Raw genomic sequence first — 66,628 nt, 5'->3', positions numbered from 1 at the left:
TAAGAAGGTTTGCCCTCTTTATAGGCTACCCCAAGGAAAATTAGAGGAGGATACTTCTATGATCTGAGTGAGAAAAAATATTTATTTCCATAATGCTATCTTCTTGGAAGAAGATCACATGAGGGATCAGAAGCCACAAAGTAAGCTCGTTTTAAGTGATATCTCAAGTGAGACTAAGACTACTGAGGGTTTCAACAAGAGTTGTTGAACAGACCGAACGGATCAACAAGAGTTTGTTGAGGTCGGGACGTCTAGTCAACCAGCTCAAAGAGTTGAGGCTCCTCAATGTAGTGGGAGGGTTTATGAACCCACCGGATCGCTACAATGAGTTTGATTGAAGCCCATAACGTCATTACGAAATAATGGCGTCGAGGATCCGTTGCTTTTAAGATAGCAATGAAGGATGTTGACAAACATTATTGGTTAAGGCATGAACCAGGAAATGGAGTCTATGTACTTCAAACAATGTCTGGAAAGTTTGTTGATCCACCTGATGGGGTAAAGACCTATTGGGTGCAAGTGGATCTATAAAGTGTAAGATGGAAAGGTGCAACCTTTAAGCTAGACTCGTGGCAAAAGGTTTTATACCCAGGTTGAGGGAGTTGATTATGAGGAAAAACTTTCTCAACCTGTTGCCATGCTAAAGTCTATAGGATTCTCTTGTCCATAGCCATATTTTATGATTATGAATATGGCAAATGGACGTCAACACTGCCTTTCGAATGGTAATCTTGAGAAGACCATCTATATGACCAACACAGAGGGGGTCGTAGTTCAGATCAAGAGCAAAGAGTTTGCAAGCTTAATAGGTTCATTTATGGGCTGAAACAAGCATCTCGATCTTTGGAACATCGGATTTGACACTGCTATCAAGTCGTTTGGCTTTTGACCATTTGCTATACAGTAGGGATTGTTAGTCAGTATCAGTCCAATCTAGGATTTGATCACTGGATGGCGGTCAAGACGATCCTCAAGTATCTTCGGAGAACGAGGGACTACATGCTTGTGTATGGAGATAAGATCCTTACAGGATATACGGACTCTGACTTTCAGACCAATCGAGATTCTCGTAAATCGACATCGGGGTCAATGTTTACTCTGAATGGAGGGGCTGTAATTTGGCGAAGCATCAAGCAAGGATGAATCATGGACTCCACTATGGAAGCTGAATACGTAGTAGCTTGTGAAGCAGCTAAAGAGGCTGTTTGGCTGAGGAAGTTCCTTACAGATTTGGAAGTTGTTCCAAATGTGGATTTATCGATCACACTATATTGTAATAACAGCGGGGCTGTGGCAAATTCGAAGGAGCCTCAGAGTCATCGTTAGGATAAGCACATAGAATGGAAATATCACTTGATCAGGGAGATTGTGCGTCGTGATGATATGATAGTCCAGCAGATCGCATCGGAGTACAACATTGCTGATCTCTTTACAAAGGTCCTCACGGTTAAAGTGTTTGAGGGTCATCTGGAGAGTCTAGGTCTGTGGGACATGCGACATCTTGTCTAGGGCAAGTGAGAGATGATACTGGGGTATGCCCTAGTTTATTGTATATTGTACATTTTTATATTGTATTGTACATTAGTCTCCCGAGTCATTAGAACAAGTGGGAGATTGTTGGGATTGGTGTCCTAATTCTCCCGAAGTCTCGTTGTTTTGTAAAGATACACATTGTTCAATGAATAAAATAAGTGTTATTTAATTCTGATATTTACTCATATCCAATAAACAAAACTCCTTGGTTATCTTATGTGAACTTAAGCATGTATATATGATATACAAGTAGATTATGCCTTAAGTGATAACCCAAATCGGTCTGTAGCATAAGGATTAAGGTGGAATACCTGATCCTGGTGACACTACGGATACGACCCGCTTTGTAGGGGTTTGCAATTGTTGTAAACTACTACAGATGGTAGATCCTGACCATTCATGTAGAGACATGGAGCGGGGGTGTCCTATACAAAGAGTTTGTATAAGACCTAGACCACGAGATGACTAGACTCTGTATATAACGCTGTTGATACTAGAGACTTGCATCTCACCTAAACAACCATAGGTGACACGACCTCAATCCTAAGTGTTTTGGAAAATCCTGCATTTGAGGGTGGTTCTTTGATTAGTATAGGTGAGAGTGGCCAGATCGTCAACTCAACATGCCTACCTTTTTGGGGACTTGTCTGATCTGGGAGCTGGAAACTCAATCCACAAGATGGAATTCACTCCTTCCTGAAGTAGGGATAAGTAGAGAGATTGCTCCCTTAAAGGCTGGTTCCGGGGCTTGAACATAGTGGCCACAGCTTCTCTTTGGAAAAGAAGACTCAGTCATATTAGGACTATGTGATAACTTGTAGAAATATAAGTTGTTGTGGCTCAAAAGTTGGAACAATTAGGGTCTTTAATGATAAAATCTCATCATTTTTAGAGAAAACGCATGGAGTTACTTGAACACTATCAAACTCATGCAAAAGAATGTTTATTGCTAAAATACTACGGCACTAACGCATGATATTGCAGGATCTTAACAAAAGGCTAACGCATGATTAAGAAAAGTGTCACAGGCAAAGTCTAACACATGGGGCATGCATCGAAGGGGTTCAACGCAAGGAAGATTCATTGATTCAAGTTGTTTGTGTCAAATCACCACTTGCAAGCATGGGCACCTACAGTGGGCGGCATCTGAAAAGCATCTGAGTGTCAGGCGGCTGACCAGGGTATGGAATTTAATGCTGCCCATCATTAAGTTGGAGAAGACCGACGTCTATAAATAGAAGAAATCTCACTAGATGAAAAAGCTTAGTTTTGAAAGATTTAGAATCTTAGATCGTTAGCTCATTGCATAATTTTGAGACCGTAGAGCTGTGCTGTGGTGCCGAGAAGAACAAGAGGGAAGAGAACCACCACCATCGTCGATCAAGGAGCGGAGGAAACTGAGCTCGAGAGAGAAATTTCTTCCAATTCTTCCACAAGCGGTTGTACACGAACCATAATTGAACCAAAGAGGAAAAGAGATTGTACTCTGCGGCTTGACTCATTTCATTTCATCTTCTCATTTGATTAAGTATTGGTTTTGTAAAGACAATCAGTTTCTTTATAAATTCACATATTTTATCTATCATACTTTGCCACTCTTTATTTCTTGTTTATGTTCGATGCATTTATAATTTCATGCAAAATTCCATTTTGAACGCTTAAAACAACTAAATCAATTGGTAAAAGCAGCTTTAGCTTAAATTATTCGAGAGAATAAGTAAGCCAGCATCAAGTTAGAAACACTTAGTACATCTAGAGATAACTGGTGTTTTATTGCATCCTGTGTTTGATGCATACATCCTAGAGATAAGTATTCTATGATATTCGCATTGAGAAGTGTCGAATAGAGTCTAATGCATAAACGGAGATAAGCAAGTCATCTCATTCGCATCATATTCTTGTTTGTGTACCTCTAACTTAGATCGATGCATATCACTTGCATTAAACTCCATTCTCCACACGACCTCTTATCCTCTACTTGACCCTTTTTATCTTCTTGTACACACACACAGCAGCTTAGTGTAAATAACTCATTTCTACATACACTTAGGATATTTCTACAATAGTTACAATGCAAGGCCTGCGTTAGCTTTAATTTGAATCCCTGAGTTTGACCCTGGACTTACCAGGAACCTGAGTTGGATTTATACTTGGATCTGAGTCAGGAAAACTTGAACGTCTATAGAGGAGTATCATGCGTCCTGTTGCACATCACTAACGCATCATAAACGCATCAACGCATCATTTACATTTATACTTATTTTTCCAATTACTTTATACAATACACTCCTAAGCTCGAATCACGAAATCAACGAATAAGTTTTTGGCACCGTTGCCGGGGATTCAGCAACAAAACTAACCAGAAATTTTGCTTGTATCTTTTGTAGGAAAACTTTAGCTGAGGGAGTATTACGAGCTAAGTCGAAGCTTGTAAATGTTTATGAGTAGGGAAAGCACCCCTGAACTTGTATACGACCACGAAGTTAAAAGGACCTTCCGACGAAGAAATCGATCTAATCGTCGCTGTAGGTTAAGGCAACAACTGCTTAGACAACAAACCAGGCAACAACAAATGGCGGACGAACAAGCGAATCAAAACTTAGCTCAATAGCTAGCCCACGCAGCGCAAAATCCTATCATAATGGTAAACAGTAGTACGCGTCCCATGTGGGAGTATGCGTCTCCTGGGTTGTATGATTTCTCACCAGGGATTATATATCCAATGCCAGATGGGACAAGATTTGAGATGAAATCTGTGATGTTACAAATGCTCTAAACAGCTGGACAATTTGGGGGTGCTCGGGGAGAAAACCCTCACGCCCACATGAAACGTTTCTTGGAGACGTGCAACTCGTTTGTGATTCCTAGAATCATCCCAGAAGCTATCAGGCTATCTTTATTCCCATATTCTCTGCGTGACGACGCAAAGTAATGGGTAAGTTCTTTGGAGCCTGGAGAGATCACGACCTGTCTCTTATACACATCTAGATGTGTATAAGAGACAGTTCCCATATTTTCTGCTTAACGACGCAAAGTAATGGGTAAGTTCTCTGAAGCCTGGAGAGATCACGACCTGGGAAAAGTTAGTGGAGAAATTCATGCATAAATACTTCCCACCCACCACAAACGCAAGGAGCGGAGAGAGATCATGAACTTCGAGCAGGAAGAAACTGAAACCTTGACTGCCGCATAGGAGCGCTTCAAAGGATTAGTCAAGAATTACCCCAATCATGGATTACCATTAACCATCCAGATGAAGACCTTCTATGGCGGATTAAACAGAGTGTCTCAAATGGCAGCCGACGCAGCTGCAGCTGGCGGTATCATGGACAAATCTTATACTGAAGCTAAGGAAATCTTGGACCGCATAGCCAAGCATAATATGGAATGGGTGGATGAAACTTACTATGCAAGAGCAGAAAGGAAGAGGCGATCTCAGAATGTGAATTCTATTGACTCTAACGCAATAGCCACACTTTCTGCACAAGTGGCTACTATGACAAACCTTTTGCAGAATATGTCACTAGGGAACACATCAAACTCGCAAAAGGTAAACCAGGTAGAAACATCCGTACAACTCATGGTTAGCTGTGTAGGATGTGGAGATCCCCATTCCTACTCTGATTGCCCACAAAATCCGAAATCGGTATGCTTTATTAAAAATAACCCATTCTCAAACATATATAATCCCGGATGAAGGAACCATCCAAATTTCTCTTGGGTAGGTAATCAACATGAGCCACACCACTCAAGGGTAAACCAGCAGCAGAGGCAAGGACCGCCGCCTGGATTCCAGCCAACGCAGTAGCCGCACCAACAACCCTTTAATAGATGAGGTCATACGTCGAGTTCAACATCTCCACTTGAAAACTCTTAAAAGAGTATATCGCCTAGAACGACGCATTGCTAAAAAGGCAGGTGTCTTCCATCAGAACTCTAGAGATACAGGTGGGGCAGATTGCGAGTGAGTTGAAGAATCGGCAGCCTGGAGTCTTACCTAGCAACACGGAAACCCCAGGGAATACCAACGGAGCAGTAGAGTCGACGCGGGAGGATGGCACAAATACGTTCAAAGTAAATGGGCAAGGAGTGAAGCCTTACTTTGAAAATGGTGTAGAACGACAGAAGTCATCCCTTGTACTACGCGAAGCCAACTGAGGCTTGCGTTGAAGCATCCCTGCGTTCACATCGACACATATTCCAGGGACGCTTCTTCTATCTTCATTTCTTTTGCATTATGTATTTTATCAATGGTTTGTGTTTAATCATTGTTTGCTTGTCTTTGTGTTACGTTTTAAGTTGATTGATGAATGTTATTACTTTCTTATTTAAGAGTTTTATTTAATTTTGAGTTAAATAAAATTGTGTACAACCGAAAAATGCTTAGGATGGGAATAAAACTGACGCGTTGGACTTAAACCAATGCATGGCCCAAAACCGAAAGGACGCATCTCGAAAACACAAAACACTCGATTGCCTAAAAACCCTAGGCACATCATTTCGTCTTCTTAATAAATGAGGATGTCAGGGGCCCCTGACGTCACCGTTCTCTCTCTCCAGACCTATAAAGTGCACACCTTTAGACAGTCTCTTCTTCTTTCATCTTCTTCAACCCGACTTTGAAAAAAAAAAACCCTAGCTCCGAAAGTAGGACTATGACTCATTGGAAGAGAAGACTCAGTCATAGGGATCAGTGGTACATAAGGAGATAGATGTAACTACAGGGGCATAACGGTTATTGGCCCAACTGTACTTACGAGCGATCCGTGAAGGATTGTCCCACTGCTGATTGGTTAAGATGGACACATAATATATCTGTAGTAAGGAGAGTTCAGCTGTCGGTCTTTAGTGGAGTGCCTGGTAGTTAACGGATGGTGGATCCCGTGAGTAAAAAGTTTAGTCAGTTATTCACGTACCATTGGAGCTTCGGAGCTACAGGTCCATGAGGTCCCCTTGGTAGCTTGGATTCTGTTGAGGATCAGTTCTTGATGTTGATTTGAAATGTTCAAATTGACAAGAGGTATTTTGATTATATATGATATAATCGGTATGATATATAAGATACATCTAGTGGAGGATTGATGTAAATGAGATTTACATTAAGTACCATGGAATAGAAAAAAAACTATAGTTTATATATTTCATGAGATGAAATATTAAAACTATAGGTTATAAATATAGTATGATAAGTTGGTTATCATTTATATTTATAATAATATTAATTATTGGATAATTAATTCTTTTTCTTTTAAATAACCAAAGTAGTGGGTGGTTATTGGATCTTGGTAACCGTGAGTTTAAAAAGAAACTGGTTTCCTATTTTGAAAAGAGGTTTTTACAAACATTTGAAAAGGTTTTTTGAGTTTTCTCTCGCGAAAAAGAAACTCACGAATTGTCAAGTAAATACAGATTTACTAAACGACGATTGGGCGAGCTAAACGATCGTGCAGTGTTTATTAAACGATTGCATAGCTTTGCTACACGATCGCTGGCCCAAGGTAAACATTCATGTAGAGTCTGTAGGCGACATACCGAGCTAAACGATAGAGCTAAACGATCGCGTAGCTGTTGCTAGAAAATCACATAGCCTTATCTAAACGATTGGGCATCGACCTATACGATAGGTCTCAACCATCTTCTACTTGCCCAATCGTGTACGCGATCGTTCTTTCCTCCATTCGTCTGCCTTATACCAAGTCCGAACAGAGCCCACCCTCTGGATTCTCACACCGAGAATACCAAGGTCGCCTTGTTGGTGGTGTCAGACTCAACTCGACACCGTCGAGGTTTTCTGGAGGCCGTTTGTGGTGCTGTGGAGGCCGTTCACTGTTGCGGAGGAGTTCGTGACCGAGGAGATCGTTGAGGACGAGCGTGAAGTGTTCGTACGGCGTTCGTGCTGTGTTGCGTTCGTGTAGATCGAGCGCTCGTGGTTGCTGTTGTTCGATCAAAGTGTGCAACGGAGCGTGGAGACGTTACTGCCTATGTGCGTAGAGTTTATCTCTTTATGCAGTTGTTGTTCATGTTGTAATTTCTGGAATTATATGCATAACTGTTTGTTTGAAGTCGACTGTAAATGATTTGTTGATTCATGATTATAATTTGGAATAGTCTTGTTTTGCTGCTCATGGAAATCTCGCTTCTGATTTCTTTCAAGACCAATAATTGCACTCTTCGCACTATAGATATATTTATGTGTTCATTGGATATAACCATTCAACAGTGCGATGACCCTTCACAAATTGCTCGTAAGTACAACTGGGCCAAATTACTGTTTTGCCCTTGTAGTTACATCTAACTCTTTAAGTACCACTAATCCCTCTTATGAACAATAAGTCATAGTCCAACTACACCAAGTCCCTCTCGGACTATGAGAGGGTGTGACCACATTGTTCAAGCCTCAGAATCAACCCTTAAGGGAGCAATTTATCTACTTACCCAACATCAGGGAATGAGTGAATTCCATCTTGTGTAGTTGTATTCCCAGCTCCCCAATTAGACGAATCCTCAAAATGGTAGGCATATTGATTCGGCGATCTGGCCACTGTTACCCATACAAATCAAAGGATCGCCTTCATAGGCAGGAGTTTACAATGGTAGGCATATTGTATGCGTACGTGCATGCGTGCGTACGTGTGTGCATGTGCGTGCGTGTGTGTGCGTGTGTAAGTGTGTGTGAAATTATTATTTAAATTGTTTAAAGGGAGGGAAATAACTTCCTTCCCCTAGATAGTTTTTGACAAATCATTCGCCTTCTTCTTTTCCCAAGTGAGAAAAATAATTTCTCTAAGTTTTACAGAATTTTATCCTTGAGATTTCTCCTATCTCAATTTTCACTCTCCCTTTCCTAGAACTTAGAGCTCACACACTCTTGAGAATTCTCTACTGAAAAGAGAATACATAAGGCTCCGATTGGTGATGTTTTGTACGAATTGTTCACTCTCCCTCTCCCAAAACTTAGAGCTCACACACTCCTGAGAATTCTCTACCGAGAAAAGAATATAGAAGGCTTCAATTGGTGATGTCTTGTACAAATTGTTCATGACCGGTTCAAGGGATTACTTGAAGTTTTTTTGGTTTTTCAAGGATAAGTTTGTTTCTAACTCTAATTCTTTTCTATGATTAATTTCTAAAGTATGCTGTAATTTTTGTTGAATTGCATAATTGTTCTCTATAATTTTATGTTTATGTGAAAGTTGTGAATTAGGACCGATCCTTGCTTTCGCAATGGACCTCACAGTTCCTTCATATATATCATAGAAATTCTTATAAAATATTTCTAATGAATGGATATAATCATCTTATTCAATATTTGTTAGTATGAGAGTACAAAAATAACCCTATTGTCCATATCCTTTTATAAAGAAATCACAACTTGAGATTTACTATATGTTGATGATTTGAGTAGAAATTCCTGAAGAGATTTCAAAGACAATAGAATTTCTGAAGAAAGAAATTGAGATGATAAATTTTGTCTTAGCTTGCAAATAAAGCACCGAACAGATGGAATTGCATCAATTTATATATTATAGATAATTTGTGGATTATTACATCATTGAATACTCCTACGGTGGTTCATTCACTCAATGTGAAAAAGATATATCATTTGATCTCATAAAGATGAAGAATGTTAGGTTCTGAAGAACCATAAATTTTGAGAAATAAGTGCACTTATATAGATTGACTAGTTTATACACTGCACTGTGTGGTATTTTTCAGTAATTTTGTTATATATATATATATGATATTCCTCCAAAAGGAGGATATTGGAATAGAGTTAAACATATGGTATGTTTTATTTGAGAATTAGTTTACATTAATTTATTTTATTCTAATAAATCTATTTATAATCTAGTTGGTTATGAAGATGCAGGTTAGTTATCTAACTCATACAAGCTAGATCTTAAATAGGTTACTTAGTACATGGAGAATAATTTTTATATCATGACGATCATAACGGCTACTTCTTCAAATCATACTGAAATTCTTATAATTCACGAGGTTAGTCAAGAATGTGTATGGCTAAGATCAATGACTCAGCACATTTGTGGAACATGTGGTTTGTCTTCTAGTAAAAATCTTCAATCGATATTATACTAAAACAACACAACATGCATATCTCAAATCAAGTGAGGATATATTAAAGGAAATAGAACAAAGAATATTTTACGAAAGCTTTTCTACACTTATGATCTTGAAGAAAACGGTGACATCACTATACAACAAATTTGTTCGATGGATAACATAGTATACTTATTTACAAAATCATTACCAACCGCAACTTTTGAGAAATTAGTGTACAATATTAGAATGCGGCGACTCAGAGATCTCAAGTGAATATTAAATTATATGAAATATGTACTTTTTTCTTCACGATTTTTTCCCCAATGAATTTTTTCCTAATAAGGTTTTAACGAGACATCTTTCATATATATATAGACATTTAAAGGGGAGTATTATAAATATTATGATAATAGATGCTCATTAGATGCTCATGCTTAGTGTCCATTGACTATGTGTTGTGCTCTCATTTCTCAAACTATTGTCCATGTGTTTCAACGTTACACATTATTAATGTCCATGAATCAATCTCCTACTTGCCAAATTGTCTATAAATAGTGGCATTTTGTGTGTCTTGGAAGATTGAAAATACACACATTGGACAAAATCCAAAAAGATTGGAGAAAGTGGAGAAATCCATCATTTTTATTTTATTTACTTTTGTTATTTATTTATTTCATATATTTATATTTTATATTTTATATTTATTTATTTAATTATTATATTATATTATATTTTATTGATCCTTGTTCTCATTGTGCTTTTCAAGTTCACAACAAATTAGTAAATATATATTTATTAATATAATGTGTTGCGGTTTGGTTCAATTTTCTACGATTTTTAGGGTTGTGAATCGAGGACCGAACTGAACCACTTGGTTATGTTCTTCAGTGAACCATCGATTTCATATTCTTAAAAAAGATCCGGACCAGTCTAGTTGGTTCGGTCCGGTTCGACCGATTCATTGGTTTTTTTGGTTTTTGCACACCCCTATTTACAAGTATACTTATTACTGAAAAGAAAATACATGTAGAATATATATTAGAAAAAAAAAAAAAACAGAAAAGAAAAGAAAAGAAAATACATGTAAAATGGTCCGAGAAATGGAACCCCATATTTGAGAGCCTCAATTTTATAATCCTCTTATCCAGTTTCCGTTCGTCTGAATTCCGATGGCAGTGAAAATTTTTGGATATTTCTATAATAACCTTTCAACTCATCGTCTTTCCCTCCAGCAACTCTTCAACTCAAGCCAAAGCAGGTAAAATTCATTCGCCATTTTCTTCTACTTGTTGCAGTTTTCTTGCAGTTCTTGAATTTGCTTGTCTGAAATTTGGTTTGGCTAAACTGCGATGTATATGTATATGATCGTTATTTACTTATTTGAGCGCGCGTATGTGTGATGCGAGCTGCGATGCAAGCAAGCGCTTGTATTCTGTTTAGCGTTATTTTTTTCCTTTATTGATTTGATAAGTAGGTGAGATATCAGGTACTCGTTGGAGTTTTCTAGCAGTTCTTACATTTGTTTGTCTGAAAATTGGCTTGGTTATATTGCGATGTATGTATGTGATTGTTATTTACTTGTTTGTGCGTGCGTATTTGTGATATGAGCTGCGATATCAGTGAATGTTCGTGTTTTGGTTGGTTGGAGGTCTTTTTAGTCCAATGGGAAGTGAACTTTTTTGTTTTTTGTTTTCCTTTTTCCGTAAGGCTGTAACTGAACGTTAATCTTTGGAACTTCTGGTGTTTGGTATGGAAATTAATTTGATGCATTTGTTTAATGGTGTAATATGGGGGTGCTTTGATGAAAGGCTTGGAGGGGCAAGCGGAATGAAATTTGAGGTTGGTCAGTTTATGTGAATAGCAGCAAATGGGAGAGTCAGGAGACGATGAGGCTCGTTCTAGAACCATAAACAAAGATCAGACAGCCACTGCTACTGTCAAGAAAAAATGGTCTCGATCAGTTCCTGTCAAGGTACTTGTGTGCTCAGTCCTTGTCAATTTACTGAAGATGTTCTGATCAGTAGTCCAAATTCAAGATTAGGTGTTTTGTGGCTTGGTTTTACTCCGCTTTCGCAAATAGGCTAGGGTGCAATTTTCTTGATAGTATAGGCAACTGACAATCTGATAGCAGCCATTTCAATTTTGTTAATGATGCAAGTTTCAGCCAATATATATTGTTTTGTTTCACGTGTGAGCTTAAAATCTTCATGACGTGCTTTATCAATCGTTGCACTCTTTATCTTTGATACTTGTTGAGTTATACTGTAATAGTTAGGACAGATGATAGTTTTAGACGTAAAATAAAATAGGTTTCTGCATTGTGTATCAAAGGCATTGACGGAGAAATCAAAACCAAGACAGATTGAGGTTTGCAGAGAATTAGGATGTCGAGGAATATTGATAGTTGTATTGACAGAGTAGATTAAACACTGAGAAGGTCAGATTGTTTCCTACCTTGGGGCTTCAGCTTGTAGGACTGGAGTTATCATCCCTTGAGGGAGAAATCAGAATATAGTGAAAGATAGACTGTTAAAATTATAGTGAGGAATTGCAGAGTAGCCTTGCCGCCATGATCCAATGGGATTCAGCATTTTGTCGCTCTAATTCCTTTACTTGTTTATTTGAAATTATAGTGAGGAATTGAGCATGTCCTAAGATTTACTCTTAGTCAAAAAATGCATCCACTGAAGTATTTGACTCTTTACATGGTGTTTCCAATTCTACTTTTGGCTATCATTTTACGTTTATTTTGGACTTACACATAGTTTTAACAGTTATAGGGTGGACAGTTTAAGAGGTAACTCATGCATCAAATAATGCATGGACAGTTTCAAATTCCCCCACTTGTTATAATTTTATTTGCACTTAACTTGATTTAGCATGATAGTACGGAATAAGATGGTGAATTATATCCTTATGTGGTTTCCCAAACGTAGTAGATACAGATTCATCTAACCTGGTCAAACTTTTGCAGCTTCCTGCAGATTAGTTAACACCTAAATAATGTGGTTCAAATATTTTTAGCAATATTTCCCTATTTCATTTCACGGCAGAGTCATTCAGTTGTATTTTCTTTTTCCTCATCTGCTTTTTGGCCTCTATATTTTATTCGTGCAGGATGTTTCTCCATATAACAAAAAAAACACACACCCCACTCTAAGTTCTGAAGATGGACAAAGTGAATTCAGTTGTTTAGATTGCACACCCAGCGTAAGTTGTGGAATAGTGCGCTCAAGAACAAAATTAATGAACATTTTGATAGAAAAAGGGAAACCTCAGGAAGCACAGAACGTTTTTGACAATTTGATTGCGGAGGGGCATAGGCCCTCTCTAGTAACATATACAACCCTGCTGTCTGCATTGACTGTCCAAAAGCGCTTCAAGTGTATAAATTCAGTTATACAGATGGTGGAAGAAAAGGGAATGATTCCAGACTCTATATTTTTTAATGCTGTTATTAATGCTTTTTCCGAAGCTGGTAATGTAGAAGAAGCCATGCTAACTTTTAGAAAAATGAAGGCTAGTGGACTAAGGCCAGGTACAAGCACTTTCAACACTTTGATAAAAGGATATGGCATTGCCGGTAAGCCTGAAGAAACTGTAGAACTGCTGGACTTGATGTACAGAGAGGAAAATTTGAAACCCAATCTGAGAACTTGTAATGTACTTGTCAGAGCATGGTGTAAGAAGAAAAAAATCGCAGAGGCATGGAATGTGGTGCAAAATATGGTAGCCCTGGGAATCAAACCAGATGCTGTTACTTACAACACCATAGCAACTGCTCATGCTCAGAGTGGAGAAACAGATCGAGCTGAAGAGATTATTAAACTGATGCAAGATAACAATATTCAACCTAATCAGCGGACTTGCAGCATAGTGGCTTGTGGATATTGCAAGGAAGGTAGACTAAAGGAGGCCATGAGGTTTGTATACAAGATGAAGGATCTTGGCGTTCAGCCTAATTTGGTTCTTTTTAACTCGCTGATCAAGGGATTTGTGGAGTCGATGGACAGAGATGGTGTTGACAAGGTGCGGTTTGACCCCTTAATTACTTTGCGTAATTTCTTGTCATAGTTCTCATTGATTCATACAATAAGGTAGTGAGATAAAAGTCCTTATTATTTACAACTTGGAGCATTAGAACATTTTTTTGTTGCTTAATTCCGGAGGATTTATTCTGGTTTCATACCAAAAAAGAAGAGAGTGAAAAAATCTTCTGGAGTTTTTATCAAGGATAAAATTGTTGACTGGCGTGTGTGGAACTGATGCTTCTTGCAGAACCATCATATTTAATGTAATGTGCATGAGTTACTGTTTTCTTTTGTGATTTAGTGGAGTCAAACTCTAAGAAACACGGACATTATCATTGGGGCCAGTCCATCTTCCTTTTCCCCCATCTCTAGATTATCATGTTAACCAGGATTAGGTATATTTGTAGTATTGTAATGCTACATCTTTGTTTTGCTTTTGTATTGCTTATTGTTAGTTTTTGAAGAGCCAATACTGGAAAATAAAAAGTGCAGGCTTTGATGTTGATGAAAGAATTTGGAGTCAAGCCAGATGTAATTACTTTTAGCACAGTAATGAATGCGTGGAGCACGGCTGGATTCATGGTGAAGTGCAGAGAAGTTTTTGATGAGATGGTGAAGGCTGGTATCGAACCCGATGCACATGCGTACAGCATTCTAGCGAAAGGTTACGTCCGTTCACAAGAACCCGAAAAGGCTGAAGAACTATTAAATACCATGACAAGATATGGAAAACGTCCAAACGTTGTTTTCTTTACAACCATCATTAGTGGATGGTGCAGTTCTGGCAGAATGGATAACGCCATAAAGATTTTAAACAACATGTGTGAATATGGAGTTTCTCCTAATTTGAAGACATTTGAGACTATGATATGGGGATATGGAGAGGCAAAACAGCCATGGAAAGCAGAAGAAATGCTTCAAATAATGGAGGAATTCAAAGTTAAACCTGAGAAATCTACAATCTTATTAGTTGCAGAAGCCTGGCGATCGATTGGATTGACAAAAGAAGCAAACAGAATTATGGCCATTATGAAACGCATGGAAACCACTGATCAAATAGTGACGAAGAACGATATGCGAGCGGAGAACTCGGACAAGTTCTATAAGAAGCAGCTTTCTGGTACCTCTCATACCAATATATTGCAGATACCAAATGCTAATGCAGTTGATCAAAAGGGTTCAACCACTGGAAATAAAAGAAACCGTGTCTTACTGAGAGATGTTGATTCTTCTTTAGAAAGTTCGTGGCTTGCAACAAAATCAATTTACCAGACTCGCACTTGCAAGTTTGGGGAAAGGTTGCCTATCATCTCTCGCAAGCAGTCTCAAGCACAACTTGGTATGTACAGTCATTTCACACATTCATGTTTACTCGTGACATTGATGTAATCATTTCACACATTCATGTACAGTCGTGACATTGATGTAAAGGGCAACATAATAGATGAACTACCTTTTTTTTTTTCCTAAAGATTACTCCGGAAGGTTTTATTAGGAATATATTAGTAATTAGTTAAGTCAAAATGAGTAAAGCTCGACTGGGATAGTACTTGTATTATTAACCTTGAAGTCAGAGGTTCAATTTTCCCACTTCACATATTGTTAAAAAAAAGGTAATTAGTTAGAAATTTTGTCTGGATTTTAACACAGATGTACAGGGAATCTTGAGTGTATTAGGGTTGATCTCAAGAGTAGAAGGCTCAAATTCCTCAAATTACTTTTTATCTTATAAGCTCCTTTACCCTTTATATTGCTATACATTGTGGTGGGGATCTCCTATACATTGTGGTGGGGATAGGAGATTTGAACCACATATCTTTTAGTCGTTAACGCATTTGCATGCTAGTTGAGCTATGCTTGCATTAGCCTTATGGTTCTATTTTGGTTCTTATCAATGTCATTCTAGTTTGTACATTTAGATCCGTTACTTCTACGTGTGATGCGAAAATGAGTATAGTTCAACTAGGATAGTGCTTATATTATCAACCTCGAAGTCAGAGGTTCAATTTTCCCATTTCACATATTGTAAAAAAAAAAGAGGTAATTAGTTAGGAAAATTGTCCGGTTTTTAACAGAGAGGTACATGAGTTCTTAAGGAGTGAATTATGGTTGATCTCAAGAGTAGAAGGTTCATCAAATTACTTGGTTTATCTTATAAGCCTATTTATCCTTTAAATTGCTATACATTGTGGTTCGGGTAGGAGATTGGAACTACATATCTTTTAGTCGCTAACACATTTGCATGCTAGTTGAAATATGCTCGCATTAGCATTATGGTTCTATTTTGGTTCTTATCAATTTCATACTAATTTGTACATTAATATCCGTTACTTCTACGTGTGATTTTGGAGTCGGTTCGAAGATTTGATCTCCAATTTCATGTCAAATGGACAATGTTAGATAGCATTCCTTTCGTAATCCAATAGTTCTTTTCATCTCACATGATGGATCAAAATAGTGTTGAATCTTTCATAGTGCCAATCTCTTCAAATGCATTTTCAGTATATCTGCTAATCTTCCATTTCTTTCTGAGTCGGAGAAATGAAAATTTGAGAGGAAAAAATCAAATTTGACCACAACTTTATCAAATTGCACCTGAAACTTAGATGAATGTTCAATGAACTTTAAACTATAAAAGTGTTACAATGTTAATTATTTAATATGTTCTTACCCCAAATATCATTAAAAGGGGTTTCTAATGCATTCAGTGAATTATAAAACATATGCATGATGTGAAATTTTGAAAAAAAAAATACGTTAGGACTTTTTTTAGTTGAAATTTATGAATTTCGTCAAAGTGATTCAATGATCAATTTGAGTACTGGTCAAACTTATTTTTGTCCAAAATTTTAATTTATTAAAGTTTACTTATGAAAATTTGCAATCGGTTTGAATTAGTAAAAATTGAATCAAGAGTGAAAGTTGCAAAACTTATTTAAATTTAGAATTTAGGCCATGTTTACTAATCTATAATCAAAATAGTTGTATTCATAATGAGATTACATTGATGGATCATTCCTAATGAGCTTTAATCGCAAACGTAATTGAATTGTTTTTTATCACGTTTATTTTGATAGAATAACTAACAGGTTCGGTGGTATCTCCTAACGAATCCCACATAATAACCAAGTATTGATTAATCAACTTCGACTATGCAATCACATTGCTTTTGTTGATTACGGATCCAATCGTGGGTCCTACATTTCATTACCAGTATAAAATATAAATAAACAAATGTAATTAAATATGGCCTACTTTTTAAATTACCAACGATGAATTACGTTTTAAGGGAAATAAACATGGCATCAATTTAATGAAATTGAAAGTATAAGGTCAAATTTGTCTTTTTCTTCCCTAAATTTTTTCTAGAGTCAATGTGATGCATTGTCCTGGTTTCCTTCTCAAACACTATATATATTTTTGCATTCAAGGACACTTTTGTTTTTTTCCTGAGTATCCGAGTCTATAAGTTGACCATCTCACTTTACTAATTCAGTGACTAAGAAAAATCATAGGTATTTTTCGTACTTCTGGATAAATTGTAATGATTCATATCTAACATTACTGTTAGCAGGCCTATAATCAAAACCCTAGCCGAAATAGTTAGGACAAGATACAAACAAGAACATATATTATACAACTGAAATACAGTTCAATTTCAAAGTGAAATTGCCTACTAGAATCATCATCCTTTCGTGTGCAAAGTTGATGCATCTTGATCATGAGATGGAGAAGGAATTCTACTGAGAAGCCATACGAGAAGGACGCCAACCAGCGCCCCGGAGAGATGTGCAACGTGGTTCACATTCTGCAACGAATGTCCTCCACGGAAGCTTCCCGACAATGCAGTTGACGCTTGAGCTGCTTCCATGACCTATTATGACCAGGAAAATTATCATATGAATAAGCAATTGCCGGACCTTTGCCTTGCATGGACGCGAAACAATTTTGGAAAGCCCCCCAATAAAAAGATTAGATTACAAAAGATCTTAAGGAGCATTTGGGACAAAGACCTAAGACTATAATAATCATCTCTTGCTACCGTAGATACTATTTTGTAGTCCCCAATTAGCTACAGTCAATACTATTTCAAAACCTCAATTTGCTACAGTATTTACTATTTGCTACAATATTTACTATTTACTACAGGTTTTACTATTTTACATTCTTCATTTTTTTATTATCTGCTACAGTGTTTATTTCTTTCTCAAACTAAAATAATTTACACCTCAAACATATACTATTATAATCCAAATTAAAATAATCTATACCCCAAACACAAACTATTATAATCCAACTATAATAACCTAGAATTATAATAACCAATTCTTTGCCCCAAATGCCCCCTAAGGCTATAGTTGTGGAGTAAGGATGAAAATTTACACCATGTCCAAACCGTATTAATTGCCTTCCAAGGACATGGGAAAGAAGAAAAGAAGAGTCTCATGATCTTCAGAGAGAACCGTATGCCAATTAGAAGATGATTTTTATATTATGAAAAGGAAAAGAAAAACCAATGAGGAAAATCAAGATTTGACAAATTACCAATTAAGTAGGGGTATGGAAAGAAGAAACATTATATCCTATGCCCCAGTACTTCATTCCCAACATGCCAGTCCCCAATGTGGGAGCATCCAAGTTTTTAAGATCATGGACATAGGGGTAAAAAGAGAACTTATTGTTACCTTCTCTATAACGAATTGACCTAGAATAAGGACTTCAAGTATCTTCCTCCAATCCCAAGACATCTGCCACGAAGGAATCACTTAATTAAAATGTATTAAATTCCTGATTAGAGTGACAAATCATTATGTTTTAGATAGATACCTTTACAAGAACACTTATGGTAAACAATCCGAAAACAGCACCAGAAGCTCCAACTGAAACAGCATTTCTTGGTAAAATTAGCCATGAAACAATGTTTGCACCTACACCAGTAAGAATATAGGAAAGCCACAAAGCAAAGTTTCCTTCCTCTTCCTCAAGAAGTTTCCCTGTTGATCACAGATAATGGAACTATTAAATGTCAAGACATTTTGGTTATTTTATGGTTTCAACCCTCGAGAAAAAAGGTAGATCACCATATATACTAAATAGGGAGAAAAAGAATTAAGGATTTGGAAAGTGGTTATTACCAAATATATACAAGAAAAAAAGATTGCTAGAGAGATGGTTCCTGCAAACATTAACAATAGAAAGCACTACATTAGACAATGCTTTCAAAAGCAGCAGATTGCATTCTCGTGAGAAGATAAGCAAGCTTCTGCCTCTGTGTGTGAGTAAACTCCACTGATCGTACGTGTAGATGAGAAATCTGAAATTTGGATGATCTTGTACAGCATACTCACCAATTAGCGTGACAAAATGTTGCTGTAAAAAATTGATACCAAGCAGGACGATTGTGATACAGGTACAAAACTCCTATACTACGAACCTGTGCAAAAGATAATTTAGGCACGGTTTGATAACCATTCAGTATTTTGTTTTTAGAAAATTAAGCTTATAAATACTTCTTCTATTTGTGAGTTTACTTGTTTTTTTCACTACATACAAATATTTTCAAAATCCATGTCAAGTTTTGAAAACTATAAAAAGTACTTTTTGTTTTTAGAATTTGGCTAAGAATCCAAATGCTTCTTTAAGAGAGACGAAAACTAAAATAAATAAATTGTGAGAAAACAAGTATAATGTTCAAAAATAGAAAATTAAAAGCAAAATGGTTATCAAACGGGATTGTAGTCCTTCATTCTTTTCAATGTAAACATTTTAAAACTGATGGCAAAAAACACATCAAAGATGTTCATTGATACTTGGGCCGGGTTTATATTAATTTTAAAGAATCAGATTGGTTCTTTTTGTGTCACTTAATTTATGATTATTGGTTTCTCTTCGGTTGAAGAGAGGAAGTTTGGGTATAGTCATTGTCAATTAGGTCTCAAGTAACAAAGCTCTGGTACGCAAACGGCTATAATGGGCAGAATTTGGGATGTTCATTGCAGACGTGTGGGATGAGATGAGGAAAAATAACCGTACTCTTCTTTCCATTTTTTTTTTTTAATAGGAAATTGAGAAAATTAATTCATACACAAAAACCAAAAAGACAGCATAAAGAAAGGCAATGGGTAAAGAGAACCCCTACCCTAAAGCAAGACTATAGGAAAAGCCTTTCAATTGTTAATAATCATGGATAGAATTGGAATGAATCTCTCTGACATGAAATTGAGTTTTTGACTGTTTTGTTGACTGCTATGGATCTTGATTCCAGAGAGGACAAAAGGATTTGGTTTTTTGGAAGTTTCGAAAGAGTAAATCCCTCTTTGTTCATCTTATGAGGGCTCCAAACATTATTGTCAACGAGTTAACAGCAGATATTCGGAGAAGGATCCCAATAATGGTGAGTGTGCTTTTATGAACTACTTTGTTGCGGAAACTCAACTCGCTTAATGTGCTTAAGGAACAGTTTTCAGATTCTTTTCTTCTTCCCAATTGTTGCATTTTGTTTAAGAATAGTGAGAATGCCAAAGACATCCTTTTGCTCTACTTATGCTTCAATATTATGGGAAATACTCATTTAGAAGTTTGGTTCTTGTGGAAGCAAGCCATAGACTATCGAAGTCTTTGTTTAGGAGGCCATGTTTCAAAGAAAAGCTGAAGTATGTACGGGAGGAAAACTGCAATGGTTGGTCTTTGGGAGCAGTGGAAGGAGTGCAATTGGAGAGCTTTCAGAGGCTCTCATGGAGACTTTGAAGCCTTATCTGATTTAGTTACGATAGTTTGACTCTGAAATGGTATACTCTCTAAAAAACCATTTGTAGTTAACAAATATATATATATATATATATTGTACCAATTGAACCTTTTTTGCACTGCTAATTTTGGTTTCTGTCTTTAATGTCTTTTTTTGGATAGGTTGTGTTGTATCATTCATATCCCCTAATGAAACCGTTCGTAGTTAATAATCTGATCTGCTTAACTGTGGATTATCCTCTTAAAACCCTATAACAATCAGCTTTGACAAATAGTTTATTCATTTAGATGGGTTAAAAATACAGAAAGGTTTGACCTAAAAAACTTTATTGTTTATGATAGGATCGACCTAACAAACTATCATCCAACTCCTCTGAAACAACTCAACTTTCTGGCAATATTTTGAGGGCATTTTTTTTTCACTCTATCGAAAGGCAACAACGTGAAAGCATAAGAAAACAGAACCCCTACCTGAAAAATGTGATCGGCCACATATATTCCAATGTTGAGAAGAATAATCCAGAATATACCATTCACACGCCTCTCCGGTTTCCGATTCTGCAATGGTTTTCCCAGCTCCAACTGTGATATCAAATCTAACAAACATTTAAAAACAAAATTCTTCTTTACTTTCATTCAACCGCACACATCTTCATCAATAAAATCGCAAAATCCCTCCGCACGTTAGCAAAAATTTCCATAAAATAAAAACTAAAAGAGATATACACTGTTCCAAATAGCACAAAAGAAAAGGAGAACCTGCGTCGTTCATTTTGCACATCGCGATGGGTTTCGCACAAACGGAACGCGTACGGAGACGAAGAACATCGCTGAATCGGGGAAGGGAATGAGACGATGAGAAGGGATGGAACAATGGAGAGGGCAAACTGAATGAGGTTAGAGTGAAGCTGGATAGAAGAGAAATGGAAGTCATAGGCATTTGCTTGCATAGACTATGAGGTTTCGAAATTCGGCATCCATGAAGCTGCTGCAACTGCAATTGCATCCTTCAGTTGGGGAATTTGAGACCAGCTCTCAGAATTTCAAGGAATTAACCGATAAGCCAATTGACAAATAAGAAGGAACAAGGAAATTTGTTTTTGGGTTAATTTTACCGATCACAAATTATGGTTGGATAATAATAAAACCTAATAATAATAAAGCCCAAGTATTTTTCATTACAAAACTAATAATAATAAAGCATAAGTCTTATCTAGAAGAACTTATTGCTCTAATAATAATAAAACCTTTGTTTGACATTTCAGGAAAAAATTATAAAAGTTAACAAAAAATAGTAAATAAATATTGGGACTTTTTTAAATATAAACAATATTTAAAAGTATTTATATTTTATAGTAAAAAATTCTGAAAGTACAGAGAACTTTTGGAACTTTTTATTATGAAGTCTAAATATTTTTTGGATTTTTCTATTTATAAGAATTTCTCATAAATATATTTGGGATTTTTACATTCTTTTAAATAAGTTAAAAGGTTTATTATTGATACTATATTCACATTTATGTTTTTCTTATTTTTTCATGTTTCGTAGGTTTTTTAAAGTGTAAATGTCAATTTATTCCTCATAACGATGTCTAATCTATGAAAATGTGGATGAAAATTTAATATTGTGAACTGAAGACTCGATTGGAATTGTTGTAGCTTTAAAATAATTACTGATAGTTATGCTTATACAAAAATCAGCTTTTGATAGAAGTAGAATAGTGTTTGGTAAATTATAGTTTTAAATTAGAAAAAAAACTAGTTAAGATTTTTGGTAAAAGAAGTTAATATTAAATTAGTGTAATTTAGTTATATAATTATTTGAAAATATATATAATTTAAATTGCAATCATTTTTTTAATTAAAAAAATTTATGAAATAATTTTTTTTTAAAAAAAATATTTTTTTATAAGAATTCGAAACAATTAAAAATTGAAATAAATGTAAGAAAATAAATTAATGAAATGAAATTTGAGATAGGTAAGGGAAAATTTTAGGAAAGCTAAAATCTAAAAGCTCGATCAAATAACTTTTGCATGTTAGAACAATTTTAAAAGTGATTAGATTAATAAATAAGTTGTTTTAGCAAATAGCAACTGTTTAAAATTCTACTAAAATAGCTTTTTACGATTTCAAACGCAATCCCAAATAAAACTTAAAACAAGCATAGTGGTGAATCTCGATTTTCATTCTAGATTATTATCATACTGTTTCACGTCTCAATTTTCATATGACATTATAACCGATCCCTACTCAAAAAAAGCCAATGACAGTATTATAACTTTGGAGCACTGACATTATTTTTGAAACAGATGAAAAAAATGTGTGTTTTGTAATGTAGCGCCATTTTAGGGAAATAAACCTTCGTGGTTAAAAGTTTCTAAATTAAAATTAGAGATTTTTACATTAAAAAAAATACTCTTTGGTCATATATTTTATAAATATTTTAGGGGTATTTGGCTCACCAACATGAGTTAAGTTGAGTTGGTATAATATCCTAACTCATTGTTTGACCTATCAATTTTAAATGTTGGTGGAGTTGAGTTGGTATATTTTACCAACTCAACCCAACTCTCCCTTCTTCCCATGTTTTCAATGGCACAACCCATCAGTTAGTGTCCCAGAACTAACTTCGGGCTCCAAAAACTACCTTCGATGACAACTCCAGTGACCAACTTTGGGCTCCGACAACCACCTCCGATGACAATTCTGACGAGCAACTCTGAGCTTCGACAACCACCTCCGATGAAAATTCCGACGACGAAATCTAGACTTTGACAAGCACCTTCGATGACAGTTTCAGCGACCAACTCTGAGCTTTGACAACCTTCGCGTGACCAACTCCGACAACCACCTTCACTCTACCAACTCCGATGACCAATCGACTCTGACAACAAACTTTGATGACCAACTCTGACAACCATCTTCGTAGGCTTCGACAACCACCTTCAACTACAAACTCCGATGAAAATCACCTTCGATGATCACCTTTGAGCGAGCAACTCCAATGACCAACTCAAGGCTTCAACAACCACCTTCGACGACAAACTCTGACAATCAACTCTGATACCACCTTCATGCAACTAACTTCGGGCTCGACAGTCACCTCCGACTATAATCTCAAGTGAAAATCATCTTCGATGATCAACTTCGACGACCAATTTTGCCCCGACTAACTCCGGGATTCGAAAACCACCTGGCAAACTTCGTCAATCAACTCTAATACACCTTCATGTGACCGACTTCAGGCTTTGACAACCACCTCCGACTACAAACTCCAGCAAAAATCATTTTCGATAGTCAACTTCGACAACCATTTCTGACTACTATAAGACTAATGACTGTTAAAGTATGTTGTAGGGTTGTTGATTATATAAACAAAATATATTATTTTATCTATATTAAGTGAAATATTTATACGTAACGAATTCATATATCAAATGATTGTTAAGAATATTTAGACGAAAAGTATGTATATAGTTGAAAAGTATGTAACATATAACAAAAAAAAAAAAACAATAAAATGAAAAAAAAATCTAGAACATTTTCCAACTAGAATTAGTGAAAAATAGAGATTTGTTCTCCGATGATCTTCCAAATTTAGAGGAAATGAAAGTGAAACTATTAGAAGAAATGCAGTGACATTTCATTGGTTGTTACGATGATGGAGGAGATTTAATTAAAAAAATTCATGACATAGTAAAAATATAGAGTAAGAATAGGAAGAAGAAGAAAAAGAAGAAGATGATAAGGAAATTCTTGGAGAAAAAATAGCTAGAATCAAAAGTTTTGATTTCGCTTTATTTTCTCATCTTATTTAATCATATTTCTACAAGAAATGTAATGAGTTAATTGTTGTTCATTGTCCAAAAAAGAAAAGAAAGAAAGAAAAATTTTAAAAATTAAAAGAAAACAAATTGTAATTCATATTTTATTCAAACAAAGATGAGTAGAATTATTGAATAAAAAAGTTTCAAAATAAAAATAGTAATCATAAAAGCATATTATTTAGAGTTCAAAAAACTGCATCAGATACACAGACATATGAATGCACCTCAAACACAAACATATGAACTTGGACCAAATAACTCTTCACCCCAAACACAAACATATGAACTCCAGACATCCTATTTCAACTCAGAGCCCAAACAGTCTCTTAAAGATTTTTAGAGATAATTTGGGACAAATTTACACTTTTTCTATTTTTACAATTGCTTTTTAGGTAATTATTGAGAGAGAATACGCATTTTAGGAACCATCCTTAATGTTGGAAATTTATTATATTATATTAATTAATTGAATTTTGTTCTCATTGTCAATTGGAAACAAAAAATGCGATTAATATAATTTTATATTTCATTTATCGCATTTTACATATCAAACAATTTGTTTTACTAGTAGATTCATGTTATTTTTAAATATATCTTTGAACATTGTCTTAGTTTTTTACAAATGTTTTAACCAATATATAAAATATACTGGTAAATATATTTGATATGTTCTAACCAATATATGAAATATAAATATATTTAAATAGATGGTTGTACATTTTGATATAACCGTAAAATATATAAATTACGAGTATATATAGTTTAACCAAAGTCATTTATCAGTTATACCACAGTATATATAAAATACAGTTTGACTCAATATTCAATATAAATCACAAATTTCATTTATGTCACAATATATATCATAAATCCAAAGTAGTAAAAAATAAACAAAAATATCTACCATAGTATATAAATCACAAATGGATTCAATGTTCAATCTAAAACATATATATAAGCATATATATCATTAAACAAAGAGAATTTCTTATAAATAAAAGAATTCAAAAAATATTTACACTTATAGAAAAAAGTTCCAAAAGTGATTGTGTGTAGTTATTCATTGGTTTGTGTGTGCAAGAACACTCTTCATATTTATCTCTTCTTGATGAAGCCTTAGATTTACCGCCGCTCCTGTCCACCACCACTTTGCTCGTTGTTGCGACCTTACTTATCGACGGAATCATAGCCATCGTCCAGAACCCCCACATGCTAAAATTCACCGCGCCTTATGCCATCGATCGTCCCGTGCCAGCCGTCGTCCGACGTCTATCTCCCATCACCGTTTTTTACCATTTTTCTATTTTTACAATCATTTTTTAGGTAATTATTGAGAGAGAATACGCATTTTACGAACCACCCTTACTGTTGGGATTTACTATATAGTATTAATTGGTTGAATTTTCTTCACATTGTCAATTGAAAAGAAAAAAATGCAATTAATATAATTTTATATTTCATTTATCGCATTTCATGCATCAAACAACTCATTTTACTAGTAGATTCATGTTATTTTTAAATATATCTTTGAACATTGTATTAGCTTTCTGCAAATGTTTTAACCAATATATAAATATTGGTAAATATATTTGATATATTCTAACCAATATATGAAATATAAATTTATTTAAATAGATGGTTGTACACTTTGATATAATAGGACAACATATAAATTACTGAATATATATAGTTTAACCAAAGTCATTTATCAGTTATACCACAATATATATAAAGCACAGTTTGACTCAATATTTAATATAAATCACAGTATATATTATAAATTTCATATATGTTACAGTATATATCATAAATCCAAAGTAGTAAAAAATAAACAAAAATATCTACCATAATATATAAATCACAAATGAACTCAATGTTCAACCTAAACATATATATCATTAAACAAAAATCTAAATAGAAAATAGTCTTCCATTTATATATGTGTGTGTACATTTATTCATTGGTTTGTGTGTGCAAGAACACTCTTCAAATTTATGTCTTCTTCTTTATGAAGCCTTAGATTTACTACCGCTCCTGTTCACCGCCACTTTACTCGTCGCTGCGGCCTTACCTATGGACATAATCATAGCCATCGTTCAGAACCCCCACACACTCAAATCCACCGCGCCTTAGCCCGTCAATCGCCCCATGCCAATCGTCGTCTGACGTCTATCTCTCGTCGCCAGTTGCTGCAACTCGCATCGCCGGAAAGAAGAAAGAGAGTGAAGGAGGAAGAAAATGTTCAATTAAAAGAATGAGAAATAATATGAATTTCGACGCTTTTTTCTTTTTAAAAAAGGAACATCAATGCGCACATAGCCCTAAGCCATGCATAGGATAGAGATACACAAAACTCAAAGTTTTTTCTATTCTTTTTATTTTATAAGAATCATGAATGAGTCCTTTATGGTAAATAGATACCAACATTAATGAATTATAGTTTACTGGGCTATTTCTAAAATAAATGGAAGGTTGTAGACAATAGTGTAATATGGGTCTACAATTAATAAAGGAGAAATGAAAAAAAAAAATATTTTTTTAGGAATGAAAGATCATTAGATTAAGGGGTAGTTACGAAGATAGCAATTAGGCTCAAAACATTATCAAATATAACACAATGCAAAAAGAATTTGTAGATATATCAAATATTGATCCAGGTCTCGAAGTCTATTAATGATGGAATCTCTCAACGAGAAACTTCTATCATCAATAGACTCTATCACTAATGGATTTTGCTGTCAATAGTAATAGACTTTATCACTGGTAAATTCATATCAGTGATTGACTCCTATCACTAATAGCAAAATCTACCAACGATGAAGTCAGTCTATCACTATACTCTATCATGAGTAAACTCTATAAGTGACATGAGACCAATAGGCTCTATCGGTCATTAGAGTCTATGACTCATAGAGTTATATTATTTGAAATCTATCATCAATAGCCAATGATAGATGTCACCTAACAAATAGAAATCTATCATTTATATATAGAATGCTACTTATAAATTTATAAACTTTTATTACGTACTTTTTAAGTTTCAATCATAGATAGTTCACCTGTAATTTAGCTATATCTAATTATTATGGTTGCTTTGAAGAAAAAGATTGGAGCAAATTACTTTAAATATTTTGTGAACTATCAACGAATGAGATGGAGAAAATAAAATTGGAGGAAGAAAATGAGAAAATTGAGGGAAAAAAAGAAAAATATTTGTTTGAAATTTATCAATGAAAGTAGAGAGAGAATATATGTTAGTTGTGTATTGTGATTGAAATCTATTAATCATTATAGTCTATCATTGATATTTAGGTTGTGAATTAAAAGTATGTTAGCGATAGACTTTCAACTAAAAAAAAAAAAAATCTATAACGATAGTTGTTAACATGAGTATAGTTCAACTAATATGGAACATAGACTTTTGATTAAAAAAAAAAAAGTCAAAAATTCAAATCTCATCATCATTGTGCTTAAAAAAAATATAATGATAAACACCAACAAAATAACAAGAGAGATGAAAGGAACTTATAAAAAAACAAAAGAGAAACATTCATGAAAGCCATATATAACTTAAGAAATAGATTATTGTGTAAAATTGGATGTATGATAAAAATGAAAGAAAAAAATTACAAAACTGAAAAAAAAAAAAAAAAAAGATAATGCAAGTTGAACAAAAACAATAAAAGAGATCATGACTTTGGGATCCTATTCTACCCAGAGATTGTTGTAGAACTATATAGAGAGACAAAATTTTCCATAGACTTTTAGATTTTATATTTGTAAAATTTATCTCCATATATGTGTGTGCTCAGATATTAAAATTTTTATAATGATAAGTTTGGGGTTTTTTTTTTCCCCTAAAAATTAAATAATATAGAAGTAGAGATCAAGCCTCAAGATTGATAATATAAATTCGTGACAATTGAATTATGCTCATGTTGATAGATGTTAAAATTGTTAACCTAAACATAGTTAAATTTGTCGACCAAATGCTATCATCCACACTCATTGAGATCATACTCCAAGCGATTCGGTCTCTTGTTGAAATTATTATTAAAGAAAAAAAGAAGGAAAAGAAAACCATAATGGCTCTTTTTTTTGTCCCTCTTTGAAAAATTACATTTTTAGTCTTAAGAATATGTAGAATTGGTTTTTAAGCCTTTGAAATATATCTTTTTAGTCCATTATTTTTTAGAAAAGGCGTATTTATTCATGAGTTTTCAAAATATAAATTTTTAGTCTCTAATTTTTTAAGATTTGGCTCAAAGGTCATTGAAGAATTGTTATTTTAAATAATTATATCCATTTTGAATTAGATAAACAAGTTAACAAAAAAATACTCGAGAGAAGAGACAATTAAAATTATTTTTCTAATTTAAAATAAAAAAATACTTCACGGATCTTTTAAATATATTTTTAAAAACTTAAGGACTAATAAAATAAAATAATCAAATGCAATATTCTTAAAAATTGGATGACTAAAAAGGTATATTTTAAGAATTCATGGACCGAAAACTCATATTCTTCAAGACTCCAAGACTAGAAAAGTAATTTTTCCTTTTTTTTAATCACAATAATGAAGGAATTGAATTTCTCGGGGAAGCATGTGAACGTCGTGCAAGTGACATTCAATTTTAAAAACAACAAAATACATAGAAGTAAACATACAGATTTACATAGGATGAATAATTAAATTCTAAAACATGCTTTTCTATCGAGAGGAAGAAGGAAAAGAACTACTTGCGGTTGTAGATCACTTCTTTACAAATTTCTTCTCCACTGCTTGATCTCCCTAACAACCACGAAACAAGAACTATTCTCGAACATACGAACACCGGAACAAAGCTTATGGACACCACCACATAGTGACCTTGCTATAGGAATAAGTATCGAAGGATGTGTGGGCTCCCTTGCTTTAGAAGGGAATAACAATTTCTCGGTGAGATGAGAGTTGTTTTTAGAGAGATTTTTGTAGAGAGAATGAACATCCTGTGTTAATTCTCTTCCCTTCTGCAAAATTCCTTTTTTGTTAAAACGAGAGAGATGGGATGCACGCAAAATAACTCCCCTATAAAGGGGAATTGAAATATTACGTGAGTTAATATAACATTTGTGATATATGGTTAATTAATTAACCATTAATTAATGAATCATATATTATGCATCTTAAGCATATTAAAATTACATCTCTCTTATAACATATAGTTTTAATATGGATCTTATTTACATTAATTTTTAACCTATAGTTTTATATGAATCTTATTCACATAATTAACATTTGAATATTATTCAAATATTTAACTCATTCCCACTATAAACCACAATTTTGAATCTTATTCAAAATTAAATTTATAATATAATGTATCTATATACATTATATTATTTGCATCTTATACAATTAATTCCCTTATTAATTTGAACAATTTATACCTTTAATGAGTTAGCAATGCGACCTTATGGACCTACAGATTAGAAGCTCCATTGACACGATATTAATTAACTAAACTCATTAATTAAGTTAATCAATATTCATTAACTTTCGATTACTCTACTAAAGACCGACAACTGTACTCTTCGTCCTGTAGATATATTTCTATCTCCACGTGTATAATTAATCAATAGTAAGTCGACCTTCACAAATTGCTCATAACTACAGTTGGGTCAATTTATCATTTTAACTCCGTAGTTACATCTAACTCCTTAAGTAGGAGTACCACAAGAATCGAAAAACCAAAAAATCAAACCGATCCAATGGTTTGGTTTGATTTTTTAGTATAAAATTGGACAATTTGGTTTGTATTTGGAGAAAACTAAAAAGCATTGGTTCGGATCGATTTTTCATTAGAAAAAATCAATCAAAACCAAACCGGTCTAATGGTATATTTATACCCTTAAAAAAACTATATTTTAGTATTTTAATTTATATGGTATATGTATATTTGTTATGTAGAAAAAAAACAATTATTATGAAGCTTGTATGTTTTTTATTTAGAAAAGTGCCAAAACAATGTCAAATTTCAATTTATGAAAAAAGAAAGAGACTCAATTTTAATTTTAAATTAGCAAAAAAGGACCAATTCAAAACAAAGTGGTAATAAAAATAAAAATTGAAAGAAGAAGGGAAAATGCCAAAAATTGAGAACCAAACTGATAGTAAATCAATCCAAATAAAACCAATCAAGTAGTTTTGTTCTTTATTAGACATTGGTTGAATCTCTTCTAATATTGATTGGTTTGTTTGGATTCTTGGTTGACCTCAAAATCGGCAAAACTGAACCGACTATCACCCTTATCGTTAAGTACCATTGATCCATCTAATGAACAATTAGTTACAGTCTAACTATAAACTAGACCCATCTTTGGTCAGTGAGAGGGTGAGGCGCCTTATTGTTCAAGACCCGGAATCAACCTTTAAGGGAACAATTCATCTACTTTCCCTCAAGATGAGAACGAGTGAATGCTATCTTGTGTAACTATGTTCCCAGCTCCCTACTCGGAAAAATTTCCAAAATGGTAGGCTTATTGAGTCGGCAAATCTGGCCACTTTCACACATACAAATCAAATGATCGCTCTAATAGATAGGAGTTTACAACTCAATCGGGATTAAGGTCAAGTCACATGTGATCATCCTTGTGAAATATTGTTCTTTTCAAGTAACGACGTTATGAAGAGAGACCAATCATTTCGCGGTCTGGTTTTATACAAACTCTTTATACATGATACCTTCACTCACATGTCTCCACATGAACTATCAAGATCATATTATTTGTAGCACTTTACAACTACTATAACAATTACAAAATAGGTCACATCTGTAGTATCACTTGGATAAGGTACCCCCAACCTTATCTATAAGATTTTACAAACCATTTAGATTATTACTTAAACATGATCCACCTGATAACCACATACATGTTTAAGTTGCATTAAATGATCTTGGATCTTAGTTGGATTTGGTTAATGCACATTAAATGTCAAATAAAACAACATCTTATTTTATTAAATAAATAATTCATATACAAAAATTTACAAACTATGAAACTAATGAGATTTAGGGCATCAACCCCAACAAATAAGTCATGTGTCTTTTTTTTTTCTTTAACTTGAAAAATATGAAGTTTTTTTTTCCCTCTTTCTCTTGAATGGAAAGGTCGTTCACTTAACCTAGTCTCAACTATATCGTCAGAAGTTGTAACTTATACTAAATAATTTCATATGCCTTTTTACGATTTGTTTATCTATATAATATTTTAATTTGATACAACATCACATTAATTCATAACTAAACATAGCCACCAATATGGACAATAAGTCAGCTAAATTAGGGGTTTACATTGTTGGATTTTATGCCTTAAAAACTCGTAGATAGTAAATGTAAATAATTTACTATTATCAATAAAGAGTTATTGATGTTATTTCAATAAGTGTTATTGATTTTGTTGTATGTATTTTTTCATTATAATCCTAAATCCAATAAACTAACATCTTATGTTGTCTTACGAGTCTTGAACTGTATGTAGAGACATACAAGGATTAATGTTCAACATACAGCCAAAAGGGTCTATAGTATAAGGATAAGGTTGGGTACCTTATCTTGATGACACTAGGGATATGACCTACTTTGTATTTGATACAAACACCATGATCCAACACGCTCGTGTAAGTGATATGTGAGTGGGGGGTATCCTATGCAATGAGATTGCATAAGACCAGACCACGAAATAGTAACCACTAGATGTAACTTCATTGACTAGTTAGGTTTCTATTTCAATAAGATGACTAGGTAAATTAGTCTTAATCTTGAGTTTATTATGAGCTCCTTTTCCCGAGGGATTGTCCTTTGATTTGTATGAGTGAGAGTGGCTAGTTCGCCAACTCAATATGCCTACCATTTTGGGACAAGACCGAGAGGGGGCTGGGAACATAATGATATAAGATGGATTCCACTCATTCTCGACTTTAGAGTAAGTGATAACTTATAGAAATACAAGTTATTGTCTCTTAAAAATTGGAACAATTGGGATTCATAGTGATAAAAGTGCATTCATCTAAAAAAGAAATGCATTAAATTCCTTTACATATCACCAACGCATACAAAAGTAGCATTCTTGTTAGATTTGCTTCACTAATGCATCTGATCACAAAAATTCAAGAAATTTTGCCGAGTGTTGCATACCAAGCTAACGCGAAGACATGCATCCAAACATGTTCGACGCAAAAGAGATACATTGACTTGCGCTATATATGTTTAATCACCACTTGCAGGTATGGGCACCTAATTGGCGACCTCTGAAAAGCTCTGAAATGGTAGGCGGCTGACCAGGGCATGGAATTTAATGTGAGTCTTGTCACAAGTTGCTGAGAAAAATGCCTACAAATATGATGTTTGCTGCCAAGAGAGATATCATTAGAAAATTTTAGAGAATTTAGATAGCTAGGGACTCTACTGTTGCAAGAAGATAGGAGAAAAAGGTTCATTTCCATCGTTGATCAAGAAGAATGCTGGAGACTGAGCTCGAGAGGGAATTCCTCATCACCTCTTCACCAAGTCGGTTGTAACATGCACTTAAATCAAGCCAAAGAGAACGAGATCGAACTTTGCGGCTTGACTTTTTTCTCTTCTTTTACTTCTCACTTTCATTTATCAACCCATTCGATTGAATTGAGATTGTTGTAAAAAAATTTGCTATCTTTAAAATAAATCTTATATTTGATCAAATCACTCGTATTCCTCTGTTTACATTCAAATTTGTGTGTGGGAGCCATTCTTCTGAGTCATTGCATACTTGAATTCCATGCTTTAATCATCTCAATCACTTGATTGAAGTTGTTACTCAGTTAAACTATTCGAGAGAGTAGGTTAACTCAAAAGCGTTTTGAGTCAGACGCATGGTAGGTTTAGAGATAAAACTACTCACGAGTACTTTTACTATTCTCTCACCAACACATGCACCCTAGAGAAAGGAATACATGTTATATTCGCATTGAGAAATGCTGAACAACACGGCTTAAGGCACAGAAACCCGACGCATATACACATATTTGATTTGTAAACAAGCATCCATATCATCTTCATTCCACTCTCACCCCCACCTCCTCTCCCCCTGAACTCTTATGTTTTCTTGCATGCGCATATTGAGGTTAGTATAAATAATCCTCACCTTCATTAATCTGGAATCCATCTACAATTGATACAATGGTAGGACTGCATTAGACTGTAAAAAATCCACGTGTTCGACCCTGAACTTACTAGGAAGCCTGAGTCAGACTTATACTTGAGTTTGATTCAGGAAAGCTTGTACGCATTATATGTGAACTACAACTACCTTAATGCATTGCCTATTTTTCTCACATAGAGAAGCAATCCGTCAGTCATCACCATTCACCTAAGTTATCATCTTTCATCTTCATTCACAAGCAATTTTAAATACAAATCATGTGGCAAACAGTAAGTAGATGAGTGTTCCCTTAAGTGGTGTCTCCGGGACTTGAACAAATGGCTTTATCTTCTCACTGGCTCAAGAAAAGTTTGTTGGGATCAATGTCCTAAATCTAGTGTATCTCGTGGTTTGTAATTTTGTTAAACACAAATTATTTATCTAGTAGAATCAGAGATATTTTATTTGACATTTAAATAACACTAGTTTAATCCAATAAACTAAGATCCTGTTGGGAATGTCCTAAAACTCGCAGTTCGTGTTAAACATTTTATTTTATCAATAACAATGACTTGTTGATTTTGCATCTTATTATGAAAATCCAATAAACACATCCTTGGCTATAGTTTGAATGCTGTAACTTTATGTAGTGACGTAAACAGGATCAAGTTGATAGTATATAGCTTAAATGGTATAATAAGTATTTGGATGAAATTGGGTATCTCATCCTGGTAACACTATTGAATGCAGCCCACTCTGTAGTTGTTACAAGAAGTTTTAAGGTACTATAAACGATGTGATCCACAAATCGTTCATGTTGAGACATGAGAGTGGGGGCATCCTATGCAATGAGTTTGCATATAGACTGGACCACGAAAATAGTCACTTTTCTTTATAACGACCGTTACTGTTAAAACTGACTATTTTATTTATTAAATAACCTAGGTTAACTCGATCTTAATCCTGAGCTAGCTATGAACTTCTGTTTGTACAGGATTATCCTCTGATATGCAAATGGTGAGAGTAGTCCAACAGCACTGTGCAATAAGCTTACCATTTTGGGGATAAGACTGGATGAATAACTGGGGACATAACATTGCAAGATGAAATTCACTCCTACCCTATTTAGGGTTAGCAAATAGGATGTTCTCTTAAGTACTGATTCCAGGTCTTGAACAAACGGGGTCTCGCCTTCTCATGATAGAGAAAGGATTTGATTCATAGAGATTATGAATCAGAATTGTTCATTAGAGGATCAGTAGGAACTTAAGGAACAAGATATAGTCATAGGGTAAAACGGTATTTTTGACCTAGTTGTGATTACGAACAACCTGTGAAGGATCGATTTACTGATTATGGTTATTAAGTGGACATAATATATCTATAGTAAGGGGAGTTCAACTATGGGCTATAGTGGAGTGTCCCATTAGTAATGAATGAGGGGGGGGGGGGGATTAGATCAGACTAATGAGTTTAGCTGATTAATCTCGAATCGTTGGAGCCCATGATTTGTAGGTCTACGAGGTACCCCTACTAGCTCGTAAATGGATAAGATTTAGGGTAGCTTGAGAAATTATTTTGAAACGTTCAAATTAAACGAAACAAGAGAAAATAAATTTAAATATGATTTAAATATATGAAGATAATTATTGTGCAAAAATTAATTTATGAAATTAATTAAAGAAAATCATTTTTGTATTAAAATAGTTTTAAAATCATTTTTTGTTTTAAAAGAAAATGGAAAACGGTTTTGCATGGTTGCACAAAATGGGGATCCAATTTTCTCCATTACCTTCATCTTCATGCTCACATAAAAGCCATTATCCTCTCTACTTTGATTCTCCAAGCATGAGCTACAAGTCATGCATTCCTTCTCTTTGCATGTTCATCTACTATATATAAAGAAGATTGGAGTCGTTGGAGAAAAGAGAATGCAGAATTTTGAGAGAAAATTTTCTGTGAAGAAGAAACTGTTTTCTTTAATCAGTTGCTGTGAGATCTTCTTGCTTCTTCACATCTTCAAGTTGTTCTTGAGTCCCATAACTCTGCCTAAAGCTCCAAGAGCATAGTAGGGAAGGCTTTGAGGTGGTTCACGGTGATATCAAGTAATGACAGCTGTTGTACACACATTTTCGTGGAGAGTTCATCAAAGGTATGTTATGGAAACCCACTTTTTAAAAAGAGCATGCTTTAGTTTTTGCCAAAATTAGTGAATTAAAATGCTTATGGATCCTTGATACTTCCGCTGCATGTTATTTAACTCTTTCAGATCCAAGGTTATATGATGTCACTTGAACAGTATATGGTTGGCAGGTGGTTCATATTCAAATAATAACCTAAAAAGTCTGTAGTAAATAGATGAAGGTTGGGTGCCTTATCTTGATAACTCTGGATACAACCCACTTTGTAATTATTACATGAGATGTAAGTGTTACAAACAATATGAACCATATTGTTCATGTAAAGATATGTGAGTGGGGGTATCCTGTATAAAGGAGTTTATACATAGATCAGACTATAAAATAATTAGTTTCTCTTTATAAAACCTTTACTTGAAGAAACTAATATTTCACTAGGATGACCATAGAAGACTCAACCTTAATCCTGAGTGAGTTGTAAAATCCTGTTTATGACGGCAGTCCTTTGATCTATATGAGTGAGAGTGGTCATGATAGCCCACTCAATAGTCTACCATTTTGGGGATTTGTCATATTAGAGAGTTGGGAACATAACTACACAAGATGGAATTCACTCCTTCCCATTCCTTGGGAAAGTAGATAAATTGCTCCCTTAATAGTTGGTTCCGGGTATTGAATAATGAGAGCTCAACCTCTCACTGGCCCGAGAGGTGTTAGTTTATAGTTGGACTATAAACTGTTTGTTCATTAGAGGAATCAATAGTACTTAAGGAGTTGGATGTAATTGTAGGGGTAAAACGATATTTTGACCAAATTGTAGTTATGAGCATTTGTGAAAGGTCATTGCTCTGTTGATTAGTTATATCCATGGACACAGAAATATATCTATAGTACGAAGAGTGTAGCTATCGATCTTTAGTGGAGTGATCGATAGTTAATGAATATTGATTAATTGGATTAAATGAGTTTAATCAATAAATCCCATATCATTAGAGCTTCTAATATGTAGGTTCATAAGGTCTTTGATAATGGGCAGAAATGCACGTTATTACAGTACTAAGTTATAAAACAATGCAGGATTCCGTTGATAAGAATATACAATATTGCGTCCAAAAGCATTAAGTTCACAATATTGCAGTCGCATGCGTCCATCACATTAAAACAACTAACTTGTGTATTTTTGTGCAGAAAATGCGTTGACACAAGGCGGAAATGCGATCCACAGAAATTAACGTCCGAGCACTTAAGAGATTGCGTTGACTCATGGCTATGCGATCAAATTGCACTCGCGAATATCTGCTCAAGAAGGTTGTCACATAGAGCCGGCGCATTATGGTGGGCGCATCTGGGTGAAAAGCGTAATAAATCACGATGGGACAGAAACTTAGATGATGGGTCGATTCCCAAATTAAGTTGATAAGCCGTTAACGATCTACTATAGTAAGTACACTCAACTTTTCGGTGACAAATATTCGACGCATCAGACAGAGAATTAATGCAATCCCATCAGTGCAATCATAAGAGAGAAGAAGCCTTTCACCTCGAAGCTCTATAAATACCAAAGGCCATCTTCAGTAAAGGAGTTCGTTCAGTTAGAGAAATTTTCCCTTTAGATAGAAGTAGCCTTGTTCATAGTTTTCTTTTACTTAGAAGGCGGAAGCAAGTGAAGGGAGATTCTACCGAGAGATCATTCCGGTGAACTTGGAAGTGTGCCGGAAGCGTCGAGATCAGAGAGAGGGCCAACTCCTGCGGAAACAGGAACATCTTTTGAGTAGAATAGAGTTAATAGTGTAAAAGCTTTGGGAAGCAAGGAATTGCTACCAGGCTCTCTATCCTTATCTTCCATTGTCATTTTGTACTATGAACTTATTTATAGAAATTGAATTTACATCTTTATATTTGTTCACTCTCTGTACATTACGCATGAGTAACTAAATCTGTCGAATGGGTTGAGAAGCACTTAGCTAGCATAACTGGGGATCTTCATTCTATGCGATTATCTTGTATTATGTATGCGTCATTCGCCCATTAGAGATACTCGGGAGGGTAGTCTAAGGATAGAATCTAGGCTCGGGAGAGTCAGATTAGAATCTAGGCTCGGGAGAGTCAGATTAGAAATGCATAATCAAGAGATAGAAGCTTAGGAATAAGCGTTGTTTGTTATTAACGCATCGCATGCACCCTAAAGATAGATTATGATTGTATGCAGTCACCTTGTCCTCGTGTGCATCTTGCATAATCGCATAGGTAAGAAGTAGAGATTTAGGAATAAGCTTTATAGACACTATCGCATTTATCGCATGCGTCCTAAAATTAGGAGTCACCGCATTTTCATTGGAAAATGATTTGTTATCGCATGGGTGTAGCATGATCACATAGTTTGAACGCATTCTCTGGAAATGCTAGCTAAAGAACTTCTCAACCCGTTCCTCCGCATACTCAGTGTATCTGTCGTATAATCAATCTTTTCTCAAATCTGCCGCATACTTTTTATACTTCAAATAACAAACCAACCAAACCATTAATTTATTTGTTACCGCAAGGAGATCTAAAAATTACTGCTGCATATTGTTTTCCTTAGTCCTTAAGTTCGACCCTGGACTTACTAGGAAACTCAGTAGGATTTATACTTGGGTCTTGCTGAGAAAACTTGTTTGCACAACACATTTTTCACCAATGCATTCCTTTCCATTATTTCATCGCATAAAATAATGCATTAGTCCCCTTATTAGCTCATTAAAGGATAGTAATGAGAAATGATTTAAATTGTTCAAATCAAATGAGGGAATTTTATATTAATGAGATTAATTTATAATGGTTAATTATAGATATGATCTATAATCCAAATTATGTAAAAGAGATATATTTGAATAAGATTCAAATATTAGATTTACATGAATTGGATTCATAAATAGATGTATACATATAAATATATGATATTTATAGTTAATTAACTCCATATTAAATATGATTTAATATAGTTGTTTAATTTATTAATTAATGGTTAATTAATTGATTTAGAAATAATGGAGATTAGAGGTTAGTATAAATACACGATATTTATGATAATTAATTAAATATATATTCAATAAGATTTAATATATGGTTATTTAATTAATGTGCCAATTAATTAAATAAGAATTAAATAAAGGTTATTTAATTAATGTGCCAATTAATTAAATAAGAATTAAATAAAGGTTATTTAATTAATTAGCACTAAGGGTATAAAGGAAAATTCTTAGAGAATGGTTAACTCTTCTCCATATAAATATATCCTTATCGCCCATTTAAGGCAAAGGGGCCTCCAAGTCTCTACCTTCTCTCTAACTTTTCTCTAAAAATTATCTACCATTTTCCTCATCAAAATTTCTTGGAGACCACTCTTCCACATTCTTTGGAATTCTAGAGAATACAAGGTAACTTTATTGGTAGTGTCCTTCTTCATTACTTCTTTATTGAAGAAGTTCGAGATCGTTGATAACGATGGAAGACGAAAGCCAGAAGAATCAACGAATGTGAGTTTTGACTTCTTCTCTTATTCCTCTTTTCTAGCATGTTCCTAGTTTTGTTTGAATTTTTATCCTATAAATGCATTCTTTTTACTGTTTTTGTTTCCATAAAAAACGAATGTCTAAATACAAGGCACGCTTCCGCAGGAATTTGATTCCTTCAGGGTTTCTGTTTAATGGTTGGACCATAAACAAGTTGTTCATTAGAGGAGCATTGGTACTTAAGGATACAAAGGTAACCCAAGGGTAAAACGATAATTTTACCTAGCTGGTGTTACGAACACTCGTGAATGACTAACTTGCTGTTATTGGTCTATATCTGTGGACACGGAAATATATTTGCAGTGAGAATAGTGCAATTGTGGGTTTTTAGTAGAGTGTACCCATACTTAATGAATATTGATTAATCTGGTTAATGAATTTAGCCAATTAATCTCATATCGTTGGTGTAACGATCCGAGTTCAGGAGGGGTACATGAATAAACCGATATCACATCCGAATGAGAGAGATCCTGAGGACATGAAAGTATGATTAAGAAAGGCTTAAAAGAATTAAAAGTTACTACCTATACCAATAAGGTACACCTTCCTTTTTGGTGGCTCAATCATAAGAACTCCAAAGTTAAGCGCTCTAGCTTAGAGCAATCCTATGTTGGGCGACCTCATGGGAATCAAATCTGTCTGGATTCCGAATCCGGACAGCTCGTAAAGAGAATTGAGGTAATTATGTCTTGAATTGAATTTGAAATGTTCAAAGTCACTTCGGAAATTAGTATAATGTATAATGATACATTATAATATAAAATTTATATTTTAATTAAACTTTATAATATAAATTTAATTTTGGATATGATTCAAAAATAATTTTAATTTATGGGAGAATTAAATATTTGAAGGAGTTCAAATATTAATTTAATATGAATTGGATTCATATTAAAACTATAGGTTAAAATTAATGCGTATTAGATGCACACTAAAACTATAGATTATGAGAGAAGTACAATTGAATATGATTCAAATGTAGGCTAAATTAAATATTTGATATTTAATTTGGTAATTAATTAATTATTAATTTAATTTAACTATTTGAATTAAAACTATAGAGTATGTAAGAGATGTTTCATTTAAATATGATTTAAACGAAATCATTAATTAAATAAGATTTAATTAATTATTAAATTAATTTATTTGATTTTTAACTAAATCAAATAACTCCCACTTATGGGAGTTATCTGAAATGTGTGATGTATCCCACATTTCGTTCATCTCTCTCCATTTGGTTAAGAGACAATTTTGTGGATGATTGTTATTTAACACACAGAACTGTTCGTTGATCAAAATACTCTAAAAAATTCTCCTACCACTACTACAAAATTCAATATAGATTATACTTTAGTTTAGAGATAAGCCATGTTTTTTAAAAAAAACCATTGTCTAATGTTGTATATATATAACTAACCATAGTCTAAAATAAATATAACTATTTTGAGACTATGTTTAATAAAAACCATGGTCTAAAAACATGGTATGAACTACGGATTTTAAAAATTATAGTATCAATGTTATCTTTATACAACGGTCACTAAAACTCATAGTCTAAGATCCTAGTACAGACCACATGTATTGAAGACCACCTTTTTCAATACAATAGTTTGTAGTTGGATTTTAGACCATAATTTTAATTGGTTGTGATGTAAATTTCATTTTTAGACCATTGTATAGTCTATAGGATCCATGACCACAATTTTCATTGACTATGGTGCAATGTAAATTTTTTTTACTTTTAACCATGGTGCAAACAGACCATGGTCTATAGTAAAATGATAATGTAACGATAAATCATAGTTGACATTAGCCATGGTGTAACGTTAATGTTTAGACCATGGTTTTATATTCATATGGTTTTTCCTGGGATCTTGGACCGTGGGTTTAATGACCGTGACAAAAAAAAATGTTGATACCATGGTTTGAAAAATCCATAGTCCATACCATGCTCTGAGACTATGGTTTCATATACATGTAGTCTATACGAGGATCTTGGGCTTTAATGATAGTGATGTAATGATAATATTGTTAACACGATTTTTAAAACCCCTAGTCCATAATATGCTTTTAGACCATGGTTTTATATATATGTGGTCTATACTAAGATCTTGGACCATGGATTTTTGTGACCATGGTGTAAAATAACATTGATAGTTTTTAAAACCCATAGTCTATACTATGCTTTCAAACCATGATTTTTAAAACACGTAGTCCATAATATGTTTTGAGACCATGGTTTTATATACATTTGGTCTGTACTAGAATCTTGGACCATGAATTTTATTTAATATGGTGTAAAGATAAAAGTTATACTATAGTTTTTAAACCCCATAGTCAACCCTATGCTTTTAAACCACATGTATATAAAATACAACGGTCACTAAAACTATAGTATCAATGTTATCTTTAAAAATCATGGTTTGAAAGCATAGTATAGACTATGGGTTTTAAAAACTATCAATGTTATTTTACACCATGGTCACAAAAATCCATGGTCCAAGATCTTAGTATAGACCACATATATATAAAACCATGGTCTAAAAGCATATTATGGACTAGGGGTTTTAAAAATCGTGTTAACAATATTATCATTACATCACTATCATTAAAGCCCAAGATCCTCGTATAGACTACATGTATATGAAACCATAGTCTCAGAGCATGGTATGGACTATGGATTTTTCAAACCATGGTATCAACATTTTTTTTTGTCACGGTCATTAAACCCACGGTCCAAGATCCCAGGAAAAACCATATGAATATAAAACCATGGTCTAAACATTAACGTTACACCATGGCTAATGTCAACTATGATTTATCGTTACATTATCATTTTACTATAGACCATGGTCTGTTTGCACCATGGTTAAAAGTAAAAAAAATTTACATTGCACCATAGTCAATGAAAATTGTGGTCATGGATCCTATAGACTATACAATGGTCTAAAAATGAAATTTACATCACAACCAATTAAAATTATGGTCTAAAATCCAACTACAAACTATTGTATTGAAAAAGGTGGTCTTCAAATTAAAATTTATGCCACAACTGATGTTAATTATGGTCTATATGTTCATTATTATTTTAAAATAGACCATGCTTTTTTAACACTATGGTTAAAAGTGTCTATTTTAATAAACACAAGTGGTGTTATAAACTATAATGTTTTGATACCGTAATATAAAATTAACTTTACACCATGGTGAATAAATATAATGGTCTAAAAGAATATTATAGTCAACAGGTATATAACATCAATGTCAAAAAATTAAATTTACACCAGCGCCCACTAAAATTGTAGTCTAAAGATCAGCTATAGACCACAACTATCATTATCTATAGTCTATAATTGATTTATTTTTTAAGCTTTGATGAATAATTCAAATTTCAATTAGCTTTGCACCATGGTGAATAAATATCATGGTCTAAAAGCATATTATAGTCAAAACACCAAGGTGAAAAAGTTAAACTGACATTCCCGTCCATTAAGACTATAGTCTAAAAGCCAACTATATAGACTTTCATGTTAACGAGGCAACAATCCAAAAATAGAATTTATACCATGACTAACATTAACTAAGGTCGATTTAGTTTTTAAGCTTTGATGAATATGTCCGAATTCAAATTTTTGCTTTCTATAAAGTTTTTGGTGGATGATTATAACAGTTTATAATAATTTTGTAACTAAAATTTACATTGATATAGTTTATTCTATAACAATATGTCAAATTCTTGACCAAAATAATAATAATAATAATAATAATAATAAATAATAATAATAATAATATAATAATAATATTATTATTATTATGAATAAAAAATATGATTTTAAAAACTAGAGGGATGGATTTGAAACAACATTGGAAGTATTCTTCAAAAACAAGAAAAAGATTAATTCAAATCATGATGGTAAACGAGATTTATCTTTATATTACTTAGTAAGATAAATTACTTAAAACTAGGAGATTTTTTTCAAAGTCCCATTTCAATTTACAATCACATCTTAAATAATTTTTTAATAAGTATTCACAAAACTTTAAAATGATTGATACATTCATATTTCACCATAGAGATTTGAAGATGTATATGTGGGAAAAAAAAGTTACATTTATGGTTGGTAAAAAAAAATGCACCTATATTTATTACCTTTATATTCATATTGCGCGGCTGATTAACATGACACACAAAAGAGGTAATTAGTTAATGAAGTATAAGGAACTTTGAAATTTGGAATGCAAGGAAGAAAAGAAAAAAGAATGGAAGTTCCCCAAATTGGTAAATTACTAGAAAAATTTGTGGTGGTAGATGTTCCCTAATACTTCAATGCAGCAAGATCATAAGCTATAGCTGCTTTCTCTACTTTATCATACTCACCTACCCCTACCATTTCAAACAAATAATTTAATTAATAATTTATAAACAAAAGATCCATTAAAAAAAACTTTAATATTTATATATCCAAATATTAAGAAAAGTAATACTCACCCAAACAGACTGCTCGAGAGATCATGGCAGAGACAAAAATCAGCATATGTAGGAAAGTCAAACAAAGTCAATTAGCTATGGCTTTAAAACTTTTAAAATAATTATAAAACTATACACTTGAAATTAATCAAATCAATCAAGAAATTATTTTTTTTTTAAAAAAAATTATAGCTAGCCCTAGAAAATCAAAATCAAAATTGAAAATTAAAATGAATTTACACCTTGCAGACCCTTCCTAGATTGCCCTTCCCTTCTGCTACTATAATCCCACAAATTTGTTTCATATCTTCCTATCCATCTATGCCTACAATAATACACGATTATAATAAAAAAAATTTATGATATTTTTAATATGGTATACGAGCCAAAAAAATGAAATATATATTACTTGATGACACCACAATAAACGGAAGTTCTTTGGTCAAAAGTATCCAAAGTTCGTCAAGAGGTGACATCAAGAGTGGTATTTCTATTATTGGATATATTATTATTATCAGGGGTGGAGGTTGTTTTAGGGGTGGACAAAAAAACTGCTCAAACTGAACCGAACCGATTCATAAGCAAAATCGAATTTTTCGGTTCGATGCGTTTCGTTGGGCTGTTGAAACCGAATTCTAAACTAAACCGAACCATTTATATATAAATATATATAATATTAATATTTATTTAATAATAAATAAATAACCTAATTTAAACTCACTTCACCTTCAGAAGAGAACTCGAGCGCCGCCTTCCATTGTCCACTCCACCTTCCTCACGACTCACGCTATCGATTTCGCAACTAGGGTTTCTGCCACCGTTCTTTTTCGTCGACCGCTGCCGTTCGTCTTCGTTACCAGACGACAGAGTTCTTCTTTCGTCTGGTTCTTCTTCGTCGACGACTCGTAGAACCAGTTTCAAAATCAGATCTGGTTCTTTCGTCTGGTTTACGAAATCAGATATGTACCGGTTTCTTTTGTAGAACCAAAGTTCACTTCTTCTTCAAAATCAGTTCTGGTTCTTTCGTTTGGTTCAAACTGATTCTTGAAATCGAACCGAACCGAATTGAATCGGTTCGGTTCGGTTCGAATCGCACAAACAGTACGGTTAGATTTCATGTATAAACAAAAGCGGTTCGATTCGTTTGGCCATCAAACCGAATCAAATCGATTCCACCCATAGGTTGTTTCACAAGTAGGGGGTTTGCCACTACCTATTGAAAGGGTTAAAGATTGCAAACAGTTGGAATTATCGTGAAGGTCAAAGTTCGTAGAAGAGTCAAATTTATACTAGGAAGAGGAGCAGTGGATGATTAATATTGATGAACAGAAACTAATCTTGTGATTGGAAACAAATAATTTGTATCATTGCTTTGATGATGATGATGAAATCTATTTTTGGAACTTCCACTTTGATTACTTATCAGATTCCACTTATTAGTTAACGGTGAAGGTGGGTAAATTGTGATTGCCGCTGAAATAGAAGAAGAAAGAGAGGGTGTGGAGAAAAATAAAAAGTTTTTTTTTTTTTTTTTATTTATATTTTAATACATAGAGAACAATGGTGAGATTAAAAGAAACAAACAAATAAATGATTTAGAAAATAATTTTAAATGAGGGAGAAGGTATCAAATTTGTTAAGGTGGAGCTATTGCGAATTTTTGCCGTGAATTTGCAAAGAAAGTTGAGAAAGACGGGATTCGGTTAGGCATTAATTTACTTTTTCTCTTATTTTCTTAAAATTTTCTCTTAATTTAATATTTTTTATATCCTCCAAATTAACTATAATATAGACAAAATCTTTCAAGAAAATCTTGGGATATGAATTGAGCTTGTTGACTTTAAAAATCATATTCAATTAATAAATTTCTAAGATAAATAATTTAGTACTTAATTATTTTAATCTAATCTAACCAACTTAGTTTTTATAAAACAATTTTAACTAGTTTAATCAAATCTATATATTTCTTTAAAAAGATAAAGTTTAATCTTTCATGTACATAATTTATTTATTTAAATATATGAACATTAATTCTAATTTTATTATTATTGGTTAAAATAACAATGAATCAATAATATAAGCAAAATAATTTAAAAACATAGTGAACCCAATAAAACTAAATGGTTACATACCTCAAAGTTTGAAGCACTATAAGATAAAAGAAAAACTACTCTCATATATATATATATATATATAAAGTTATAATTCATAATTTAAATTTAACTCAAGTTTGAAGCACTATAGGATAAAATAAAAACAACTCCTAAATGAACATTTAAAGAGAATCTATAATAATAATTAAAATAGAATATAAATTAAAAACCACTTTTTGTCCTTAAATATTATAAAAGTTTGATATATAGTCTCTACACTTTGATTCGTAACTATTGACCCATATACTTCCTAATAATTTGTTGTAATTTAGTTTTGAAACTTTAGTAAGTATCATTATACTTTAGAATTTATAACGATTTAAGAGTCAAATACATTTAAAATTATAAAGACTAAGTCATTATATAATAAAAATGACACTTATGATGAAAATTTTCACGATGAAGACGAAAATGTTAAAAATTTGAACGTACATGGCTAAATTGTTTATAAATCAAAATTCAAGAACTAAATGGTTATTTCTATGGAAAATCAAGAATCAAAAGTGACTTTTAAAACTGAAAAGGAAATATTTTTTTTTCAACAATCGAATTTAACTATGATTAGAACTTAAATCGACTAGTATAAAATCTAAATTATAGTAGAGGGAGAAATTAAAATTCATGAATAGCAAACTTGATAATACAAAACAATGTTCAAAATTATTTGACTTACCAATATTGTCAACATAAGTAAAAACGTTCAACAATTGAAAAAGATTTTCAATGTATTTTGACACAAGAAAACAAACTACAATGAAGATGAAAAGAATTATAAAATTGTGATGTACCTTCAATCATATAAGCTATTTATAAAGAAGTCAAGTTGTGAATTATTTAATTGATCCATATTTAATAGTTCTGTAATAACTGAGCATTGTCAGAATATAATAATGGACATATTAGATTTACAATTGAATTTTGTATCAATTAAATTATCCCTCGTTTATTTATAATTAAAGTTCATGAATTTTAAAAAATTGTTCATTATATCAAGGGTCATATTCTTAGATGTAAACCTAAAATCTAAAAATCCTAGAAATTATAATTAAAATTGAAAGTTTAAAAACTATTTTACACATCTTTAAAGTCCATGGATTAAATACAAAAGTCAAAATTTATACATAACTAATTATCATATTCTCAATATTAAACATTTTTAATATATAAATTTGGGAACATGTTAGATTTGAGGCCTAATGAATTTCCTATTGAATTAAAGCTAATAGATATTTCAAAAACTAAATTAAAAATCAAATCCATCTAATGTTGCCTAAGATTGAGTTGTAATAAATTCATAAAATAAAAATCAAATAAAATTGTAACATCCCGTGTATTCGTAATTTTCTTTTAATTCAATATTTACTAAAGAAAAATTTGGATTTTATGTCACATGAATTTAATTTGGAGCTATTGTCAAAATTAAATTCAATTTGGAGGGGAAATAGTTGGTTATAGATGGATTTGGAGTTATATGAATTTAATTTGGAATTATTGTCAAAACTAAATTCAATTTGGAGGGGAAATAGTTAATTTTGAATTGGAATTAAGAGATTGATGGTTATAGATGGATTTGGAGTTATTGTCAAAATTAAATTCAAAATTATGTAGGCTAATTGTCAAGTCGTTATAGATGAGAATAATATAACATCTCGTATATTCGTAATTTTGAATTAAATTCACATGAATTTATCTCTTTCCTCCCTCTCTCTCCCCCTCATTCGCGGCACACCCCCCAAATTCTCTCTCTTTTGTCTTCACAAAGCACCCCCACTCTCTGAGATTTTTCCTCCTCGCTGTTCGTCCCTTCGCCCAGCAGTTGCGCTGTCGCTCGCCTCCAGCTAGCGCCTCAGTGCAGACAACGTCACCGCTCACCTCCAGCCAGCCGCCACTCCGTCTGCCAAATCTGAGCGCGCCGCTTGTCCACCGCCACTGATCTTCCGCGCATATTTTTTTTCCTTCATCACTGTTCTTGTTGGATTTTGGCTTCGGGATTGAAGATGGTGTGGAATTTATTTGCTGTTTAGTGGGTTGATTTTGTTGGCATTTTCGTCACAGTTTGGGAACGTTAAGTTGAGTGCTGCTAGTGTTGGATTGCTTGAGCTAGTCTTGGAATTTTGTCTCGAGGTAAGTAATCTTACTACTGGAACTGTCCATGTGCCAGACAATGAAATTTAAGCCGTCATTAAAGATTATGAGTTCATAGGTATGTACGAGGAAAAAGTTGCTCTGATTATATATGAATGATGTGTGATTGTTAGCATGAGCTTCAGTATGTGTGATATATGAACTCCTATGGATGTATGAGTACAAGGTGATGTATGTATATGTTGTGAGCCTATGTCATGATGTATGTGAAGGAGTAATATAACATGCAACGGAAGAATTCAGAATCAATAAGCACTCTAATTACACTTAATTTGAGTTTTAAACATGCTACACAAGTAAAGTTCATAAAAGGGTTTGTACTATACATTATCTTTGAAGAACTCTCCACGAATTCAGCTAGATATCCACGAATTTGAGCTTGAAACTTCAAGTAAACCACCACCAAGATATTCTCTACTAAACTCAAGAAGGAATGTGTGGTGGAAACACTCAAATTGAGTAATTTTGGATGAACTAAGGTGGGTTTTGAGGGTTTTCATAGCAGCATATCAGTTTCAAAAACTCAGAGATCTCCCTCAAATCTTAGCATGAAAATTCAATATATAGACCAATTTCATGCACAGAGGATTCTTGCATGCAGGACAACTCCTACTTGGGGTTTTAATTGAAGAGGTAAGTGGAATTTGGTGATAAATAACCCAAATGAGTTTAAAGGATTTTTCCCAAAAATTGGTAAAATCCACCAACTCAATTAATCAATTTTTGTATAATTGATTTTCTTATTTAAATAAAACAATTTTATTTAAATAATTTAGTTTTATAAAATTAATTCAAAATAATTAATTTAAATAAAACTAAATTCAATTTTTAATTAAACCTTTTAATTAAATTAAGTTATTATTAATTTAATATCTTAACATTAAATTAATAAAACATAAATTCCACCAATATGATTCAATTTCATATTATTAATATTGAAATCATAATTTAAATATTAATTAATTTTCTAATTTTATTTAATTTTTGATAAAATTAAACATTTCAATTGTATCGTATACAATTAATTGAAACCCTAAATTGAATTTGAATGTTTCAAATTCATAACTCTAATTTCATCCATTAATATTCAATTTTAATCAATTTATGAGCTAGTAAAGGGACCTAATGGACCTACAGATCATGAGCTCCAACGATTTGTAATTAATTGGTTAAATTCTTTAAACCAAATTAATTACTATTCGTTAACTATCAAGACACACCACAATAGCTCGATAGTTGTATTCTCCTCACTGTAGATGTATCTTTGTCCATTTTAACCATAATCGATAAGTCGATCCTTCACAGGTTGTTTGTGTTTACAGCTGGATCAAAATTACCGCTTTACCCCTGTAAATGCATCTTGCTTCTTAAGCTCCCACTGACCCTCTATTAAACAACTGATTCATAATACCATTTATGAATCATGTCCCTCTCTACCACGAGAAGGCAGGGCCCCATTGTTCAAGACTAGGAATCAACACTTAAGAGAATAACTTATATGCTAACCCTCCGACGGCTAGGAGTGAATTCCATCTTGCAAGGATATGTCCCCAACAATCTATCCGATCTTATCCCCAAAATGGGAGGTCTATTGAGCAGTGTTGTTGGACTACTCTCACATATGCAGGTCAAAGGATAATCTCGAATATACAAGAGTTCATAGTTAGCTCAGGATTAAGATCAAGTTATCCTAAGTTATTCTAGTATGAAATAGTCAGTTTTAACAGTAAACGGTCGTTATAAATAAAAATTAACTATTTCGAGGTCCAATCTCATGCAAATTCATTGCATAGGATGCCCCCACTCACATGTCTTTACATGAATGATTTGTGGATCACATCATTTGTATTAGCATACAAAATGGACCACATCCAATAGTGTTACCAGAATGAGATACCCAATTTCATCCATATACTTATAGACCATTTAGGCTATATACTATAACTTAGTCCTATTTATGTCACTACATAAAGTTAAAGTATTCATACTATAGCCATGGATTTGTTTATTGGATTTTCACAATAGAATGCAATGTCAACAACTTTATTAAATAAAATACTCAATGATATTTTATTAATAAATAGAATGTTTAACACGAATTACGAACTGCGAGTTTTTAGGACATTCCCAACAACCTCCCACTTAGACTAAAACTCCAGTGAGAATAAACATACAAATATATACAATATTTATAATGTTGAGAAACATAGAGGAAAAATACAATAAACTAGGGCATCTAAAATACCATAGACCTTTCTCCCACTTGCCCTAAATTATGTTGCTCGTAGTCCTAGTCCAACTAGGTGGCCTTCGAGGGCCTTCATAAATGGATCAGCAGGTTGTCTTCTGAGACTATCTTTGTGACGATCACGTTTCCTTGGTGTACTATCTTCCTGATGAGATGATACTTTTTTTCAATATGCTTTCCACGTTTGTGACTACTTGGTTCTTTGGAGTTGGCAACTGCACCACTATTGTCACAATACAAAGTGATGGGCATGTGCATATCCGGAACTACTTCCAAATCTGTCAAGAATTTGGGTAGTCATACTGCTTCTTTAGTGGCTTCACATGCAGCTATGTATTCTACTTCCATCGTGGAGTCAGCGATACAACTTTGTTTAATGCTTCTCCATACTATAACTCTTCCATTGAGAGTGAAAATTGATCCTGAAGTAGATTTTATAGAATTTACGTCAGTCTGAAAATCATAATCAGCGTATCCAATAAAGATCAAATCCTTAGGTCCACACACAAGCACATAGTTCCGTTGGGATTGGTGTCATAATTCTTCCAGAGTCTCGTTGTTTTGTACAAATACACATTATTTAATGAATAAAATAAGTGTTATTTAATTCTGGCATCTACTCATATCCAATAAACAAAACTCCTTGGTTATCTTATGTGAACTTAAGCATGTATATGTGATATACAAGTGGATCATGCCTTAAGTGATAATCCAAATGGGTTTGTAGTATAAGAATTAAGGTGGGATACCTCATCCTGGTGACACTACGGATACGACCCGCTTTGTAGAGGTTTGTAACTATTGTAAACTACTACAGATGGTTGATCTTGACCATTCATGTGGAGACGTGTGAGCGGGGGTATCTTATACAAAGAGTTTGTATAAGACCTGGACAACGAGATGACTAGACTCTGTATATAACGTCGTTGATACTAGATACTTACATCTCACCTAAACGACCATAGGTGACACGACCTCAATCTTGAGTGTTTTGAGAACTCCTGCCTTTAAGGGCGGTTCTTTGATGAGTATGGGTAAGAGTGGCCAGATTGTCAACTCAACATGCCTACCTTTTTAGGGACTTGTCTAATCTGGGAGCTGGGAACTCAATCCACAAGATGAAATTCACTTCTTTCCCAAAGTAGGGATAAATAGAGAGATTGTTCCCTTAAGGGCTGATTCCAAGGCTTGAACATAGTAGCCACAACTTCTCTTTGGAAGAGAAGACTCAGTCATAGTAGAACTATGACTTATGTTAACTAGAGGGATCAGTGGTACTTAAGGAGACAGATGTAACAACAGGGATGTAACGGTTATTGGCCCAGCTATACTTACGAGCGATCTGTAAAGGGTTGTCGCACTACTTATTGGTTAAGATGGACACATAGTATATCTATGATAAAGAGAGTTCAGCTGTCGGTCTTTAATGGAGTGTTTGGCAGTTCACGAATGGTGGATCTCGTGACTAAAGAGTTTAGTCAGTTATTCACGTACCGTTGGAGCTTCGAGCTACAGGTCCATGAGGTCCCCTTGATAGCTCAATGGATTCAGTTGAGGATTAGTTTTTGGTGTTGATTTGAAATGTTCAAATTGACAAGGGGTATTTTGATTATATATGATATAATTGGTATGATGTATGAGATACATCTAGTGGAGGATTGATATAAATTAGATTTACATTATGTACCATGGAATAGAAAGAGAACTATGGTTTATATGTTTCATGAGATGAAATATTAAAACTATAGGTTATAAATATAGTATGATAAGTTGGTTATCATTTATATTTATAATAATATTAATTATTGGATAGTTAATTATTTTTCTTTAATAACCAATTGAGTGGGTGGTTATTGGATTCATGGTAACCGTGAGATAAAAGGAAAATGGTTTTCCTAATTTTAGTAAGAGTAAAAAATGATTGAAAAAGTTTTCGTAAAAAGTTTTGAGATTTCTCTCTCGCGCAAAAAGGATCTCACGGTAGTCATCAAGTAAATATGGATTTACTAAACGACGGCTGGGCGAGCTAAACGATCATGCAGTATTTACTAAACAATCACATAGTTTTGCTAAACGATCGCTTGCCCACAGTAAACAATCGTGTAAAGTTTGTAGGCGACAAATCGAGCTAAACGATGGGCTAAACGATCGCATAGCTTTTGCTAGACGATCAATTAGCTTTATATAAACGATTGGGCATCGACCTATACGATAGGTCTCCGCCATCTCCCACTTGCCCAATCGTGTATACAATCGGTGTTTCCTTCTTCATTTGCCTCATACCAAGTCCGAACAGAGCCCACCCTCTGGATTCTCACACCAAGAATACCAAGGTAGCCTTGTTGGTGGTGTCATACTCAACTCGTTACCGTCAAGGTACTATGGAGGTTGTTCGTGTTGTTGTTAAGGAGTTCATGGTCGAGGCGATCGTTGAGGACGAGCACGGTGTTCGTGCTGCGGTGTTGCGGTCGTGTAGATCGAGCTCGAAGTTACTATTGTTCGAGCGGTCGTGCGCAAAGAAGCATGGAGACACATATGCATTTGTTCGTACAGTTTTTCCCTTTGTGCATTTGAGTTTTTCATGTTGTAATTTCTTTATGAATTGTATAACCGCTTGTTTGATGCCGACTATAAATATATTGTTCATTCATGATTGTGATTTGGAATTATCTTACTTTCGCTGCTCATGAAAATCTCAAATCCAATTTCCTTCAATTGATATTAGAGCCAAGTTCTTTGATATTCTAAATTACAGATCTGAACTGAACACATTTTACAGTCACGGTGGGTTTCTGTATTTGTGGTTAATCGTTTTCTGCATCTGTGTTAACCTAGATTAATTTTTTAAAATCGGTTTAATAGGATTAAATTGGTTGAATAAAAGATTAAATTTGTTGTAAACCTATCTATAAGGGATCTTTTGTCTAAGGCGGATTCTGACTAGGCTGGGGTTCTTAAGTTGACGGGAACGTAACACCCCTACCTGGGAACCTACTTGGAACGATGAATTAGATTTTCAACAAGCATGCGACGTTTTGGTCAAAGATTCCGTTAAAGAGTTTAATGGATGATGATCAAAAGTTGTTTCACTATCCAAGGTAAAAGTTACTCTTGGGAAAACCTAAAAGTCACTTAGTTAAAATTCTTAGCCGTGTTTTTTCTAAGTAAGCAAAACCCTAGGTTATAAAATACTCATTGGGAGGAAAAGGCGTATCAGATATGTCTATGATTCCACTCACGTTTCTCCCTGTATGTTCACATCATGAGATTCATGCTTGGCCTCGTGGTGCCCAAGATGCATCCCCCTTCAGATGGTGTTTGCATGAGTCAATATCAAGGTGGACGAAGAAAGTATTTATAGTAAGTGGGTGAAGGGTACGTGTCAACACGTCCTATGGTCTCTATCATTGGTTCACACCGTGATACCATTCTGTACTCCCTCATGTCGCCTTTGGAGCGTCCCCTTTCGGATGGTTTTGTGTAGTTGGTCAATATCAAGGTGAACTCAATAAATGGATAGGGTCGCTTTAGGTTTTGTCCCAATCGGATTTTTTCCTTTCGATTGGCCTTTTGGGATGGATCTCTATGGCAGGTCACACTTACGGGAGATTGTTAAGTAAGTTGATGATCTCTTGACCAAATCAATGATGGCTATTCGTTATAGGAACAAGAGTTATTCTGGTATTAATGACTGGTTGAGAACTTCTCAATTCAGAGGAGGGATAACTGATCTCCCTTCGATGGCTTTTGTCCTAAACCTTTGAAGCGTCATTGCGAAACTAGATGTCACACGGGGTTCATGTTATTTTAGCTAAAACCTTATTGGATGTTGTTTTATTTTACAACGGGTATTTGCTTAAAACCTAATGTAGGTCAATGTGTTTTTCTTTTCAGCAACTCATTAGTATTTCTGTTTAAAGCTTTTAAAAATGATTGATTATATACAGTGGAAAGAATCGTGTGAAATGAATTTCGTGGCAAACGACCTCCATCTCACTACTCTCCAAAAGAGAAGACAAGACAGTAAATATGATATATTGGTCTTGGAGACATGTCTGGTAGAGAATGATGATTCTGACTGGATCCTTAATTCAGGTGCTACCAATCATGTCAGTTCCTCTTACCAAGGATTTGGTTCCTGGCAAACGTTGCCATAGGGAAAGATGACTCTTCGAGTCGAAACTGGGGAGGTGGTTTCAACTGTTGTTGTAGGCAGGCTGAAGTTATTTGTTGACAAGAAACGTTATTTGTTACTGAATAATTTTTTTGTAGTTCCTCATATTAAAAGGAAATTGATCTCGGTTTCTTGTCTCATTGAACAAGGCTATATCGTCTTCTTTTCTGAAAATAAAGTGTTTATTTTCAAGAATGGAATGGAGATTGGTTATGGTTCAATGGAAAATAACTTATATGTACTAAGGTCGTTAGTCATAAAAGTCTTGTTTAACATGAAATATTCAGTACGACAACAACAACTAAAAGGCCAAAGGTTTCTCCAAAGGAAAACACCCATCTTTGGCATCTAAGGTTAGGTCACATCAACCTCAATAGGATTGAAAAGTTGGTGCAAAGTGGACTTCTAAAGAGTTTAGAAGAAAACTCCTTGTCACTATGTGAATCATGCCTCGAAGGTAATATGACCAAACGATCTTTTACTGGAAAATGTTACAGAGTCAAGGAAGCCTTAGAGCTTGTACATTCAGACCTTTGGTCCGATGAATGTTAAAGCTCAAGGTGGGTATAAATATTTCATCTCTTTCACAGATGATTATTCAAGGTTTGAGTATCTCTTCCTAATGCAACGTAAGTCTGAAGCCCTTGATAAGTTCAAGGAGTATAAGGTTGAAGTTGAAAACTTGTTAGGTAAGAAGATAAAAACACTACGATCTGATCATGGTGGAGAGTATATGGACCTTCAATTTTAGAACTATATGATAGAACATGGGATTGCGTCCCAACTCTCAGCCCCTAGTATACCTCAGCAGAATGGTGTATCTGAAAGGAGAAACGGGACCTTGTTGGTTCGGTCTATGATGAGTTATGCACATCTTCTAGACTCATTTTGGGCTTATGCAGTACAGACTGCATGTTATATCCTAGACAACATTCCCTCGAAAAGTGTTTCTGAAACACCTTTTGAGTTATGGAGAGGCCGTAAAGGTAGTTTATGCCACTTTAGGATTTAGGGTTGTCCGACACATGTGCTAGCGACTAACCTAAAGAAGTTGGAACCGCGTTCGTAGGTTTGCCTATTTATAGGCTACCCCAAGGAAACGAGAGGACGATACTTCTATGATCCGAGTGAGAACAAAGTGTTTGTTTCCACAAATGCTATCTTCTTGGAAGAAGACCACATGAGGGATCATAAGCCACAAAGTAAGCTTGTTTTACATGAGATCTCAAGTGAGACTGAGATTGCTGAGGGTTTAACAAGAGTTGTTGAACAGTCGGACAGATCAACAAGAGTTGTTGAGGTCGGGACGTTTAGTTAACTAGCTCAAGAGTTGAGACTGCCTCAACATAGTGGGAGGGTTATGAACCCACCAGATCGCTATATGGGTTTGACTGAAGCCCGAAACATCATTACGAATGATGGGATCAAGGATCCATTGTCTTTTAAAAAAACAAAAGAGGATGTTGACAAAGATGAATGGGTTAAGGCCATGAACTAGGAAATGGAGTCTATGTATTTCAACAACGTCTGGGAGCTTTTTGATCCACCTGATGGGGTAAGACCTATTGAGTGCAAGTGAATCTATAAGCGAAAGAGAGGTGTAGATGGAAAGGTGCAAACCTTTAAGGCTAGACTCGTGGCAAAGGGTTATACCCAGGTTGAGAGAGTTGACTATTAGAAAACTTTCTCACCTGTTGTCATGCTGAAGTCTATCAAGATTCTCCTGTCTGTAGCCACATTTTATGATTATGAAATATGACAAATGAATGTCAAGACTGCCTTTCTTAATGGTAATCTTGAAGAGACCACCTATATGACTCAACTAGAGGAGTTCATAGTTCCAGATTAAGAGCAAAGAGCTTGCAAGCTTAATAGGTCCATTTATGGGCTGAAACAAGCATCTAGATCTTGGAACATCAGATTTGACACTGTTGTCAAGTCGTTTGGCTTTGATCAGAACGTTGATGAGTCTTGTGTTTATAAGAAGATCATCAATAGCTCAGTAGCTTTCCTGGTCCTGTATGTGGATGATTTCCTACTCATTGCGAATGATGTAGGGTATTTGACTGACATTAAGAGTTGGCTAGCTGCGCAGTTCCAAATGAAAGATTTGGGCGAGGCACAGTATGTTCTCGGGATCCAGATCTTTCGGGGATCGCAAGAACAAACGGTTAACCCTATCTCAGGCATCGTACATTAATCAAATGTTGATTAGGTAGAGAATGCAGGATTCCAAGAGGGGTTTATTACCCTTCACGCATGGAATCGTTTTGTCTAAGGATCAATATCCTAAGACACGTCTAGAGGTTGAAGAAATGAGACGGATTCCCTATGCTTCTGTTGTAGGAAGCTTGATGTATGCAATATTGTGAAGCAGACCCGACATTTGCTATGCAGTAGGGATTGTAAGTCGGTATCAGTCCAATCCAGGATTTGATCACTAGACGGAAGTCAAGATGATCCTCAAGTATTTTTCAAGAACGAGGGACTACATACTTGTATATGGAGATAAAGATCTGATCTTTAAAGGATACACTGACTCTAACTTTCAGACCGATCAAGATTCTCGCAAATCGACATCGGGGTCAGTGTTTACTCTGAATGAAGGGGCTGTAGTCTGACGAAGCATCAAGCAAGGATGCATCGTGGACTCCACTATGAAAACCGAATACGTAGCGGCTTGTGAAGCAGCTAAAGTGGTTGTTTGGCTGAGGAAGTTCCTTCAGATTTGGAAGTTGTTCCAAATATGGATTTGTGGATCACACTGTATTGTGATAACAGTGGGGCTATGGAAAATTCGAAGGAGCCTCGGAGTCATCGTTGGGGAAAGCACACAGAACGAAAATATCGCCTTATCAGGGAGATTGTGCATCACAGTGATGTGATAGTCACGAAGATCGCATCGGAGCACAACGTTGCTGATCCCTTTACAAAAGCCCTCACAGCTAAAGTGTTCGAGGGTCACCTAGAGAATCTGGGTCTGATGGACATGCGACATCTTGTCTAGGGCAAGTGAGAGATGATACTAGGGGTATGCCCTAGTTTATTGTATATTGTATATTTTTATATTGTATTATACATTAGTCTCCCGAGTCATTAGGACAAGTGGAAGATTGTTGGGATTGGTGTCCTAATTCTCCCGGAGTCTCGTTGTTTTGTACAGATACACATTGTTTAATGAATAAGTGTTATTTAAATCTGGCATTTACTCATATCCAATAAACAAAGCTCCTTAGTTATCTTATGTAAACTTAAGCATGTATATACGATATACAAGTGGATCATGCCTTAAGTCATAACCTAAATAGGTCTGTAGTATAAGTATTAAGGTGGGATACCTCATCCTAGTGACACTATAGATACGACCCACTTTGTAGTGGTTTTCAAGTGTTGTAAACTACTACAGATAGTTGATTCTGACCATTCATGTGGAAACGTGTGAGCGGGGGTGTCCTATACAAAGAGTTTGTATAAGACCTGGACAACGAGATGACTAGACTCTGTATATAACATCGTTGAAACTAGAGACTTACATCTCACCTAAACGACCATAGGTGACACGACCTCAATCCTGAGTGTTTTGAGAACATTTTTTAGGGCTGTCCTTTGATTAGTATGGGTGAGAGTGGCCAGATTGCTAAGTCAACATGCCTACCTTTTTGGGGACTTGTCTAATCTAGGAGCTGGGAACTCAATCCACAAGATGGAATTCACTTCTTTCCCAAAGTAGGGATAAATAGAGAGATTGTTCCCTTAAGGGCTGATTCCAGGGCTTGAACATAGTGGCCACAGCTTCTCTTTGGAAGAGAAGACTCAGTCATATAGAACTATGACTTATGTTCATTAGAGGGATCAGTGGTACTTAAGGAGACAAATATAACTACAGGGGCATAACGGTTATTGGCCCAACTGTACTTACGAGCGATTTGTGAAGGGTTGTCGCACAACTAATTGTTTAAGATGGACAGATATATATCTGTGGTAAGGAGAGTTCAACTGTCGATCTTTAGTGGAGTGCCTGGCAGTTAACGAATGGTGGATCCCGTGTCTAAAGAGTTTAGTCAGTTATTCACGTATCGTTAGAGCTTCGAACTACAGGTTTATGAGGTACTATTTGATCAATAGATCGTAAATGAGCAAGATGCTTTGGCTATATCGAGATGCATGTAATAATCAAGGTTTTGATTCCAGAGTCAGATTGAGGAGACAACTCCTTCAAGGCTTTGACTTACATTCCGAGGAATACTTTCCCAGCAACAGAAGAAAAGATTGCGAGATGGCATTCAATCTTATATTGCAAGAAATCCAAGAATTTCTGGGGGCTAAAAAAGACCTCTCGTCAGACTATTGACTGAAAATTGTGTATGAGACATTGTATTATGTCTATGTAGCGATTGGACAGAAACGCTCAACTGTGGCACAATTAGTTCAAATTCTTTCACTCCCCTTGATAGCTCAATGAATTTAATTGAAGATTAGTTCTTGGTTTTGATTTGAAATGTTCAAATTGACAAGAGGTATTTTGATTATATATGATATAATCGGTATGATGTATGAGATACATCTAGTGGAGGATTGATGTAAATGAGATTTATATTAAGTACCATGGAATAAAAAAAGAACTATGGTTTATAAATATAGTATGATAAGTTAGTTATCATTTATACTTATAATAATATTAATTATTGGATAATTAATTCTTTTTCCTTAATAACCAATTGAGTGGATGGTTATTGAATTCATGGTAACCGTGAGATAAAAGGAAAATGGTTTTCCTAATTTTAGTAAGATTAAAAACGATTGAAAATTTTTTCGTAAAAAGTTTTGAGATTTCTCTCTCACGCAAAAAGGATCCACGGTAGCCGTCAAGTAAATATGGATTTACTAAACGATGGTCGGGCGAACTAAACGATTGTGTAGTGGCAAGCTACGATCGTGTAGTATTTACTAAATGATCGCATAGTTTTGCTAGATGATCGCTTGCCCAAAGTAAACGATCGTGTAGAATCTGTAGGTGATAGACCAAGCTAAACGATGGGCTAAACGATCACATAGATTTTGTTAGATGATCACTTAGCTTTATCTAAACGATTGGGCATCGATCTATATGATAGGTCTTCGCCATCTCCCACTTGCCTAGTCGTGTACACGATCGGTGTTTTCTCCTTCGTCTGCCTCATACCAAGTCTGAACAGAGCCCACCCTCTAGATTCTCACATCGAGAATACCAAGGTAACCTTGTTGGTGGTGTCATACTCAACTCGACATCGTCGAGGTGCTGTGGAGGCCGTTTGTGCTATTGCTGAGGAGTTCGTGGCCAAGGCGATCGTTGAGGATGAGCGCAGTGTTCATGTTGTGGTGTTGCGGTCGTGTAGATCAAACATTCGAAGTTGCTATTGTTCGAGTAGTCGTGCATAAAGAAGCGTGGAGACACATCTGCAATTGTTCGTACAGTTTTTCCCTTTGTACATTTGAGTTTTTCATGCTGTAATTTCTATATGAATTGTATAACCGCTTATTTGAAGTCGACTGTAAATATATTGTTCATTCATGATTGTGATTTTGAATTATCTTACTTCCACTGCTCATGAAAATCTCGAATCCGATTTCCTTCAAGTCCATCGTTATACTTAGATACTTGAGGATGTTTTTTACAGTAGTCTAATGACTGTGTCCTGGATTGGATTGGAACCTGTTGACAATTCCAACTACAAAGCATATGTCAGGACCTGTACATAACATTGCGTACATCAAACCCCCAACTACAGATGCATATGGAATTCTTTTCATCTCCTCAACTTCTTAAGGTGTCTTGGGACACTGTTCCTTTGACAAATGAATTCCATGCCTAAAAGGCAACATACCTTTTTTGGATTTTTGCATATTATACCTTGATGACATCTTGTCAATATAAGATACTTGAGATAGTGCTAAGGTTTTATTCTTTCAATTTCGAAAAATTTATATCCTTAAAACATATTAAGCATCACCCAAATCTTTCATTTGGAACTGCGATGCTAACCATCTCTTTACGTCAACAAGGAAACTTGTCTCATTCCCAATGAGCAAGATATCATCAACATAAAACACCAGGAATGCTACAGTTTTGTTGACTATTTTCTTGTATATACAAGGTTCGTCAGCATTTTATTCAAAGCCATAAGATTTTATCGCAGTATCAAATCTTATATTCTAAGATCTAGAAGCTTGTTTCAATCCACAAATGGATTGTTTAAGCTTACAGACTTTCTGTTCTTGTCCCTGTTCAATGAACCCTTTTAGTTGAGACATAAAAATACTTTAATCAAGATGGCCATTCAGGAAAGCTGTCTTGACATCCATTTTCCATATTTCATAGTCATAATATGTGGCAATGGATAGAAGTATTCATAATCAACCCCTTCGAATTTCACTAAAGGTTGTGTCTCCTTTGGGGTTCACCAGAGGTTGTGTCTCCTTTAGGATTCACCAGAGGTTGTATTTCCTTCGGGATTCACTAGAGGTTATGTCTCCTTCGGGATTCACCATAGGTTGTGTTTCCTTTGAGATTCACTAGAGGTAGTAGGTACTCCTAACTACAGTAGGATGAGTTTAGATGTTCATTTATATGTGTTCCATGAATATTGAGGGTGTATGTTCGTCCCAACAAAGGTTAGCATCTAGAGGACATGAATGTCCAACCTGACCCTTGTAGTGGGGTTACTTACTGAGTATTTTATACTCATTCTTTCTCATGTTGCACAATCCTCCCACTACGACGAGGCATTCTCAACTGTTGAGAAGAATGTGAAGTCCCACTTTCATCAACAACTCTTGTTGATGGACCTACTCTATCAATAACTCTTGTTGAAAGACCTGCTCTATCAACAACTCTTGTTGATACATTTGTCGTTTCTCTGGACATTTCATCTATTACTAGCTTACTACGAGGTTTGTGATTCTTCACAAAGTCTTCCTCCAGGAAGGTTGCATTTGTCGATACAAATACCTTGTCTTCTTGAGGATCATAAAAGAAACCACCTTTTGTTTCTTTTGGGTAGCCTACAAATAGGCATACTTTTGAACGGTGTTCCTGTTTTTTAGGATTTTGCACTAGCACATGTGCTGGACAATCCCAGATCCTGAAGTGACGTAAATTTTCTTTACGTTCTTTCCAGAGCTCGTAAGGCGTTTTAGAAACAATTTTCGAGGGAACTATGTTCAAAATATACATTGCAGTTTCAAGTGTGTGTCTCCAAAAAGAATTGGGTAACTGAGCGTAACTCATCATGGAACGAACCATGTCCAACAAGGTTCTGTTTCTCCTTTCTGCCACACCGTTTTGCTGAGTTGTGCCAAGGGCTGTGAATTAAAACTAAATTCTATGTTCTATCAAATAGTTTTGGAATTCCATGTCCATATACTCACTACTTCGATCCAATTGAAGTATTTTTAATCTTTTTACCTAATTGGTTTTCAACCTCAACCTTATACTCTTTGAACTTTTCAAAAGTTTCAGACTTTTGGTGCATTAGGTAAACATGCCCATACCTCGAATAATTATATATAAAACTGATGAACTATTCATACCCTCCTCTTGCTCTAACATTTAAAAGCCCACAAAGGTCTGAGTGAATCAGCTCTAAGGGTTCTTCGGCTCTAAGACATTTTCCAGAAAAAGATTTTTTTGTCACTTTACCCTTGAGACAGGACTCACATGGTGGTAATGAACTGTCTTCCAACTTATTTAGATGACCATTCTTAACCAATCTCTCAATCCTATTGAGATTTATATGACCCAATCTCAAGTGTTAGAGATTGGCATTTGGAGAAATCTTCTTTTTCTTATGAGTCCCAACAGTTTTAAACATCTCTATGTTCAAAACGACTTTGACATCAGTTAGTTTTAACATATACAAGTTATTTTCTTATTTTGCAGAGCAAATCTGTTTACTTCTTATATTGATGAACACTTCATCATTTTCGAAATAAACTTTATAATTTTGTTCTAGCAAACAAGAGATAGAAATTAAATTCCTTTTCATAGAAGGAATATAATATACATTTTTCAAATAAATATACTTATCTCCTATAAATAACTTCATATCTCTCACTGCTTTAGCTGAAACAATCTCCCCGGTTTCTATCTTAAAGATTGTTTCACCTTCTATCAACTGTCTCCAGGAACTTGTTTCTTGTGAGATAGTACAAACATGATTAGTAGCACCTGAATCAATTATCCAGATTTTATCATTTTCCATTAAACATGCTTCAATAACAAGTAAATCATATTTATCTTGTTGTTTGAATTATGTACTCTCATCTACATAATTCAAAATTTCAGATGAGTTGGGAGATAGAGGATAATCCCCTGTTAAAACTCTTTTGGTGTAATCAACCGCTGGTAATTTGTTTGTTGATTTGATTTTACTGTTATTTAATTCTGAAGTGAGTATTCTAGAAGAATTCAACATGCTGATAAAATTTTAAAAAAAATCTAATTACCAAATTGTAACTAAATCCAAAGTCAAGTTTTAGAAAAAAAAAGTAATAATGTATCCATAACCATTATTTATTTGTAACGATACTTTAGTGAGTCAGAATATATGTTACCGAGGGGCAGTCATATATTCCTTCACTAAAGCAAACAATTTTGACTAAACACTATCTCTGAAATAATTCTTATTCCTATTGTCTCCAGAATAACTCTTATTCCTATAGTTGTTTAGTCATCGTTTTCGGTAAAAATCTTTACTAACATTTAGTAATTCTTGTAAGTGTGACCCACCATTTTCAGATCTTATAGGACTGTAGGAATATGCCTCCGAAATAGAAGACAATATCCAAGATGGAACTATAAAACCCTATTCATTTTACTAAAGCCTGGGTTGTTCTGAATCCTATGTTACAACTCTCCATGGGGATCACCGCGGTTAAACGACTAGCAAGGGCTGCCTAAAGCAAACCAGCAGGCACAACATAGGAATCTCATGGTTGAAACTAATGGAGGAAACCGTAGGATATATTAACACATATCCTTCACCCACTTACTATGAACTACTTCCTCTATTTACCTTGTTATTTACTCATACAAAATGCTTTCTATATGGAGGTCACTCCCAAGGTGACACGAAGCGTCATATGTCTCACGGTGTAAACTATGTGGAAATGTGGTAGTTGAAATCTATATATCAAATAATTGATTTATATTTGAACAACTTCCTTTTATTCACTGAAATTTAGATTTAAGGTCACTCTCAGAGTGACACAAAGTACCGCTTAAATCTGGATTGTGAACTCTTAAAGATGTGAAAGCTAAAAATAATGTATCGTATATGTTATTACTTTCCCACTGAAGTTTTCTAATAACTCTATCATATAGAAGTTATTAAACTGCCACTGAAGTGTTCTATTGGGCAGATTTATACTTAGATTCTTTTCGGCTAATAAAACAACCCTAAGTCTATGTGGTTTATCTAAATATAACGCTTATAATTGGATTTTAACCTATGATATCTAGGTGATAAACCATTTTATTACCTCACATCACTCACATATGCTCATAAAACCAGTTACCAATGCTTAATAATTCAGCCATAATCCCCAAGTAGGAAGTGTTCCATAAACCGTCAACTTAAGTACCCCCAACCGTCAACCGTCAACAGGATTATATACCCGTTGAGTTTGTAACCTGGATTTTATAAGTTTTTAACTATTAAAACAGGTGGTCAACCTACGTGAGCATGCAACTGTTGTTTATGGATTTTAAATACCTAACCCAATTTTATAACAACTTATAAAACTTTAGACATACTAAATATCCATAACATACATAAAGGCATTTAATATTTAATATAACACTTATATTAAATACAAGAAACCCTAACATGCATACTATATATTATAAAAATTTATAACATACCTTCACTGCATGTAACATGCTTCCTATAGTGGGATTTTAAATCTAAATAGCATACTGTATGCACATACAAGATTTGTTTAATTATAACATACATTAAATGCATAAATAATAAACACAGACTGATATGGTTTTAGTTTTGGCATACACAAGCAAATAGAAGCCTAACTATTATAAACACCTTTAAAACCGTCTTTAAACCGCTCGAACTGCTCCAAACCGAACCCAAGCATTTTGAACCGGACTGGATAAGTCTGAACTAGACCAACAAAGTATAAACCGGACCAGCAAAGTTTGAACTGGATTGGACCTCGAGAAAACCGGTCGAACTGAATGCTCTTGGTCCAACCTGAAAGTCTCGTTAAGGCCAACGGTGTAGCACTTAAGGAAATCGTCTAACACCATCGTCTTGTGTTGAGAAGAGGTACACGATCGCTTAGTGTCTTATGTCTATCTCATAGTGCATTCGCTTAGCTCTCGGGTAGAACTACACGATCGTTTAACACCATCACCTAGCGCTTCATGTCATCGTTTAGTGTCCGCTGCAGCTAAACAATCGCTTAGGTCCATCGAATAGAACATCATCGCATCGTTCAGCACAGTAGCTACACGATCATTTAGTTCCATCACATAGAACTTGAACGCATTGCTTTGTGCCACAGCTAGACAATTGCTTAGTGCTATTGTGTAGTGCTTCATCGCATCGCTTAGCACCACAACTAGATGATCGCTTAGCACTTCATCGCATCACTTAGCACGCGCCGCAGCTACACAGTCATGTAGTGCCATCGTATAGCACCTCCAACACATCATTTAGTTCCCACGAAAAGCTAAACGATCGCGTAGTGCTATCGTATAGCATATCAATGCATCGTCTAGCTCTCGTAGGTACACGATTGCTTAGCGTCCAACATCACAACGACCAACACCATTGCTATACAATTGTCTAACTATTCTTCACATCGTATAACGGCTGGAACTAGATGATCGCTTAGCAACTGAACCTCAACAACGATTTTGAGCAAAAGCTGAAAAACTGGAGCAATAGCTTGGCCTCATTCACTTGTTTCTTCAATTACAATTAATTTCAACTTTAATGACTCCAAATAAATTACAGACTCTTGTTAACACATAAAAGCTCATCAAACAAAAGCCAATTATAAATTTAAATGAGAAATTAAAAGTCAAAACTTAGAAAACCATATTAGTGCATCAATTTCATATTTCTCATATAAAACACCCACCAAACAAAAATTAAATCGAATTGAATGCTTATATGAAGCTTTGATACCAATTATAGGAATGTATCAGCAACAACGGAAGCAACAAGGATCATTTAAACACTCTAATTCATTAACTTTGGTAAAATAAAAAGCATGCTCTTGCAGAAAACAAATGAGTTTCATGACATATCTTTGTAGAACCTCTTCAAAGCTCAATCTCCAATTGCAATCTTCTCCGAATCTTGTTGCAGACCACCTCAAGATCTTCCCCTACTATTCTCTTGGTGCTCTAGATTGAGTTGTGGGACACAAAACAAGCTTGAATCAAGGGATTATGAAAAATTGCTCACAGCAGCAATCTTGTTGAAGAACACTTTCTTCACCACGAATTTTCTCTAAAATTCTCTTGATTGCATGACCAAAAATTCACTCCAAACTCTTCAATATATTGCAGACTATCATGCAAGGAAGAGAGCTGCATGAGTTGCAACTCATGCTTGGAGTAACACAAGGCAATGGTGATGGATCTTGTGTGAGCAAGTAGAAGATGGAAAATGGAAAAGCTTGTTATGCGTGGTCTATAATATAAACCACAGTTAACATTAACCATAGTTTACACTATAGACTATGCTGGAGTAGACCACGGTCACAAAATCATGGTCTAATCCAATAAACCAGTGTATCTTTTCCCCAATTAGACTTTGGTTCCCACAAAACAATCTCAATTCTCAGAGTATAGGAAGGTTTCCATATTGGTGATGTTCAAGAAAATCCTAGGAGAATTGGCCATTTCATTTGAGTCGCCAAATGAAAGCGAGTATTTCTGTTATTTTCTCTGTCAAATTATTTCTAATGCATGCTTAACCTAGGGTTTTACAGTAGGTTTAATTTTGTTAAATCTCTTTGATATTTCCTGTATTTCCCAGTGTACTAGTATTTCATGATTTCTAAATTAATTTCGAGAAAAGGTCCTGAGATTTTCTACTACACTAGGGCTTTTATCCTTACAATCGGTATCTGAGCAATCTCGTAGAATTAATTTAGATTTTGAAATTTGCACTGGGTTTTGGTGGGATGAATTGTATTATGAATGTGGTTTTTGTGAATAAATGTTTACAGTAATTTATGGTCATAGAATTTCATGTTTTGATTTGACCAAATTGTAAAGGCCCTTGCATTTTTGGGCATTTAATCATGTAATTCGAGTCTTCTGTAAGTTTGTGTCTAGAATTAGGGTTGTAAACGATGAAGATCGAGACCAATTTTGGC

At 34.5% G+C, this 66,628-nt stretch overlaps 2 protein-coding genes and 1 pseudogene across 3 annotated transcripts; 1 reads left to right on the top strand and 2 right to left on the bottom strand.

Moving 5' to 3' along the window:
• Window positions 1-4,657: 4,657 nt before the first annotated feature.
• On the bottom strand, window positions 4,658-4,770 carry LOC120087417 (annotated as a pseudogene).
• A 5,896-nt stretch (window positions 4,771-10,666) lies between these two features.
• On the top strand, window positions 10,667-15,270 carry LOC120086095 (pentatricopeptide repeat-containing protein At5g25630). Of its 2 annotated transcripts, XM_039042538.1 has the most exons (4): window positions 10,667-10,852; window positions 11,403-11,566; window positions 12,712-13,623; window positions 14,118-15,270. In XM_039042538.1, exons 2-4 carry the CDS (start codon window positions 11,462-11,464, stop codon window positions 15,012-15,014), a joined length of 1,914 nt encoding a protein of 637 aa, XP_038898466.1. In that variant the 5' UTR covers window positions 10,667-10,852; window positions 11,403-11,461; the 3' UTR covers window positions 15,015-15,270. The 2 variants fall into 2 exon arrangements, with proteins under 2 accessions (XP_038898466.1, XP_038898467.1); XM_039042539.1 differs by lacking the exon at window positions 11,403-11,566.
• Window positions 15,271-17,121: 1,851 nt separating this feature from the next.
• On the bottom strand, window positions 17,122-21,487 carry LOC120085173 (rhomboid-like protein 11, chloroplastic). Its single transcript, XM_039041061.1, has 7 exons — window positions 21,132-21,487; window positions 20,844-20,968; window positions 18,974-19,059; window positions 18,761-18,801; window positions 18,453-18,619; window positions 18,311-18,373; window positions 17,122-17,499 (listed from the first exon to the last, which is right to left on the bottom strand). Exons 1-7 carry the CDS (start codon window positions 21,376-21,378, stop codon window positions 17,311-17,313), a joined length of 918 nt encoding a protein of 305 aa, XP_038896989.1. The 5' UTR covers window positions 21,379-21,487; the 3' UTR covers window positions 17,122-17,310.
• Between the last annotated feature and the right edge of the window lie 45,141 nt (window positions 21,488-66,628).

This window comes from Benincasa hispida, chromosome 9 (assembly GCF_009727055.1).
Source record: "Benincasa hispida cultivar B227 chromosome 9, ASM972705v1, whole genome shotgun sequence".
Lineage (NCBI taxonomy): Eukaryota > Viridiplantae > Streptophyta > Magnoliopsida > Cucurbitales > Cucurbitaceae > Benincasa > Benincasa hispida.
Note: the sequence above shows the minus strand (reverse complement) of the source record. Positions and strands in the feature narration are given on the sequence as shown.

What these genes read in the sequence shown, in the direction of transcription:
- LOC120085173 (XM_039041061.1), bottom strand. Translation starts at nt 21,378, where the DNA reads ATGCAATTGCAGTTGCAGCAGCTTCATGGATGCCGAATTTCGAAACCT. An exon ending in TGGCCGATCACATTTTTCAG is followed by an intron (nt 19,060 to 20,843) that starts GTAGGGGTTCTG and finishes TCTTTTGCACAG; the next exon opens with GTTCGTAGTATAGGAGTTTT. An exon ending in GTCAATTCGTTATAGAGAAG is followed by an intron (nt 17,500 to 18,310) that starts GTAACAATAAGT and finishes TGGTCATAATAG; the next exon opens with GTCATGGAAGCAGCTCAAGC.
- LOC120086095 (XM_039042538.1), top strand. Translation starts at nt 11,462, where the DNA reads ATGGGAGAGTCAGGAGACGATGAGGCTCGTTCTAGAACCATAAACAAA. An exon ending in CTCGATCAGTTCCTGTCAAG is followed by an intron (nt 11,567 to 12,711) that starts GTACTTGTGTGC and finishes TTATTCGTGCAG; the next exon opens with GATGTTTCTCCATATAACAA. An exon ending in ACAGAGATGGTGTTGACAAG is followed by an intron (nt 13,624 to 14,117) that starts GTGCGGTTTGAC and finishes TAAAAAGTGCAG; the next exon opens with GCTTTGATGTTGATGAAAGA.